At 39.1% G+C, this 72,089-nt stretch overlaps 1 protein-coding gene and 2 pseudogenes across 2 annotated transcripts; all 3 read right to left on the reverse strand.

The window, feature by feature from the left end:
• Positions 1–8,687: 8,687 nt before the first annotated feature.
• Dazl (deleted in azoospermia like) lies at positions 8,688–29,460 on the reverse strand. Of its 2 annotated transcripts, none has more exons than XM_070018384.1 (11): positions 29,289–29,460; positions 22,433–22,579; positions 21,972–22,063; positions 20,265–20,316; positions 19,614–19,677; positions 19,393–19,532; positions 17,874–17,945; positions 16,761–16,811; positions 16,241–16,354; positions 14,642–14,740; positions 8,688–10,596 (listed from the first exon to the last, which is right to left on the reverse strand). In XM_070018384.1, exons 1-11 carry the CDS (start codon positions 29,289–29,291, stop codon positions 10,543–10,545), a joined length of 888 nt encoding a protein of 295 aa, XP_069874485.1. In that variant the 5' UTR covers positions 29,292–29,460; the 3' UTR covers positions 8,688–10,542. The 2 variants fall into 2 exon arrangements, with proteins under 2 accessions (XP_069874485.1, XP_069874486.1); XM_070018385.1 differs by lacking the exon at positions 29,289–29,460 and adding an exon at positions 28,321–28,379.
• Positions 29,461–45,311: 15,851 nt separating this feature from the next.
• Positions 45,312–45,932, reverse strand: LOC138824521 (large ribosomal subunit protein uL11-like; annotated as a pseudogene).
• A 2,366-nt stretch (positions 45,933–48,298) lies between these two features.
• LOC138824522 (large ribosomal subunit protein uL6-like) lies at positions 48,299–48,924 on the reverse strand (annotated as a pseudogene).
• Positions 48,925–72,089: the final 23,165 nt, after the last annotated feature.

Below are 72,089 nucleotides of genomic sequence, written 5' to 3' on the forward strand. Positions count from 1 at the left end.
TGGGATAGCAAAGTAGCCCTGAGACTTAGGGCTTAACGTTTCCCACATTTGGACTTGTGCCACTGTCTTTCAGAACAGTGAGAGACACAAATGCAAAGCCTGCCCAACATAGCCCTCCCAAGGTTAAAGGGAGCAGATGTGCAGTTACATGAGCAATACAAAATGATTGTTGTTTTACCCCACTGAAGTTTGGGAGGTTTGTTACACAGCACTAGCTGACAAATACGGGGATATTTACTGTTCATCCTGCAATATTAATTTCCCCAGTGGTCCTTCTTCCTAAGATTGAAATAAAAACGCTTTCCAGATGGTGGATTGATTTTTTTAAGTAGTATCACCCTGATGAAACTGTGCAGAAGGTACAATATAATTCAGAAATGTTTTATGAAGTCATGTACTTACAGTCAGACCTTACCATAAAGCTCCTCTATGGAATTTTCCAGAACACTGAGGGCACTTTTCTGTAATACTTTGCTTTTCTCATGTCTGGATCCCTCTATTTATTATTCTCATATGGATTAAAGAGGAAATAAGAATGGCTAATAGACACATGAAGAAATAGTCAACATCTCTGGCCATAAAAGAAATGCTAATCAAAACAACATTGATTTTCTACCTCACCCCAGTTAGAATGACCATTATCTAGAAACCTAATAACAACAGATACTGGAGGGGAATGTGGCCAGAAGAGAACACTACTACACTTTGGGTGGGAGTGTAAACTTGTTCAACCACTCTGAAAAGCAATGTGGAGGTTCCCCAAAAGATTAATGATAGAGCTCCCCTATGACCCAGCAATCCTATTTCTGGGTATTTGCCCACATGACCACAAACAAAAACCATACTAAAGCTACCATCAGAGCCATGTTCATTACAGCATTATTTACCATAGCTAAGATATGGAACCAACCCAGACATCCCTCAGTAGATGAATAGATCAAGAAAATGTGGTGTATATAACACAATGGAATTCTATGCCTCCATTAATGTCATCACCCCTTTCATAGAGAAATGGAAAGACTTGGAAAAAATGCTATAAGTGAAGTCAGATCCAAAGAAACATGGGCTCCATGGTTTCCCTTATTTATAATAATTAGTATATGTCTGAGATAGTCCTAGCAGATGAGCAGACTTGCTCAATAGCTATATACATGTGACCATATAAGATGATGCTAAGCAAAATGAATGCCAAGATAGGAAAATAAGAGTTTTCTCTTTGTTGTTGTTGTTTTTGATGTACTATGTGATTTCTTTTTTGTGTTTTTTTTTCCTGTTGTCTATCCCCTGTCGTCACTGTATTTGATTTTGGTACCCTGGATATTGTATATACATTTATCTGAATTAGGGAAATAGACACAGGACAAAGGAGGAACCAATGCAACAGCGATGCTCACAAGACAATATGTTGGAAATTACCTGTACAACTTGGGGGGGAGGAAAGGAGGATGGAAAGTGGGAGAAAAAGGAAGGAGGTGGGTAACAAGTTTGACAAGAAATGTACTCACTACCTCACTTATATAACTGAAACCCCACTATATATCATCTTGGCAATAAAATGAAATTTAAAAAAGTGTAACGATCCTAGGTGTCTATGTACACAGTCCTGTACATTTCCATCTTTGTGTGTTTGTACAAGCACTGAGGCTTGAACTCAGGGCCTGGACTCTGTTCCTTAGCTTTTATACTCAATATTAGTGCTCTACCACTTGAACCACAGCTCTACTTCAGCTTTTATGGTCAGCTTTTATGGTAGTTAATTGGAGATAAGAGTCTCATGAATTTTCTTGCCTGGGCTGACTCTGAACTATGATCTTCAGATTTCAGACTCCTGAGTATCCAACATTGCCTGGCAGAAATTGCAATTTTAAAAATACCAGTTACAATAACATAAATGAAAAGAGAATTCAATCCTGTGATAACTCCTTCCCATAAAGTGTCTGGCTCTGGGGCTGCAACTTGCCTAAACCAAGAGAAAACTTAAATATATAAATTAGAAAAATCACTCTCCTGTTTCTGGCAAAACTTGAGTGAGACCTATTCTCAGTATGTCTCCCCTTTCCCACAGCAGTGTTACATTTATAAAAAGGATAGAACAAAAGCCAGGAAATAAGCCAGTTAGCTGTGGACTACAGTTTGCTGAGTTACAAGCTAGGATCTGGGGAGGGATAGCCTTGCTCCCAGTGTATTTCCAGTGGAACTGAGACTGAAAAATAGTATTTGAAAATCTTAATTTCAACAGGCTAGATATTAGGTCATTTCAGTGTCTGTCAGTGGATGAGTAGAAAAAATGTGCATAAAGAGAATGACAATATGTTTAACATTCTTAGTTTTAAATTGATGACTTAAGGCCAGTACATTAAGTTCAGAATCATCCATTAAAAGGCAGAAATCTTGCCACTTATGACAATGTAGATGAACATAGAGGACATGATGCTAAGTAACATCAGCCAGACACAGGGAGACAGATGGTTGTCAAGATCTGGTGTGTGACACATGTGGAAATCATTGACCAAAGGGTGAAAATTTTTAGTTATGTGACAAAGTTCTGGGGATATAATGCATGGTATGAGTGAAGATAGATGTGTTGATTTGGTTTGGTACTCATTACATAACTGGGCAAGCTTCAAACTGTGATCCTCAGATCACAGCCTCCTGAATAGCTTGGATTACAGATGTAAGCTACCAGGTGAAATGAGCTACTCAGCTGAAATCTGAAATGCAACTTTGCCTAGAAGGCTGACATCACAAACATCATTTAGTAAGGCTACATAAAACCATTATACTGTGTCTTTAAGAGTCATGGCAGCGCCAACCAGTAAGTCACAAAGCTCCTTTCAGTTAGCACCTATGTTCTTGTCCTTTCCAAGCCCCTATAGTTAGCAAAGATGACAGGAGTGGCACTTTACAAAAGCTCTTTGCATTCATTTCATGAGGCCCATTGAACACCCACATGCTGGGCACATGACAATGAACAGACCAGTATCTTCAACATCCCTGTCCTGCAAGGACTGATGAAGAAATAAGAGGTATCTATAGGAAAGGACAAAGAGTAATGTCAGCTTCATGGTGTGTTTGAGCATCCAACATTTTTTATCTGATTTCTTCTGTATTTACACTGTCACTCTAGAAAATACAAACAAAGACAATAAAAAGTTGTTGAAATGTACTATCAAGAAATTAGTGCCACTCATTGATGGCTTATACCTCTAATCCCAGCTGCTCAGGAGGCTGAGATCTGAGGATTGTGGTTCAAAGCTACCTTCGGCAAGGAAGGCTCTAAGATTCTTGTCTGCAATTAACCACCAGAAATTGGAAGTGAAGCTGTGATTCAAGTGGTAGAGCACTAGCCTTGAGCAGAAAAGCTCAGGGACTCAAGTGGTACAACACTAACCTTGAGCAGAAAAGAAACCGGGCCCTGAGTTCTAGCCCCACAACCAACAGTAAAAGAAAGAAAAGAAGTATCACTAAAGTTTGGTGAACATTTTTTCTATTTATGTATTAAATACATGGGAATTGTACTCAAAACACTGTCTGGGTTTTATTTGTGTGTGTCCATGTCTATGTGTGTGCATATGTGCTGGTACAGGGATTTGAATTCAGAGCCTTCTGTTCACATTTGGCTTTTTTGATTAAGGCTGGTGCTCTACCACTTGAGCCACTTTCAGCTTTTTGCTGGGTTAATTGGAGATAATAGTCTCATGGACTTTTCTGCCTGGGTTTTGAACTGTGATCCTCAGGTCTTAGCTAGGATTACAGGTGTGAGCCACTAACACCTGACTTTGGACCTTTTTTTTCCAAGCAGCAGTATGTAGACTTCCTGAGATGTCCTTATACTTCTTTTAAAGATAGGAATCTCATTATTATCATGATCATTATGTGCCTTGACTTGTCATGAAGTTGGGAGAATCTTACTGAAGCCATTGTCTTCATTCACTTCTGCCTTAGGTTCCTGATTCCACTTCAAAGATGTAATGATGATGGGCAGAGAAAGATTTGTTATGTAACAGTCACAGGCAGACAGCACTTCAGCCCATTTTCAGCCATCTTTGGGGGTACAGATGTATGTTACATGCTTAAATAGACAGGGTATTGGGGATGGGGAAGGAAGTATGCATAATTGTTAAGCAGTCCTGGTCAAAACAGTGTGGTTGATTATTTCAGTCCTTATTTTGGGAGGGAGTTAGGAGACAATGTCACTTTTATCACTGGCCAATAAATAAGCAATCATTGCCTGGAGGGTGGTCTGTCCTGAAGAAGCTCCTTAGGGGAAGTTTTAATCCCCATAAAGATGCTATTCATCAGTCCTGTCTGTCCTAGATGCCAAGGTAATTGCAATGTGACTGTAAAGAGGCTGGCAGACACACAGAGTGGGGGCAGAGAGTTTTTCTCCTGTTTTAAGTCATGGACCCAGTAAAAGCTGCTGTTAAGAATTCCTTGCTGGATCAGGATAGACAAAAAAGCACTCCTTGATCTCTGAAATACCTTGTGGAGGCTGTCTTTCCTGTGTCCAGCCACTCCACTGAATATCCAGTGACTCTTTAAATATGTGAATCAAATCAATCTACTGCTTTACTCAGGCATTCCAATAACCCTAAATTCATTCAAAGTAAAAGCAAGGGAAATTGTGTGAGCTGGCTGCCCATTACACATCTGTTTCATTTCCCTACTTCTTTTTCAAAAGCCATGGGCAATACCATTTTAAAAACTTGCCAAGTGGGCTATGGGGTTTAACTTAAAAGGCAGAATACGTGTCTAGCATGTACAAGGCCCTGAGTTCAATTCCCACAATTGAAAAGGTATGGTGCCCCCTCCAGGAGACAAGAATGGCATCTTTGCCTTCTACAATGTCCACCCTGCCCCATTTTGCTTGAGCACAGGCTTCATCCCCAGCTTACTGTATTTCACCTTGTGTTTACGTAGTGTTTACCTCTGCAATCTCTCCCTCTTACATACATTTCTGGCCAGAAGTCTTTAGTTTTCATACTTTGTTTGATCCAGTTATTAGCCTGTTCAGACTTACACTTGCCTATAGACAGCTGGCTCTCATGGGTCATAAACATGACATGGAAAGATGGAAATAAACCAACAAAATTCCTTTAGCTATAATGGACTTGACAAGAGATGTTTTCCAAACTGTTAATTCTAGAAGTAGGGGCAGCCTGGGATAATCATCTGAGATGCTTGTGGGGAAGTGCTACAAGTGTATGTTGCACAGATCTGAACCACCAGAGACACAAAGTTACTTTCAGGCTCACAGGCCTTCAGAATATGTGAGAATGGAGTCCAGGAATCTGCAATTGTTTTCGGCAGGGGGTGAGGGTGGGGATGTTCTGGTACTGGAGCTTGAACTTAGGGCCTGGGTGCTGTTCCAGAACGTTTTCACTCAGTGTAGCACTCTATACAGCTCCACTTCTAGTCTTTTGGTGATTAATTGGGAGTAAGACTCACTTTCCTGCCTGGGCTAGCTTTGAACCTTTAGATCTCAGCCTGCTGAATAACTAGGATTACAGGTGTCACATTCCTAGGAATGTCATGTTGCTATTTGATTTCTCTGTGAGATTGATATTAATGAGGAAACTTGCCTAGTCTTTGACCAGTCTTTGACTGGTCTGATTTAATCATGGATATAACCTTGGATAGTGAATATATATTTTGTCAAAAACAGACATACTACCAACCACAATATGAGCAGCAACCAAACCATGTTCAGGGTTAAAAACGGGCAGTTAAATCTTTTATAGCATGGGAAGTGTACTGTGTGGATTTTACTTATGTAAGGAAGCATCCAAAACACTAAGTACAGGTCAGCACAGGTAAAAATGAGAAAACAGCCTCTATTTTACATTGCCTTTCTGTACTCATTGGCCCAGGCAGAAGTAATGCAAAGAACGCCTACCAATTCTACAGTCAGAAAGGACATGTCTATTGCAAACTATTGAACTGACTGCATTACTGGGGATCTTCAGCTCTGCCTTCTATAATAAATATTTCATCCAATATTGAAATTCATTTTACTGGGGGGGGGGAGTGAGACAGTAGGTGTGATTACAGCCTTAATGTATTTTTGGTAAGATTTCTTTTCTGTAAGAAAAGAACTAATTAAGGGCTTTAAAGCTTCTAAGTTCCTGAACTACTTAAAGTGCTACTACTGCTTCAAATTGATGAAGTTTCCATGACCTGAACACCCGAGTCATGCAAGCATTTGTTCTTTTGCTAAAGACCTACTGAACTGGTATCTGGGAGTTTATACATGGGAAAAGGCCTATTTCTGGCATGCAGCCTTAATGGAGGTACACATTGACAAAGCCTTGCCTTGGGAAAATGAACTAGACTCAACTAGCAAACTTTCTTTTACAGACCAATTAAAAATGTAAAATATGACTACCATACAATTTAATTGTATAGTGGTAATTTCAACTTCTTTATCAGGAGACAATTTTTTTTTGAATTTTCTTGGGATTGGCCTATAGCTAGTCATATTGGGACAGATGTTTTTAACACTAAATGCAATGCAGAATTACCTATCATTTCTTTGCTATGCAGATTGAATATTTTGCATGAACATTGAAAAACAAATTTATAGTTAGAACTTCTTGTGTTTATTGTTTTCTACCACCAAATGTTCTGCCTACAGATGGAAAACTAGAATCTTTGATGGGTGGTAAGGAATTGCTCACAAGAATCAGTTACACACAGAGAGACATATTATACATAATGTTGGGAAGGGCTGGATTACAGTTATCAAATGTGTATAGGAGCAATCCTCATCTATCTGTAAGTGTTTCAGAGATTCCAAATGGTCCTAACTCAACAGCTGGCTCTATTTCCAAGACTGGGTCAATGGAAAACATTGCCATGTTTCTCCCTCCTATGGCTCCCCACCTTCTCTGTTGCTTTGTTGAGTGGCATGCTGCCTTACTGCTGCTGTTCCTTATTACTCTCAAACAGCAATAAAGCAGGCAAACCAATTATGCAATGTGCCACTCTGTTTTTATGCATTTAAGAACAACCAAGAGAATTAGAGGACAGACTGGACTAATACTCTTATTTTTTAAAATATATTTATTAGGAATTATCATTTTATGTCAGGTAATAAGTACAATTGTTTCTGGATAATGTCATTCCTTCATTTCCTCATTTCCCTCTTCTGTCCCTGCCCACAAATTGCATAGTTCATATTCCACATAGTGTATACTGAGTAGTATTTACTTCTCAAAGAACTTGACTTCTGGACTAGACCTGGCTCAAGTGGTAGAGCCACGTACCTAACAAAGTCTATGAATTATAATAAGGGTGCTATTAATATTAAATAATTGTGATTTTTGACAGAAGAAAAGCATGATCCATCTCCTTACAATTTTGTAATTTCAAATTTTAACTAAAGATATATAGCTTTTTTTTGAGGTGGGGGGGTCAGTAGTGGGGCTTGAACTCTTGGTTTCGAATCTGTCCATGAGCTCTTCAGCTCAAGGCTACTACTGCTCTACCACTTTGAGCCACACCACCACTTCTGGTTTTCTGGTGGCTAATTTGAGGTAAGAGTCTCACAAGCCTTTCCTGCCTGGGATGGCTTTGAACCACAATCCTCAGATCTGTCTCCTGAGTAGCTAGGATTACAGGCATGAGCCACCTGTGCCTAGCATGATACAGAGAATTCTTAATCCCAAATACCTTTTGTGTTGAGGATTTTCAAAATGTTCGAAATACTATTAAGCAGCTATTTTAAGGAGCATGTGGTGTAGTCTGGGGGAACCTTAAAACACTGAAACTTAATTCAGCCTGATTACAGATATTACTTGGGATAATTGTTAGTATGGGTAGACACACAGAGTACACATATACTTCTTTATATTTTAAGGATTACTAATATTCAGCAACTATACACTAAACACCAACATGTAAGTCCCAATGACTCAGAAGTTATTACTTTTCTGTGCCTTGTAGATTCGTGGTGTTACAATGTATTTTCTGGCAATCAATCTGTTTACAACATTCAAGTGTATCAACTGATGAAATATGGTACAGGAGTGTCTGATGGGGAGAATTTCTTCACCCATGGCTTCAGCTCATACAAATGACAGTACTGGGACTAAAACTGGAAGAGATGGTGAGTACTGATCCTCTGTATATAGCTTTAGATATGAAACAAATACAATATAAGGAATCCAAGTTCAATGGGAGAACAATAATACCAAAACCAAAGGTCTAGAAAGATCAACAGCCCCAAAGAGTGCAGAAGACAAAGTATTTCATATTATGCCCCAAAATTAAAGGGACCTTGGCCACAGGATTGAATAGTCAGATGTCTTCTCCAGCATTTTAACTGGACACTATTACTTTGTTCATTTACCACAATGGGGCATACTGTTCACCATTTCCAACTCAACATGGACTTTTTTTCATAAAAATGTGTTAGGTACATATGCCTACACAGGTATATGTATGTGTAGGCAGAACAGGTATATATACATTACTTCACTTCTTATCAAAGAAAGTAGAATATGCCAAAATGCTTTTCTAAGTCAACTCTGCTGGTTTAGTGAACTGAGCAATTATTTATACTAATGAATTTTGAGAATCTAAACATGACATGGGACTACCCACCCCAATGCCCCACCACTTTAGAAAATATAACATCAAGGAGATAAAAAACTTTGAACAAAACCTTCTTTATTCATTTACATGAAGACAGTCTCAGCAATACACAATAGGAACATATTCTAAGCTTAAAATTAATCTTCCATTTTGAAAGGTTCAGGATTTCTTTGTCTTTTTTCTACCTTACCCTTATATACTTTCATCCAACAAAATAGCAAACAAATAAGTTTATTTCCTTACTTTTCCTTAAGGTCCTATTGGGAAAATTAAAATTGGCTCTTCAGAATTTAGGTATCAGAATTTAGGTAAGCTGAAGATTTAATCACAGATTACATATATGTAGGAATTTTATAATACGCCCCCAAAAGAATAGATACTTTTTAAAAGGACAAATCTTAGGACACGTTCTAATACTGAGGTGTAAGAAAACCCTCTTGGGGAGCTCAGAAATACTCTGCTCTTCAGCTCCATTTAGAAAATTACTAATTACAGACCATAATGGGCACTGGTGATATGACCCATGATGGTTACATTAGGTTAGGGGCAAGTGGAGTCTCCACATTTTAGGGAAGAAAGGCCAACAAAGCTCTTTAAACTCATGTCCATGGCAGATCAATTGATGCTGAAACAACTGTTTCCCTAGAAAGGTATTGTTCCACTAGTACTTTTTCAAGGCTCAACCCTTGAACTACTCATACTGCTACTTGCCTTCTTTATACCACCAGTTCTAGGAGCAAATATCCTAGAAGAACAGAAGCAGACACTGGGAAAACAAGTCTGGGGGTACAAAAGGGTCTCTGGCGCTCTAGGCTGAATGTTACAATGAATGCACAATGCCAATAAAGAAAATAAGCTAATCTAGAAACTGTAGCACATTGAGACAGGCTTATAAAACAATTTGTGTGGTTAAGAAATGCCAAAACTACCTACCACTGACTTTTCTGGACATACTTTACAAAAGGAAATATGATAGGCTAACAAACAAAAATACAAATCGATTTACTCTTTTAACAACTAATATTTTTTAAGGTTTTTATAAAAACAATTCCTTTCAGATACTCTGATTAACCTAGTAAATGACATAAAAAATTTCAGCATTCTTTAATACCAATATTTTTCACAATTTAAGATACAGCCATTGAGTTCAGCATTTCAAGAAAAAAAATAAAAAAGGAGAATGTTAAAATTCACTAAGAAGCCGGTATATTTAGTAAAGTTTAGTTTGTCTTGGATTCTCTAAACAAAATTAGGCCCAGAATTTTGGTTATCCTAATTACTATTCCAATCAAATAAATAGGATATATATGAATATGTGTGGACTCTACATAAAGGATAAAATATTTTGAATAAATGCACCCACTGATTGTACTGTTTAGAATCTTGTCTTACTGGGTTTAGATAAGTTAGCTCAAGAGCTAACTGCACATTGAGTTCCACTGATTATAAGTGCAGTTTTAAAATTCTGCTTTGTGGTAAATTTTTAGACAAATAATAAATGCAAGGCACAATACTCTAATACTGTATTGTTCACAGGTACTTGTTGGAGAAGTGAAATGTTTGTATTCAGGACTAGCAAAATTCTGACCTTTCAAAATAAAAATGTTAAAACAATGTTTTGAAAATTAGTTTTTGCTTTTAAACTTTTAAAATGCCAATTTCAATAAAAATCCTTACAGATCTTAAAAGTTATTACTTTCAACTATTTTTCAATTATTTTTTACTTTCAATTATTTTCTCAACTATATTAAACACATAACTAGTTTCTAAATAAACATCTAAGAACAGTTTGAATGTAAAATAAAACGAGACAATCTAATGTAACTTGTACAGAAAGTCTGAGTGATTTATCAAAATTTAAATTTCTCTACTAGTGAAAACCTTTCAGTCTCTTCTTAATATCCCAAACTAGTAACTTTCACTGAGACTAAAGGCTAGTAGAGAGGATCAAACAGATTTAAGCACTGCCCGGCTTCTTCTGAAGTGATGTACTCTTTTATCCTAGGAAAGACAGAAATAGACATTTCATATAACTGAAAACTTTCTATTACCTCTACTAACCTACAATAGTTGCAAAACAACTAATATATTTATTTTAGTTTTGAATATTGAGCAGGGCGTGGGGCTTAAGTGGTAGAGCTCCTGCCTACCAAGCCCAAAGCTCCCGGTTCAATCCACACGTATCATTAAAAAAAAAGTCAAGCCGGGCACTAGTGGCTCAAGCCTGTAATCCTATCTACTTAGGAGGCTGAGGATCTGGGGATCGTGGTTCAAAGCCAGCCCGGGCAGGAAAGTCCATGAGACTCTTATCTCCAATAAACCACCAGAGAACTGAAAGTGGCGCTGTGGCTCAAGGACAGTGCCGAAGCCCAGAGTTCAAGCCCCATGACCAAGCCAAAAAAAAAAAAAAAGTCAATGAATAAGGATTAAATATTCTAAATAAAGAAGAAAAGAGGAGATAGTTCTGGGGAAGCATTCTTGAACTTTCAAAAAATAATAATAAATGTAAGACTAGCTTATTATAAGACAATTTTCTTTTAAAAAAAGATCCCAGTCAACTCAGAAATATGGGTCTTAACATCACTACCCTTTAAGTAATAAGTTCCTAATCATTTGTCCAATGGTGCTCCCAAAGACAGATGGTGGAAAATATGACTCAATCTATTGTTTTTACTAACTGAATTTCATCTAGTAAAAATCATGGCTTAAGAACAACATTCAACTGAAATCCTCTATGTCTAGGCTAGAAGATCTCAGTTTAGTATCTTTAAAAGCCTATTCTTTAAGAATAGTATTTTTAGGAAATGAGTATTTTAGGAAATGAGAAAAACTTTAAAACTTTTCTCAGAGGATTAGTCCCTGGAACCCCCATAGACATCAAATTCCAAGGTGTTTACTATCAAGCCTCTTTTAAAGAATGTGGTGCTGGGCGCTGGTGGCTAAGGCCTATAATCCTAGCTACCCAGGAGGGTGAGATCTGAGGATGGTGGTTCAAAGCCAGTCCGGGCAGGAAAGTCCATGAGACTCGTATCTCCAATTAACCACCAGAAAACCAGAAGTGGCGCTGTGGCTCAAGTGGTAGAGCACTTGCCTTGAGCTGAAGAGCTCAGGGACAGTGCCAGAGCCCAGAGTTCAAGCCCCACAAATGACAAAAAAAGAGAGAGAGAGAGAGAGAGAGAAAAGAAAGAAAAAAGAAAAACAGATTGTGTGGTATTTGCCTATAATGTGCATAATCCTCCTGTATGTAAATGATCTGTTACTTATCATAACATACAATGTAAATTAGCTGCTATTTAAGGAATAATGGCAAAGAACAAGTCTGTAGTGTTCAGTATTACAAATTTTTCGATTTGGTAATTGGTTGAATTAGAGTATGACAAACCCATGGATCTAGAGGACTCGTACATGCAAACTTTTCCTTCCTATGTTGCCCTCAGAGATTCAGCTACAAGGAAATAGGGCCTTAAAAAGAGGAAAGAGGCTTGAGTACACCAATAATGAATTAATAGGGTTTTCTTCTCTATGCAGTTTAGCTGTGCCTTTTTCCTAGGGATTAGATTCAGGTGCTAATGAAGGGTGGTTTCTCAAAGTTACAAAATATCTCAGCAAGGTAACCGTTTAGGTTAAAAAGACTGGAAAAGTGGTCAGATAGTCTTATTTTCAGAGGCTAGGTACAGAATGTAAGATTATTAATGAGCTATAATTAAGAGTAAAATCAAGCAAGGAAATAGTTTTTAAGTGCATTCAAATAGCTGGATGCATTCAATTTCAATTAACATTAGTCAATTAAAACATGTTAGACAATTACGGGATGCCAACTTCTGCCTCTTACCACAGCAGCAGAAAGCTCTGGAGTTCAAAAGGAGGCTTTTGTCTAATAGCAGATGAGGTATTAAAAATTATTTCTGCTTTCAAAAAATGTCATCCAATTATTTACTGTCTATGTGGAATGGAACAACAAAAGAACAAACACTAGTGTTTTTTTCCAAGCATTAGTTTTAAAGAGATATTTACTTTTTGTTACAAAGATGTTAAGAACTTCATCCTGCCATGGTACCACTTTTCTGCAGTACTGGATGTCCCTAGTATATCCATTAGAAAGCTTTAAGATTCATCCTAGATTAAACAAAGCTATTTTCCCTTCTTGTTTTAAGACACAAAGTGGTGCTGACTTCCTTTTGAATGTAAAATGGTGCTGTCACATTGGCCAATTTCTGGCAGCTCCCCAAAAGGTTCAACACAGTTAAGACTCAGAACTTCAATCCCTAAGTAGACATTTTAAGAGAAATAAAAGTATGTTCACAACAAATTGTACATAAATATTCATAATATCATTAATAATGGCCACGAAGTAGAAACAACACAAATATCTATCAACTATTGAATAGCTAAGCAAATTATGGTGTATTTATAAATGATACACTAGTAAACCTTGAAAATATTATGTTAGGACTCTGAAAACAGCTGGTCACGAAAGATTACATAGTGTATGATTCTCGCTCAATGAATTGCCTACTTAATGACCTACTCAGACAAAACTGGTTGTGGGGAACCATGGAGTGACTATTACTGAATTCACTCATTCATTCATTTATTGATTGATTGATTATTGGTCATGGGGCCTGAACTCTGGGCTTGGGCTCTGTCCCTCAGCTCTTCAGCTCAAGGCTAGCGTTCTACCACTTGAGCCATAGCACCACTTCTGGCTTTTTCTGCTTATGTGGTGCTGAGGAATGGAACCCAGGACCTTGTGCATGCAAGGCAAGCACTCTACCACTGAGCTACCCTCCAAGCTCCTGAATTTATTTTTTTTTCTGAATTTATTTTTGATGTCACTAAAATATTCTAAATTTGATAGTAGCTATAGGTATGTAATTGAGTATTAAAAGAACCCACAGAACCATATACTTTAAATGGTTGGATTGTATGGTATCCAAATTATCTATCTGTATCTAGAGGGCCAGTCCTGGGACTTCAACTCCAGAGCTTCATATTCTCTTGGCTTTTTGCTCAAGTCTGGAGCTCTACACAAATTGAGCCACATCTCCATTTCCATATAAATCTATTATTAACAAATCTAGTATTTAAAATTATAGTTTAATAATAAAATCTACTACCTAAAAATACATAAAAAAATCCAAAAAACAGAGAACAAGAAACTGGAATCTTTACAAGACAAGGTGGCTACAAGCAGATCTTTTAAAAATTCAAACTGCTACAACTCCACCACTTCATCAACTCAAAACATTTTCATTTCTACTTGTTTTGATGGTACTGGGGCTTTACCAGTACTTTACTCACTTTGAAACACCATCCAATGGATCTCAGCCCTCTTAATAGTTAGGACTATATGAGTGAGCTACTGGCACTCTATTGTGCCTTGTTATTTTTGAAACAGAGTCTCGCTTGTACTAGATATGCAACTGGACCATAATCCACCTATTTCAGGTTTCCTATCCTTGCTGGTAACCACGATGCATGCCAATGTGTCTAGTTTTTCTGTTGAGAAGAGTCTTGTGGACTTCTCTGCCTGACAGTCATGTGCCAAATTACCCAGTTAACAGTTGAGAAAAGGTCTGACAAACTTTTTTGTCTGAGTGAGCCTTGAACTACAGCCTTCTCAATCTATCTTCTAAGTAGCTAGGATTATAGATGTAAGCTACCAGCACTGAGATGGGGAGTCTTGAGGCTTGAGGACATTTTTCCGGGACTGGTATTCTGATTTTAGCCTCCTGAGTAGCCAGGGTTAGAGGTATAACCCTGCTTTCTTTAGTTCAATATTAATATATTAAGTTCTGCTTTCAAATTTTTTTTTTTTTACTATTTGGGTGAAGATAGTATTTTCTTTCATTTGATTTCTCTTATGAAACCTGTTAAGTTAAAGCTTCTTCTAAAAGTTCCTTCCCTAAAGATAAACTCTACTTTAAGACTTAAGTAGCTTAAATGACATTCCCATGTAAAATGTGACATGTGAACGACAAAAAACAAAAAGAAACCTTGAAGTTCACACATGTACTTTTTATCCTGTATACTATTCTTTTCATACCTTGAAATAGTCATCTTGAGTAACAAGAGAGTTTCTTAGTCTGTTCTCTGGATTAAACAGACAAGATACCACTGTCTGTATGCTTCGATCTACAGATTTCTGAAACACAGAAAATGATGGTAGAGATGGTAAAGTTTAGTGAAAATATACCACATACTTCTAAAGAATTCTTATGGGATTCATAATATTCCTCTGTGTAAATTAGCATTTAAGTTTTCTTCAAACTAAAGAAATATTTCAGAATTTTTATAGGGGAGGGGCTCTATCACTTGAGCAATACCCAAAGCCCATTTCACATTAGGTTACTTTTCAGAAAAAAATACTGGTTATTAAAATTTCATCTCAACATATAAGGTAGGTACAGTGGCTTGCAGTGGCAATCCAAGCTATAGTGTAATCCGTAGGTAGGAAGATTACAGAGCTCTACCACTTGAGCAATACCCAAAATCCCTTTCACTTTAGACTATTTTTTCAGACAGGGCCTTGCTTTTTGTCCACGGCCATCCTCTTACCCATGGCTTCCCATCTAGCTGAGATGATAAATGTACATCACCATGCCCAGCTTGTTTTGTTGAGATGAATTATTTTTTGCCTGGACTGGGGCCTTGAACTGAAATCCTCCCAATCTCTGCATACTGAGTACAGACCCAAGTTACCTTCAGTATACTAACTCAAACACTCTTAAGAACTGCTGCTATATATATGGAACACTATGGAGAGAATTCCAAAGTGTATTATTATATAGCTAAACAAATATTTAAACTGTTAAAGACAAAATAGATACAATTCATACAAATTATATTACCTTTCAAAGATAAAATTCTTAGAGAAACCAGCCCATTACATCTGCCAGAGCATAGTGATATAATATTTACTAAAAACGAAAAACAATTCAACAGAAAGGGCTGAATTAAAAACAATATATACATGTTGGGTACTGGTGGTTCATACTTATAATCCTAGCTACTCAATAGGTGGAGACTTGGAAGATCCTGGTTTGAAGCCAGCCTGGGAAGAAAAGTCAAAACTCTACTCCAATTAAATGCCAGATTGTAGGTGTGGCTCAAGCAGCAGGCTTTTGAGCAAGAAAACCAAGCAAGCAAGTATACAAGAATCTGAGACCTGAATTCAAACCCAGTATTAGCATCAAAAATACCCCAGCCGGGTGCGGGTGGCTAACGCCTGTAATCCTAGTTACTCAGGAGGCTGAGATCTGAGTATCGCGGTTCAAAGCCAGCCAGGGCAGGAACATCTGTGAGATTCTTATCTCCAATAAACCACTAGAAAACTGGAAGTGGTGCTGTGGCTCAAGCAGTAGGGCTCACCCAGGCCAAGAGTTCAAGCCCCACTACCGACAAAAATAAATAAATAAATTAAAATACCTCAAACGTCTGCATACTTAAAAGTTTCAGGGTATCTGAAATTTCATTAGCCTTAACATTAATTGTGGAGTATTAGTCAATTCTTAAAACTCTCTTTTTAGCTTATGATTTCACCTTAATATCTAAGCAAGTATACCTACTTTTCAAGAAGCCATTATTAACATTTAGAAAGTAAATCTAATATCTAAGTATCAGCAAAGGAAAATAGGAGTTTTGCCTTTTGTGGGCCATTTCCAGAGGATGGAGTAGCTTCATGAACTGAGCATTCATTTGCCATAACTTCAGTTCCTGGATCAACTTCATTACAGTGGTAGTTAACAGCTGTATAAGCCTACATTTAAAAATAATAAAATCATAATTAAAGATATATGGATACATTTCTAAGCAATCTATTCTTTAAAATGTAGAGCCGGTATTTAAAGCTTTAACATAAACTATAACCATTATTTCAGAAACTTTTGAATTGAATGGCAGAAATGCAGTCCTTTATTTACTTCTAAGTGTCAACATAATCACAAGTGGTAAGGATAATCAGAATTATAAGAAATCCGAAAAACCTTATTGCTGTAATATGTAGTAAGGGAGTACCTGAGAATTGTAACTCGTAACATATTCACCAAATACCCAATCCTGATGAAACACAGAAGCATTTCAAAATTTTTGTAGACAGGCACAAAATAGTAAAAGACAAAAAATACACAAGGAAAAACTCTTAGTTTACAAAGATGAAGTTTTACCGGAGGTATAACATAACTCCTTTGTTCCCCAGTAGGCCACTGTGGTTGTATCTTCAAAAAAAAAAAAAAAAAAACAGAAATTATTCATATTTATCCATATATTTTTACAAAGATAGGATATAAAATATTGAATTATTTAGCATAGTTACTCCTTTGTGGTGATAATAAAACAAAACAAGGTACTTTACATTTCTAAATAGAACAAAATGAGGTACTGTTTCTAGTACTTGATTCTTTTAGATGCTTTCACATATAACCCCCATTTTTTAAAAGTAAAAGCTGACAGAAAAACTTAAAAGATAGTTGTACTTTGACATTATTACCACAGATATTTATGGTCATAGGCCATTTAATTATGTCCGATCTATGGGAAAAAATTCAGGCTCATTAGTTTGTAGCATCTAGCAAAATAAACACTAACAGCTGGGTGCTGATGGCTCATATTTGTAATCCTAGCCACTCAGGAGACTGAGATCTGAGGATTGTGGTTTAAGGCCATCCCTGGCAGGAAAGTCTGAAAGACTCATCACCTAAAATCTGGGAGTAGAACTGTGGCTCAAAGTGGTAGAGTATTATCATTAAGCAGAAAAACTCCTAGTTTTTCAGCTCCCAGACCCTGAGTTCAAGTCCCACAACCACCACTACCAACAAACAAAACAAACACCATCAACTATATAATTATTGTGTTCTAACAAACTGGGTAACATTGAGTCCAGCCATTGGGTAAGACAGGGGTCGGTCCTGAGAACTGGGTTGGCTTCAAACCTCCCTTTCTGCCTCTAAACTAACATTACAGTCTTGAGCCATTACTCCTGGTTTGGATAATCTCATTTCAATGTATCATTCAAGAAAAGTTTTTAAGTTATACTGGGTGTTTCAGCTGATGGCAGTAGAAGAATATATGTTGAAATGGAAAAGGAGGTAACAAATCCTAGGAAACAATTCTAGAAAGGTATTTTTCCTGGTCAAAATATTTCATATGTCTAATTCTATATTAATTCTATTTTCCTTTCATTTTAGATATACTTTACTAGTTTAAACAACAAATTATTTGGAAAATGTATACAACTAAAAACAACAATACCATCCCAAAGTTATTCTGTTTTTAATTACCTGATAATTATAAACAGGTAGTTGATATCCAGTGATGACTTGAACTGGTGAACTTGGATAAGGAGGATATGCCTAAAAATGAAGTTTACAGAAATAATGAACTAAGATAAATATTAAAAAAGTTGTTTAATTTTGTGTAAGTGTATGTTGGTTCTGGGAGCTTTCTCTGACCATTTTTGCTCCTGGCTGGTGCTCTTCCATTTGAGCTACAGCTTCACTTTGGCTCTTTGGTGGTTAATTAGAGATAAGAGTCTCACAAACTTTTCTGCCTGGGCTGACCTTCAGCTAGAGATCAGATCTTAGCCTCCTGAGTAGCTAGAATGACAGGTGTGAACCACAAGGTGCTCATCCTTTAGCTTCTTTTGCTCCAGGCTAGTGTTCTACCACTTGAGCCAGAGCTCTACTTCCAACTTTTTTTGGAGGGGTAGGGTGGGAGAGGGTAGTTTATTGGAGATAAGAATCTCACTGACTTTCCTCCCTAGGTTGGCAATGAACTGTGTTCCTCAGATTTCAGCTTTCTGAGTGGATAATCGGATTACAGGCTTGAGCCACTGGCTCCTGACTGTTTAAAAAATTTTAAAATATTATTTTAAATTGTATTTTTATAGTGTAATAAAAATGAAAAAATTTAAAAATCATACAATACAGGATTCCAAATAAGTGACTAGCTTCATGAATAAAACCATCATCTCTCTCAAGGGGTAGCTTTTCAGGTGGGGAGAAAGAAGGTTAAGGGACAAGCTAAGTAACTGATATGACAAGTCTTATTAGTATATTTATCCCCATCCAGGAGTTCATCTTACACTGGTAATAAGGCAGGACAGATTTCCATTTAAATTTAATAAATCTACTGTTTCTTTATAAAAATACTTTCAGGTAGCTTTGTGTTTCTTAACAGCACCAGTTGGAAATCTGTAGTACTAAAGTCTTTATGGTTTCTTTTCTGTATTGATGTCTAGAGATTAAGGATAGTATAACCTGAAACTGGACAGGCTGATGTCTCATGATTCAATGTTTATTGATTAAAGGCATGTAAGTAGTAGCAAACATGAAAAGAATCAATAATGATTTATAGGACACAGTAGGACTTTTCTTCTAGTCATTATTTATAGAGAAAAATAAGATATATTTTACACCTCAGGAAATGGGAAATGTAATAGGAAATGTAGTAAGACAAAGATTCTAGAACTATTTCCGTTTCTTTTCTGATAAAGAAAAGGTCTTTGGAACTGAAGAAAGTAAAATTAACTAAGAAGAAAATAAATGTTACTTATCATCAATAAGCAACAGTACGTACACTAAATCCCAGTTTTAATATTAACCAGTCCCCAAATAAATGCCAGAACCCAAACTCAGGTTCCTGCTTAAGACTGAGATATTTTTAACACAGCAACATATTTCCTATTACTCAAAATATTCCAACAGGAATTGCATTATTAATGAGTAGAGAAACAGTGGCTATCACTTCAGAGGATATAAGATGATAATGAAAGACTACAGAAATGTGGGCAATTCTTACCTGAACATACTGAGTTATAGGATTCATCATAGTTGGAGGTGGCATGTAAGTTTCAGTGTTTGGGTTACTCCAAACACTCTGAAACTGTGGTGGAGGAGGAGGATTAAAAATCAAAGGACGTGGCTGCACATGATAAGCACCTTTTTAAAAAATAAAAAAAAATTAGTTCTGTGGAATATTCAACATGTTTTAGCAAGAACAATTCACTTTTTTTTACTCACATAAATTTTGTTTCCTGATTGCAGGGCCCAGTTTCAGCTTTTTACCATGGAAATTTATCTGTGACTAAAAACATAGAAATATTGGAATTACAATTTTTTTTTTTTTGGGTCTGGTCGTGGGGCCTGAACTCGGCCTGGGCACTGTCCCTCAGCTCTTCAGCTCAAGGCTAGCGCTCTACCACTTAAGCCACAGCGCCACTTCTGGCTTTTTTCTTTTTGTTTCTGTGGTGCTGAGGAATCAAACCCAGGGCCTCATGCATGCAAGGCAAGCACTCTACCACTGAGCCACCTTCCCAGCCATGGATTACAACTTTTTAAGTTTTTACTTCCATGACTTGGGTAAATATTCTAAGTCTTTTAAAGTATATATAAAATTCAAAATCATGAAGCTACCTTTGCCTCCATCACACTAGTCAAAATGTCAAGAAGTATCAAGTAGAATTCAGAAGTCTTTTACCTTGATTCTACTTCTTTCTGTCTCTAAAGCTAGATTCCCCCAATTAAGCAGGTTGAAACTAGTTATAAAAAACTACGTTCTAATTTCAAACAGGAAAAATTTTATCTTTCTCTGTATTTTACATAAGACTAAATATATTCAGGTCTTAAATAACACTATTGTATTAATGAGTTTTCCATGAGATTGATACTTACTTCTATTATCTTCTGCACATCCACGTCATTATAAAATGATACAAAGCCATAGCTAGAAAAGCAAACAAAACATAAAATCACCATATTGTGATTTACTTCTGGCATCTTAAAAATAATCCAAGTGTGTAGGAAAGAGAAGGGAGAGTGATTGAGGGAAGATTTTAATTACAATGTATTGTAAACTTGTATGGAGATGTACTCCTTCTGTGTAACTAATGTAAGCAAATAAAAAAATGAAATGAGCTAGGTGCCAGTGGCTGATGCCTGTAATCTATTCAGTAGGCTGACATGTGAAGGTTACAGTTCAAAGCCAGACAAGTAGTAAAGTGCGTAAGACTTTTTTTTATTTCAGTTTATGCATCTTAAAGAATTTTTATTGTAAAAGTGATGTACAGAGGGGTTACAGTACATTAAGTCAGGTACTGAGAACCTTTTCTTTTATTATGAAAATACCGTACAGAGGGGTTACAATTACATGGGCAAGATAATAGTACATTTCTTATCAAGCATTGTTGCTTCCTCCTTTGTTTCCCCTTCCCATCTCCACACCCCCCCACCCAAGTTGTAAAGTTTGTTTTTCAACATAACGACTAGAACATTTATTTTTGAACAGTGTCACCTCTTTCCTCATTTTTTCCCAAGTTTTATCCCTCACTCCCCGCAACTAGTACAGGTCATTTTCATCATAGTGTCTAGTGAGTATCAACTGTTGAATTAGTTTACCCTTTGTCCCTCTCCTTCCCCTCCTCCAATCACATAAACTGCTATTTTTTACTTCCATGCCTTTTGTCTTGTAAATTTTTATTGTAAAGGTGATAGAGGGGTTGCAGTTTCATAAGTCAGATGAGTACATTTCTTTTCGAACAGTGTCACCTCTTCCCTCATTTTCTCTCAGTTTTTCCCCTCTCCCACAAGTTGTACAGTTCATTTTCAACAATGTCTAATAACTATCACTGATGAATTATTAGTTCAACCTTTGTCCTTTCTGTGCTTCCCCTTGTCCTCCCCAAATCAGATAAACTTACATATAAGACAAAAGGTATAGAAATAAAAAAGTGACAAGAAGGGGAAAATATGAATAAAAAACACCACAAAAGTAAATTATCTTACTTTTTATTTTATGTAAGACTCTTATCTACACTAACCTACTAAAGAAGCCAGAAGTGGAGTTGTGGCTCAAGTGGTAGAAAGCTAGCCTTGAGCAAAAGAAACTTAGGGACAAAGCCCAGGCCCTAAGTTCAAGCTCCAGATTTGGTGCATGCAAACACACACACATACACAAAGAAGTGAAAATGGTAAATATATTTTGAGTGATAATATAAGATATGCATAAGAGATCTTTGTAAGTATTACTGTTTTTTATTGTTCTTAACCCAGTCTATGTTAGAATGTGCTAAGGTTAGGGTGGCATGGGACCTTAATTAACAATTTGTGTCTATGAACCTGAATTTAACCTAATATCTAAGGCAAGATAACTAAAATTTAAGGTATTGTGAAAACAATTCTTTAATAAAATGCATCAATCTACTTAAGTGAGATAAACATAGAAAATACTGAAAACATTAGAAAAGCGATGAAATTCAAGAACTGACAAACTCTTTAGTTTGAAATAAATTCACAAACCAACATCTTTCACAGTGAGTTTTTCATTCTTTTCTGATACTATAGAGAATATATTTTTCTATAGAGTGAACATGTTTTACTCACCCTTTGGACACACCAGTTCGATCAGTGATTATCTTCACTTCTTTTACTGAACCATATCTAGCAAAGAAACTTCTTATTTCAGTTTCATCCATCTATGGAAAAGAATTAAATATTAAAAGTAAAAATTAAACCTTCAAAAAATTCAATTCTACTACAAAAGATTTGATACGAAAGTTACATCCCCAAACTACCTGTAGTTTGTTATCAAAGATTTGTGTTAGACACAAAGCCAGTTCCAAAACTGAACAACATAAACCCCATTATTCACAACTTATTTTTTTATATTTATTTACTATTGAGATGGGAGTCTCATTATGCTGTTTAGATGGTCTTGAGCTCCTCCAGAGTTCAAATGATTCTCTTGCTATAGTCTATACTAAGTGGCTGGAACTGCTGATGCATGCCACTTCACCTGATTTCACAATCTGCATTAAAATGTAAATGAAATATGAATACAATACCCTAACATCAATTCCACCAACAAACACCGTGTTTGGCATGATTTTGCCTTCTGGTAATACATAGCCTTGGCTGGTGGTAGCTGACGAGGACTGGGTGCTGGCCTCTCTGGAGATGGTTGAGTTTGCAGCCTCAGAATTTGCAGCAGACTGTAATTGGGAAAGCAGATATGAGCAGACACATAGGGAAAAAAATGCAATGTGGAACAAATTTTGTATTTAAGGTATAAAATATTTTATGTAAATTCTCATTGTAAATTAGTCACCAATACAGCTTAGCTCATTCTCAGGATCTAAAGCAATTAGGCATAACATTTTAATAAAAGGATATAATACTTAAACCAGCTGCTACTGATCGTCTTGTACAATAATCTTGTGGAATAATACCGACCGTGTATTTTGTGAAAATACAACATGAATTGGTTGCAAATATTCGATTTGAAAAACAAAAATTATCAAAATCAATTTTGTTCTGTATTGACAGATTTTCATTTTACTGAGTACATTAATAAAGTGTACTTTTTAAAAATTAAAAAAAGCTAAGAAAAAGCATCAATCTTAAACACTTATCTGACTTCCTCTTTTTATTCATCAAAATTCACATGAGTTTTACAACTTTAGTATTGTTAGTACTCTTGTATTACTTTAAAAATGGACTGGGAAAACCTTATTTGCTTACATATCACAGGTTCCTCATAAAAAGAGTGTTATAATACTTGTCCCTAATGTTCTGGGGTGTTCAAAACATGTTCTGTAATAACACTTTCTTCCTAAGTAACCCCAAAGCATTCCTATTGACAGTTCTAATTTTCACAGTGTTGATATGAATGATATCATACCATCTTTATTTTCAGATAAAGAAAACCATACCTATAACTATTTTCTTGTTCTGATCTGAACTGCTTTTAGTCTTTACATACAAAATTCTAAAGTTAATAGTGAATTTTTCTAAAGCATAATTTACTGGTAATATATATGTTGAAGAGATAATAATAGCACAATGAAACATTAAGTGTTTTAATCTAGTCTAGATTCATATACCTTACTAGGTTATAAGCCACACACTTGCCAGATGTGTTATCTCTGGACAAATTGAGAAATTAAAGTGAACTCACTTTAATAAAGCATGAAGTAATATGTTATTTGAATTTACATTCAATAGTTTTCTTTTCTAGATTTAATACTTATTTTGTATCAGTTTAATAAAATTTCAAGAAACTGCCTTATGACACACCTATTTAGTTTATGAAGTAATTGACTGCAAGAGGTAAATAAAGCTGCAAGAGAATGAAAAGGCTATTAGATAGTCTTGTTTAAGAAAGGGGGGGGGGCTGGGAAGGTGGCTCAGTGGTAGAGCACTTGCCTTGCATGCCTGAGGCCCTGAGTTCGATTCCTCAGCACCACATAAGAAAAAAAGCTGGAAGTGGCGCTGTGGCTCAAATGGTAGAGTGCTAGCCTTGAGCTGAAGAACTGAGGGACAGCACCCAGGCCCAGAGTTCAGGCCCCACGACCGGAAAAAATAAATTAAAAAAAAAAAAAAAAAGAAAGAGGGGGAACCCAAAGACAAAACCTGTATGTTTAAAAAAAAAAAAAAAAAGATTACCAGAGCAATTTTATAAATGAAAACAAAATTGTCAAGTCACTAAAGTTGAGGGTCTTTTTTGTTTTTCTTTATTTTGGCTTACATTTAATGTTCTGTTTCTCTTTTACTATTTCTGTATTCCTTCCTTTAACTATGATACTGTGATATTTCATGATAAAGAAGTGCCAGAGTAAAAAAGTCATTTCAAAAAAGTTTTTCCTTCAAAAGTCTTGTAATTCCATTTTTTCTAAACGTGACTATATTAAACTGTTTTGGACTATTGAAATTTGACTATATTTCCCTATAAATAATCAACCTTATGTCAATTCATTCATTCAAAAATCCAGGATACAAAAGCTGATGCATACCTATAATCCTAGCTATGAGGAGATAGAAATAGGAGAATCACAGTCCCAATCTGGCTGGTACAAAAAAGTTAAAACCCTACTTGAAAACAAATTAAGTGTCAATAGATTGAGTGTGGCTCAAATGGTTAGAATGTTTGCCTAGCAAGCCAGAGACTCCTAGAATTCAATCTCCAGTAACACTCCCTTCTCAACATACACCAAAGCAGTGTTTCTAACTTCCTTCTTTCTCATCAATCTTCCATTTATAGATAAGTTTTGGATACAATTTTATTTGATAAATTTGTATTATTAGTGTCTGCACCATAATGTATCAATGTTTTCTAGAGGTGTAACATCCAGGTAGAAAATCATTAGTGAAAATTAGGCACTGATTTTCAATGAGAAAAGATTTTGTGCCACACAGGCACTTAAAATATGCCAGGCCCTAGCCAGGTAGAAGACCAGGGATATCCCTAAATAGCCTGCAAATGACAGCCCCCAACAACAAAGAATTACTCTTCCCAAACATTTGAATAGGGATGTAGCTGAAAAATCTTGTAACGTCACCAGAATTGAAGAGGAAATTTATTGTTGAAAGATACTGTTAAAAGATGAGTAAGTCTTTTCGGGTTCTCAATTTCTTTATTTGAACAATGAAACGGTTAGAAGAGATTTCTGTTGTCCTATAAGCTAGTACATTTTATTTATAAAAATGAACATTTGAGGCAATTTAGTAAGGTGGAAGTAGAAATTCTAATTTGGGGTTAGGTCTTTCGAATCAGCTGTCTGGTTAAGTGGGACAGTAAATATAAGTAAAATTAATTCACTTTAATAGTGTAATATAACATCTTAAGGCAGGCATCACTATGTTCTAGCCTTATTCACCAGGTGGCGCTCAAAGCTAACAAAGAAAAGTGCTCCATTTTTCAGAAGACTTCAATAGTAGGAATTTTTAAACTACTGTTTATACTTTGTCTAGTAATTACATAAAAATGCCCACAATTGGTGGGCAATCTTTAGTGCTTTGAAACTATGGTCAAAACCACTCTACAAATGAATGCTCAGGCTAGGCGTTTTTCTTTTTGGTTTTAGTCTGGGGCTTCAACTCAGAACTTGAGCTCTTTGCTCAAGGCTAGTGCTCTGCAAGCCACTTTGAGCTACAGCACCACTTCTGGCTTTCTGGTTGTTAATTGGAAATGAGTCACACAGATTCCTGAGTAGCTAGGATTACAAACATTAGCCACCAGTGGCCCAGCTGGCCAGTTCTAGGCTAGCCTAGAACTGCTGTGCTTCACTGATCCTTCTCCTACCTCAGCCTCCTAAGTATTTGGGATTATAGGTGTGCACCACTGTGCCTGACTAGAAAGTATAATCCTAGCTATTGATATCATACTGAAAAGAATCTGCATTAAACATAATATGAAATTATTTTTATTATATTTCAGATGGATTGGTAGATTTTTGTAACAAGAAATATTAGGATAAAAAATAGGAGTGAGCTTGGAGGCCATGATATAAAAATTCTCTATAGTAAAACTTGAGATCTATATATACTGGCCATTAAAGGCCTGTAATTTGTAGTCATCAAAATTAATCCATAGCAATAGGAAAAATTATATCAAAATAAAGGCTAAAATTAAGAAAATACAAAATAAAAATTAAAAAAAAAGTAAACCCAAGAATGGACTCAGTTTAGGGGTATCCAAGCAATACAGTAATCTTGCTAGATTAATTAGGAAGAATAAAAATGCATAAAAAATAAGGTAACAAAAATTTTAATAAAAAGGAATATTAAACACAATAATAGGAGTATGACCACAGATGGTAAGAATGTTATATTTAAACTCTGTTGGAATGTTTCTGATAATCTAAAACAATTCGTTTACTTTCTAGATAAATGTAAATCTTCACAAACATGCCAATGCCAATCCTGGGGCTTGAACTTTGGGACTGGGCACTGACCCTAGCTTTTTTTTGCTCAAGGCTTGCACTCTCTTTCTTAGGCCATAGCTCCACTTTTTTTGCAGGTTAGTTGGAGTTAACAGTCTCACAGACTCACTGCCTGAACTTGCTTTGAACCTTTTCTCCTCATATTTCAGCCTACAGAGTAACCAGGATTACAGGTATGAGCCACCTGCACCCAACTATACAAGTATTCCTAAGATAGAACATTCAGATCGCAGTTTAAACCTGTAATCATAGGAGGCTAAGAGACTCAGGAGGCTAAGAGACTCTTATTTCCAATTAAGCACTCAAAAGACCCAAAGTGGTGCTATGACTCAAAGTGGTAGAGAGCCTTGAGCAAAAAAGTGCCAAGGCCCTAAGTTCAAGTCCCACATCTGACAAAAAAAAAAAAAAAAAAAAAAAAGATTACAACACTCATGGCCTGGATCAGTTTTACTGGCTTTAAATAGTAAAATAACAGATAACGAGGTTTATACACATGATAAGAGAGGCACAGGAGAAAGATAGTTTAAGATTTTCCTTGAAGTTTTTAGAAGTCATGGGAATGTGGTTAAAGTGGTAGTGTTTGCCTAGCAAGCCTAATGCTCTTAACTCAAACCCCAGGACTGCTTTAAAAAAAAGATGATTAACATAATCTAAATAAAGCCTCAAAATGGCACAAACCCTTGCCTATTTTCAGAGATGCAAAGTCTTAGCAATATATTAAAATGCAAAGATGGTTCATTGTTAGGAATTCTGATACTTTATCATTGAGAAAGCAGTTGAAAAAATACAGCTTTATTTATTTATTTTTTTTGGGTCTGGTCGTGGGGCCTGAACTCTGGGCCTGGGCACTGTCCCTCAGCTCTTCAGCTCAAGGCTAGTGCTCGACCACTTGAGCCACACGGCACTTCCGGCTTTTTTCTTTTTGATTATGTGGTGCTGAGGAATTGAACCCAGGGCCTCATGCATGCAAGGCAAGCGCTCTACTACTGATCCACCTTCCCAGCCCTACAGCTTTATTTTCTAATTTAAAAAAATCTACCAGAAACACAAAATTTAAAATTTCCTATTAACGTAAGTGAAATACTCTCCAGTTGTTGATAACTTCAAATATTTTAATACCTCTCATTAGAAAGGGGTTGGAGAAAACATTTATCTGCACTGTTAGGTGGAAAAATAAACTGGTACAAGATTTAACTCAACTACCTTGGAAAAACTTAAAATGTAAAAAGGTTAAACAACACTTTTACCCAGCACTTCTACTTCTGGCAAATTATCTTAATAGCATAAGCATTTCAAAATATTTATAAACAAATATCCACTATAGTATTTATTATTTTGATATTGAAAATTGTTCATCAGAAGGAAATTTGGTAAAATATGTAATGGTACACTATTTTATATTGTCTTTTCTAAATTATTTAAAAACATCTTTGGATAATCCAAACTACATTAGTCGTAAGTTGTGAAAAAACATACATCATGGAACCATTAAAAAGTACTTGGCTATCTATATGTACTAGAAATAACAGGACATATGTATATATTCACCCCCCTCCATCCCAAGCAAAAGCTGAGATTAAGGTAGAGCTCTATTTTCTTAATTTTCAAGTGAGAAATATAATCTTATAATCAGAAAAAAGCAATTTCTTTACTTTGCCTCTAATAACGAAGAGGAAAAACACCAATAATAATTCGTAACTCGTATTGAAAGTTCACTATTACATTATGTACATGATGTAATTTTAACCTTTTAATGCCTCTATCATAATGTAAATGATATATAAATCCCTTTTCTTTACTGCTAGAATGGAAAGAATATTTAATGCACAACATATAATTATCCTTGGTCAAGTTCGGATTTTCTGTTTTACTTTTACGTCAGGGTCTCTCAATGAGTCTGGGGCTGGCCTTGAATCCGAGAACTTCCATCTCCCACCTCCAGTGCACCTAGCTGTTGTTCCTCTCCCTGCGTTTATTGAAACTCACTTAAAGTATGCCTCAAAGAAACCTACCTACAGCGACAGGACTAGAGCGCCTGTGCATCAAGCAGGAGGCAGAATTCAAACCCAGTGCTGCCCCAACTTGCGTATATCAATGGAAAGTATAGGCATAACGCACATTTGGCTAAAAAATAGTTCGCGCTTTGGCGGAAGGCTAAAGATAAATACAAAGGAAACACTTCTCAGTGGTAACTCCTGGATACAATCCCAACCCCCCAGCAATACACCATTTAGTACTTGATGCCACCTTAGGAAGGCGCCACCACCAGGGTCTTTGCCGAGTTTTAAGGACGAGCTGGCGGCCAGGGCCTTCGGGACAGTTCCATGCCTGCTTCCACCTGGCAACACCCACAGCAGCAGACAGCTTTCTGCAACTGCTCCCCGCCTCCTCCAAGCCCACCCTGCCCCAGGATGTGGAACAGCAGCAAGCAGGCACCGACTTCTAGTGGGCCCCCTTTGAGGAGCCCATAGGCTTCACGCGGCTCCGAGGAGGTGGCGGCTGAGGCTCCGCCTAGGCAGCGCGTAGTGGGAGTGGCTACGTAAACTGGCCCAAGGGCGCTGACGACACTGACGCGGCCCCGCCCAGCAGGCGCACCGGAAGGCGGGAAAGCGTGAAGGTGGCGGCGGCACTGACGCCGACGTCGTGCACGTGGCACGCAAAGGGCCGGGGCCTCTCCCAGGTCCGCCCGCCACCTTCCCCCCCACGGGCTTCTGCCACGTCCACGCCCCTCCCCCCCTCCTCACGGCGCCTGTAGGCCGTGATGTTGCTGTGTTGCCGCCGCAAGGCCGCTTAACCCGTACTCTGCAGGCCGCGGGCCCAGTCAGGCCAGCACCCCAGCACAGGAAAGATGAGGAGACCCTGTTTCTTATTCCTTTTCCCTATCTTCCTTTCTGTGCGAACACTCCCGAGACCCACCACTTTCGCCCACCCCTGAAGAGGTCCGTGGGCCTCCGCCATGCAGGGCTTCCCCTCAACTCACCATGATGGCGGCAGGCAGCGGGTCTCGCCTATGTGGACGAGGCTCGAGGGGGAGCGGTGGCCAGGGAGAGCTGCGGAGTCCTCTGGTGCGGCCACCCGGCCTCCAGTGGGTTGGAGGTGGAAGGCGAGCCGAAGACTGGCGGCGAGGCAGAGAAACCGGAGGTGAGCGGCTAGCCTGGAGGCACCGACGCACTGAGGCGTGGGCCGCGCGCTCCTGGGGGGGGGGGGGCTCCCGGTGCCGCGCATCCCCGCTTCTCAGCCAATGGGTGGCGGCGCCCCGACACCCCTGCGGGCGGGGCCCTGCCGAGGGGCGGTGCCTGGGAGCGGGTGCGCGCAGAAGGGGTGCCCGGCGCCATGGCGGGCCCTGCCTTGAGGGTATGGACTGGCCTCAGAAAGGCACACGGCGCTTCCCAAGTGCCTTTGAACACCTCCCTGAAATAAGCATGCACCCCGACATACGTGGTAAAGGTTTGCTTTTGAAAAAAAAAAAAATGTTGGTGATAGATTGTAGTTTCAAGATGGCGTCCGGCGCCACCAGGGTTAGCGCCATTGCCCAGCCCCAAACGATGGAAATAGCTGCACAAGTAGCGAGTAGGAACACATTTGTGGAAAACAGGGAAGGACATCTTCCCAGACCCGGCACCGGGAGGCATTTCCATCGCATCTTGAGGTCGATGGGGCTGGATTGAAGGGAAGGCCGGACGGGCCGCCTGGTTGAGCTTCCGGGAACCTTCTTCATTTTTTTTTTTCTCCTTCAGGAAACTGTCACTGAGTGCCTTATAGTATCAAGTGCAGCAGCAAGTGCATGAGTATATTTCCCTCATGGAGTTTAAAATGTATCAGGAGGGTTTATATTCCAACGTTTTCAAAAAGATGCTAGACCACCATAAAAATTCTAGAACATTCTCAAGATCAGGAAATGGTCTACATCAAAGGCAAGTTGTGTTGCAGTTGGATGCCATCACAACTTTGGGAACTACTTTAGTACCTTGTGTACCCGGGGGCATAACTGGTTCTGACTTTATTTTTACTTGTATTTTTTTGTGCTGGTCCTGGGGCTTAAACTCAGAGCTTGGGCACCATCCCAGAGTTTTTTTTGCTCAAGGCTAGCGCTCCGCCACTTGAAGACACAGGCTCACTTCTGGATTTATTTATTTATTTATTTTGGTAGTTAATTGGAGATTAGAGTCTTGTGGACTTTTCTACCTGGCCTAGTTTAAAAAACACCATCCTCAGATCTCAGCCTCTTGAGTAGGTTAGGGTAGCAGGTGTGAGCTATAGGCATCCTGTTTGGGTCTGACTGTTTAATCCTCAAATTTCCCTTTCATACTGATAAAAACACATTAAAATTTTCTCTTCAAATGAACAAAATGATAGACTTTAATTAGTGAAACTCGTTAATAACATTTAGTAATGCTGGGTAAAATAATAATGACTTATTTTTAACAGTTTATAGCTAACACTATAATAAATGAAAGGACACACAAGGTGAGAAAAATCAAAATAAGCTGAAAATCACAGCAGTGATAAACTAAGCTGTCTTTGGTCCTGGGGCTGGGGGATGGGTTTCGAGGTACCTTCCCTAGGAATTTGCTGGCTTTTTAGCACTGAACCAACTGATGGTTGGTTCTCATAGATGTATAAAGAGCAGTAGGTAAATTATTGTTGTGGCAGAGAGAGGTGGAACTGAGTACCCTGTAAAAGGCCATTCTTAACAGGCATCATCCTAAAAAAACAGGATTAGGTAAAATGGGCAACACTCATTGGCAGGCAGATCAGTAAACTTGGGCAAAAAGGGAAAGCACACACAATAATAATTTAACACTGCACTGCTTAAGTTTTGAAACCCTAGACTTTATTTCATAACAATATGGCATTTAAATTTGTGGCACTTGTTGGTTATTGGATTCTTAGAGTTAAAAAAATTGCCCTACTGCCTCATTCCTCCCCCATCCTAACATCAAATATCCCAAACATGGTGCATCTAAAATGCTTGGCAAAAGCAAACAAAGCAACGTTAGAGGGATACTCTACAAGCTAGACTGAAAGGGATTCTGTAAGAAAAGTACCCTTTAAAAATTAGCTCACAGCGGGCACCGGTGGCCCAGGCCTGTAATCCTAGCTACTCAGGAGGCTGAGATGTGAGGATCAGGGTAGCTGGGTTCAAAGCCAGCCTGGGCAGAAAAGTCCATGAGACACTGATTTCCAATTAACCACCAAAACCCGGCAAGTGACACTGTGGCTCAAGTGGTAAAGCACTTGTATTGAGCTGAAGAGCTAATGGACAGCACCCAAACCCAGAGTTCAAGCCCCACAACTGACAAAAAAGGAAAAAAAAAAAAGCTCACGGTAAAAGAATTAAAAATAAATTTAAAAAAAATGCATATGCCGGGCTGGGAAGGTGGCTCAGTGGTAGTGTGCTTGCCTTGCATGCATGAGGCCCTGGGTTCGATACCTCAGCACCACATTAGCAGAAAAAGCTGGAAGTGGTGCTGTGGCTCAAGTGGTAGAGTGTTGGCCTTGAGCTGAAGAGCTGAGGGACAGTGCCTAGGCCCACAGTTCAGGCCCCATGACCGACCCAAAAAAAAAAAAAAAGAATATGCCTTTTGGGTGATGGTGGCTCACTCCTATAATTCTAGCTATTCAGGATACTATGATCTAGGGATCACAGTTCCAGGTGAGTATGGGCAGAAAAAATACCAGCAAAAATTAACCAGCAAAAAGCTAAAAGTGGAGGTGTACCTCAAGTTTCAATCCTGAGCTAAAAAACTGAACTAGAGCATAAGTCTTTGAGTTCAAAGTTCTAGTACGAGCAACCTCCCCTCTTCCCCCCACCCCCCAAAAAGCAAAAAAAAGCATGTGCCAAGGCCTTATTCTAAAATTAGCTAAGGGTAAGATCCACCATCAGTGGGTTTTTGTTTTTGCTTTTCAATAACGTGTCTCAGGTTTCTGAAGTTTGCTTCTCAAAGTGTGTTCATCAGACCAGAATTAGATTACCCGAATATGCTAGAATCTCAGTCTGTATCTTGGTCTGACTGAATCAGAATCTGAATTTTGATATGATCTCCAACAGCTTGAATGCAATTGAACTGGTGGCAGCTGAGGCTCTTTACTAGACCAATTCTGTGGGCCTGATTTCATGGACTATTACTGGAACCTGACTATAGTCACTTTTGTGATTTTATAATCTGGCTACCCAGGAGATTTCAACAAAATCTTTTTTGCTTAAATCAACTGAAATTACTATGCTTGTTCCTTTACTGAAAAGGGTGATGACTGAGGTCAGCCACAGTGCTTGTTTTCTTGTTGAAGTACTGATGTTTGAACTCAAGGTCTTGCACATGCATTATCACTTGAGACAGCCTCAGTACTTTTTCTGCTGTGATTAGTTTTGAGACAGGGTCTCATATTTTGCCTACCCAGGCCTGGGCTACCCTGATTCTCCTATTTATGCTTTCTACTGTAGTGGCAGTTGCACACTACCATGCCCAACTTTTTCTGTTGAGATGGAGTCTCATGAACTTTTTTGCCCAGGCTGGCCTGGAATATCAATCCTCCTGATCTTAGTTTCCCTTGTAGTTTAAAATTATAGACCCAAGCTATCAACACATGGCCAAAGTGTTTTTTTTTAAGTTTAAGAATTTTTTATTTTAAATATATATTTTCATAAATACAGAACAAATTTTAACAGGAACTTATCTGCAGGAAACAATTTTTGTTGTCAAAAATAATAACTGTGATGGAGGGTATTTTTTTGGTGTTTTCTTGTAAGAAAAATCAACAAGCTTTTATCAAAGGTTAACAAAGGTAAGAAAAATTCAAAGGCATTTTGAAGCATTCAAGGAACATTTTGTAAATGACAAAACCACCAAGAGAGAGAAGATTCAGAAAAATTGACTTTAAGCACCTAATCATTGATCAAAGTGAGAGTTTGGGTCAAAATCCTTTTTTTAATATATATTTTTTATTGTAAAGATACTGTACAGAGGGGTTACAGTTACATGAGTAAGGTAATGAGTACATTATTGAGCATTGTTACAACCTCCTTTATTTTCCCCTACCATCCCTCCCTCCCCACCTCCCTATTCTACCTTTTTTTTAATTGTGAAAATACTGTACAGAGGGGTTACAATTACATGGGCAAGGTAATGAGTACATTTTTTTATCAAGCATCGTTGCCAAAGTGTTTTTAAGAAGAATCAGATAAAATGATCAGTCCTTAGTTTTTTTTTTTTAATGTAACAATGTCCCTCTATTGCTTCCATTTTAAGTAAGGTTCCACTACTTAACGGAAAATCAATTTGATAGTGATGTTTTATGAGGAGAATCAAAGAAAGGGCAGCAAGATGACCCATAGGTGAGATAATTCAGCAGGAACAGATACTGAGTCAACAATCACTTGGCAGAGTGTGACTTGTACTCTCAGAAGTCCCACAGAGATACAAAGAGACTTGTACTATTTCCACTGTATGTGAGCTGGGATTTGAGCCCATCCCACTTAAGTTTCAAAGTATGGTGCTTCAGCTTCTACTTGATTATGTCACAACTCTCCTTGTTCACCTTTAACCCTAATGCTGCATAAACACTCATTTTACCCAGTCTCCTAAGCAAGTTTCCTGAATTTGGGGGTTGGTCTCACTAAGTTGACCAAATTTTCATAATGGCCTTATAAAACTTGCCTAAACACATAACTCTGAAAAATGATTAACTTGTAAAAAGTAATAGGAATGATGAGAGGCAGTGGTAATTGATGTGGGATTTTCTGCGTGCCAGAGGTTATGGTAATCATTTTTTGTTACTTCATTTAACCTTATAACAATAAGGTTAGAAAAGAAAGCAGTTGAAAGCAGATGTTGAATAGTGTGCTCAAGATCATACTGTTGGTGCGTCAGAGCTGCAGTTTAAACCCAGTCATCCCTTACAGTGCTTGAGAAGCACTGTATTAGCAAACTACATGGAGCAAGAAAGGACTAGCATCTTGGATGAAGTTCTGTATTAAATCCCTGGTTTTCTTAACAATAGTCAAAGAAGGAGGTTTGAAATTTCTTTTTCGTGTGTGTGTGTGTGTGTGTGTGTGTGTGTGTATGTGTGTGTGTGTGTGTGCGTGTGCGTGCGTGCGCGTGTGTGCGTGTGCGTGCGCGCGCGCACTGTCCCTGAGCTTTTTTGGCTCAAGGATAGTGCTCTACCATTTAAGCCACAGCTCCACTTCTGGCTTTTTGTGTATGTGTGTGTATGTGGTTAATTGGAGACTCACAGACTTTGCTGCCCAGGTTGGCTTCGAATTGTAATCCTCATAGCTCAGTCTCCTGAAGAACTAGGATTATAGGTATGAGCCACCAATACCCAGTGAAATCTCTCATCATTAAAAAAAAAGGAGTTTAGTTTCTTCTGGTGTGTCTGCATTAATAAGTAAGACTTCATTTATCCCATCAAACTGAAGCAAACCCCCAAATCTAAACCCAAACCAACTGTTGTCTGAATATTTGTGCTCCAACCCCTATTTGTAAGCTGAGTCCTGACCCCAAGGGCCATGGTGTCAGAAGGCAGGGTCTTTAGGAGTTGATTAGAACCTGAAGGCTTTCTGAAGGATTGGCTCAAGCCCTTATAAAAAAGGGACCACCTTCTACTATGTAAGAACACAGTGAAAGGTAGCTGTTGCGGTTGGGAAGCTGGCTCAGTGGTAGAGTGCTTGCCTTGCATCCGTGAGGCCCTGGGTTTGATTCCTTAGCACCTCGTAAAAAGATGGAAGTGTTGCTGTGTTTCTAGTGGTAGAGCAGTAGCCTTGAGCTGAAGAGCTGAAGGACAGTGCCCAGGCCCAGAGTTCAGGCACCATGACTGACAAAAGACAAAAAAAAAAAAAAAAAGTAAAAGAGAAAAGTTGGCTGTCTACAATGCAGGAAAGAGTGCCCACTGACACCCTTGTCTTGTACTCCCCAATTTCTAGGACTGTGACAAGTACATTTCTATTGTTTCTAAGCCAGTTATTTTAAGGTATTTTTGTAATAGCAATTTAAACAAAGACAGAAAATTGGTACTGTGAGTGGAGTGTTGTTTGATAAATACCTAATGATGTGGACATTTCTTTGGAATAGGTAATAGGTAGAGGCTAGAAATTTTCAAGCACATTGTCATGAAGGAAGGGACCTGACTCTAAAAGGTGGCCTCTGGTGAAGGATCAGAGTGGAGGAAATCTATAGAGAAAACTTCTTTCTTTTTAGAAAATAACTTTGTGTTTGTGAGCAGAATGTTGGTAGCAATGTGGAGAGTAAAGGCCATTCTGATGCGATCTTAGAAATGAGCAACTTGTTATTGATACTAGAAGGAAAGGTTGTCTTTGTTATAAAATGGCAGTGAACTTGTGTGAATCATGCTCATGTCCTAGTGTTATATGGAGTATGATTTTGATATAGAAGCCTCAACAGGATAAGACAAGGGCTTAGTTCACTTTGTGCTCCTATAATAGAATACTGAGACTGGGTAATTTATTAAATAGAGATAGAAAGCTATTTCTTACAGTTCTGGAATCTGGAAAGTCCAGTCAGTGTCAAGGTGCCAGTATCTGGTAAGGGTCTTGTGTTAACCCATCGTAGAAGGCAGAATGGCAAGAGAATGCAAGAAGCAGAAGAGGGGCAGACAGAAACAGAAACAGACAGAGAGAGAAGAGGGGAACAGAGAGAGGATAGGGTTTCAACTCATCCTTTTGTCAGGAACTTGTATCCCTTGATAGCTTACTCATTCCTGTGATAATGACATTAATTCATTAATCCCATGAGGACCGAATCCCTTCACAAAGACCCTGCCTCTAACACTGTTGCTTTGGGGGTTAAGCCTGTGCTGCAGTCACTTTGAACAACACTGAATTAGTAGTGAACCCACGTCAGTTAATTGGTCCAATCCAACTGCCCTTGAGGAAGCTGTCAACTGGTTAATTTAATGGAGGAACTTCCCACATTTCCTTCTGAGTTTGTCTGATGGCAACCTATCTGAATACCATTCCCAAGTGCCAGGATCAAGTCTAAGGATCTTATGGTCTTTGAAATGATTTAGAGGAACCTTACATCTAGCCTTGGTCCTCACCACTGGCTCCTTGTTCACATACATACTATACCAGTCACTTTGGTGGATACAACTTCAACATGGGGGCATCACTGAGCAAACCTCTAAAAATCAGAGAAGCTGTGAACATTTGTGGACAGAGCAGGGGGAAAAAAGTTGATAGAACCTACTCATACTCCTTTCCTAAGTCTTAGGCAGCCACTTTCATCTCCATTTCTGTAGTTTCTGCTTACTTCCTTTTCTTTTTCTTATCCATTTCTTTTTTATTTAGAAATAGACCTTTAATAAGCATACATAACTTATTATACATACATATGGTTGAGGCTTGAAAATGTAAAATTTTTGTAGACCTTGAAACTAATGGTGCATGTAATTTGAAAGTCAGCAAATGCCATTTTCCTTTAAAATTAGTTTTCCCATACCAATATAAAGTCAGAAAACATCCAGAAAGTGGCAGAATGATCCAGGCTCCACTTAAATAGACCAATATTTCTTATCCATTTCTGAAACTACAAGGAAGGCATGCATATTTCTTTCTTTAAAAAATTAAAAGCATCAAAGCTAAGGTTTAAATCCTTTTTGACCATGAATTTTGCTTCCCTGAACACTCTCTATGAATCCTATCAGGTTTTTTGCTAGATATACTTTTTTTTATAACTTTATTCCAAATATTTAATAGTGTACTTGGAGAAAGTATCTGTTTTTATAGAAAATATGGTATTTTAAAGCATAGATAAATGTATACTTACGCTTTATACTTAGAAACCTAGTATCTTGTGTATATTTTAGATATAAATGAAATCATATGTATTGATTTTCCCTTTAATTTATTTTTCCTTTTTGAAATACTTGGATTTGAACCAAGGACCTTGAAATTTCTTGATCCACACTCCCATACTTTTCTCATTTACTAATGTAATTCTGCTGGGCCCTAGTGGCTCACACCTGCATGCCTAGCTACTCTGGAAGTTGAGATCCGAGGATTGAGGTTAGAAACCTGCTCAGACAGAAAAGTCACAGAACTCTATTTCCAACCAGTCATCAAAATGCTGGACTGGAGTTGAGGCTCAAATGGCAGAACACCAGCCATGACTGAAGAAAAACAAAGGAGAGTGTGAGGCCCTCATACTAAGTACCAGCACACATAAAAAAATGTAACTCAGAAGCTTCTTATATTGGACTGGGAACATGGATTAAGTGGTAGAGTGTCTAGTAAACATGAAGCCTCAAGTTCAAACTTGCAAAGTTCAGTACTGAAATTCAGTTATGAAATTTCTAATATCAGTACATAGATTAACTAGTCACTTTAAAATATTTTTTTATTTGCTTTTTTATTGCTTACTTGCTTTCTTATTCTTCAGCCACTTGCTAGTACTTTTTTTTTTTTGGCTGGTCCTGGGGCTTGAACTCTGGGCCTGGCCACTGCCCTTGAGCAAATTTTGCTCAAGGCTAGCACTCTACCACTTGAGCCACAGTGACACTTCTTTTTATATGATTAATCAGAGATAAGTCTCATGGACTTTTCTGCCCTGGCTGGCTTCGAACTGTGACCCTCAGATCTCAGCCTCCTGAGTAGCTAGGATTATAGGCATGAGCCACGCACCACTTTTTTTTTTTTTTTGGTTATTTTTGAGATAGGGTCTCATTTTGACCTGAGCTAGAATGGACTATGATCTTCCTAGTTGCATATCCTTTTAGCTGCTAGGAAGACAGGCATTTCCCACTGTGACCAGCCATTGTGCTTTTACTGTAGTCAGGATAACAGGTACCTACTACTGTGTCTAGCCATTGGTTGAGATAGAATCTCTCAAACTTTTATGCCTGGGCAGGTCTCCAATTGTGATCCCCAATCTTTGCCATCCAGGTAGCTAGGATTATAGGCTTGAGACATTGTGCTACTATCCAATCACTTTTACCTGTGGCACATTTTTTCATAATATGAGTATGCTATCATTATTAACCATTCTGTGGTTAATGGACATTTAAATTGTTTTAACTTTTCATTGTTACAAATAAAGCACAACGAGTAAGTCCTCAGTTGTCTATCCACTTGGCAATGTTGACATTTCCTTTTGCAGTTTGCCAACCTGATGGGCAAAAAAATGGCATCTCATTTTTACTTTACTTTGCATTTCCCTAATTGTTTATTGAGTTGAACCTTTTGTTACTGTTTGTTAAATGTTCTGTTCAGATACCTCTTCTGCAAGTGGCTTTCATAGTCTGTGACCATTTTCATGGGAAGGGAGGTGGCTTGTCTTTCTTGTAGTGTTTGTGGGGGTCTGATTTCTTTTTCTGTTTTCCTCTGCAGCCTCTCTGGCAAAGGGGGCAGAAGTATTGGGCCTCTTTGAACGTCAAGTTCAGTGTAATGAAGTAGAGCTATATTAATGCCAAGAATTTCTTTTCCTAAACTGGAGGGAGTTAAACCACAACAAAAAGAGAAAAATGCATCTTTGGTGCTAACCATCAACTGTTGAAACTTTTAGTGCCTTTGCATGTCTCAAGTCTTTTCTAGATAGCTTTCTTTTTGCCAGTGATGGGGCTTGAACTCAGGGGCTTGGTGCTGTCCCTGAGCTTTTTGCTCAAGGATAACTGCTCTGCCACTGAGCCACAGTGCCACTTCTGGGTTTCTGGTGGTTAATTGGAGATACTTTCTGCCTGGGCTGGCTTTGAACTGTGATCCTCAGATCTCAGTATCCCGAGTAGCAGGATTACAGGTGTGAACCACCAGTGCCTGGCTTTCATAGATATCTTACTATACCAGACAACAGGGGCTATTTATGTAAATTAGTTCCTCACTTTCAAAATATGTTAAGTGTACAAGAAATTTCCAAAGATAGGGAGGAATTTTCTATACAATGATTGATTGATTGAGTGTGTGTGTGTGTGTGTGTGTGTGTGTGTGTGTGTGTGTGTGTGTGTGTGTCTGTATAATGGTATTGGAGTTTGAACTCAGGGCCTTACACTGGCTAGCCAGGAGCTCTACCACTTGAGCTATGCCTCCAATCACACACACACACACACACACACACACACACACACACGTATACATTTAAAATAAATATATATTTAAAACATATATTTTAAACACACACATATATATTTGTTTAAAAAAGTTCTTGTTTTCATATTCTAAGTGCTTCTAGTAGGTGTGCAACCAGCATATACATGACCTTAAATCACCATCAAATTTTACTATCAGTGTATTGTTTTTCTTTACTTACTAATATTTATGGGTTCACCAATAATAACCTTGTCAAATTACACTGAAGTAGTTCAGCATTTCAGCTGAAATACTACCAAAAAAACAGACCCCCACCATACTCACACAACAATGACACTGGGCAAGCTCCTTACTATTCCTTTCCCATAAAAAGGAAATTTAAAAAGGGAAATAATACTTAGAAGATCAGAATACGGTAGGTAGGAAGATTGTTCTATGATGTTGAACACCATGCCTGGCACATGAAAAACTATCAGGCATGCCAGTCATTTCCTTCCACCTCTAAGTCTCCTTCTCAAAGACTCTACCCCTGCCACAGCTCCAGAGGAGATTCTGGACACTTCAGATGCTTTTTGGGTTTAAGTTATAGTATTACCAAACTATTAGTCTTGTGGAAAGTGATTAAATGGTTACGAATTAAAAATAAAACTAAAGCTGGAAGCCAGGAGCCAGTTGCTCATACCGGTAATCCTAGCTACTCAGGATATCTGAGAATCTCATTTCAAAGCCAGCCTGAGCAGGAAAGTCTGTGACACTCTTGACCTCCAATTAACCATCAGAAAACGAAGTGGTGGTGTGGCTCAAAGTGGTAGATCACTAGTCTTTTTTTGTTGTTGTTGTTGGCCGTGGGGCTTGAACTCTGGGCCTGGGCGCTGTCCCTCAGCTCTTCAGCTCAAGGCGAGCGCTCTACCACTTGAGCTACAGCGCCACTTCCGGTTTTCTGGTGGTTTATTGGAGATAGGAGTCTCACGGTCTCTCCTGCCCGGGCTGGCTTTGAACCGCGCTCCTCAGATCTCAGCCTCCTGAGTAGCTAGGATTACAGGCGTGAGCCACCAGCGCCCGGCTAGATCACTAGTCTTAAGCAAAAAAGTTCAGGGAAAGCCTCCAGGCTCTGAGTTCAAGCACATCAACTGACAAAACAACAAAACAACTAAAGCTGAGCTTAAGTGATTCATTCATATAATCCTAGCTACCTAGGAAGCTTAGATCTGGAAGATTGAGGGTTGAGGTCAACAGCAGGGCAGAAAAGTTCTCTACACTGCATCTCCAAAATAACCACCAAAAAGCAGGGAGAGGTGTGGTTCAAGTAGAAGACTACCAACCAAACAAGTATGAGGTCCTCATTTCAAACTCCAATATCAGCAAAGCAAAACTAAACTAAATGAATATGAAGTCTGATGTAAGCAGTTCTAGTATTTTATCCAGGCTCATTGATACCATGGCCCTGAAGTGGCTCCTTGGGAGTGGGTTAGTACATGAAACATGTTTACAAATGCAGCAGAATCCAGAACATGGAAGGGAAAGACTATCATCCCATAACTTATTTTTTGGAGAGAAAAATCTTTTCTAGTGGGCTTTCTTTCATGTTTCATTGGGCAGAGCTATGTAGTGTGTCTACTTTCAGCCCAGAGGGACTCTGAGTAAGCACTTATGTGGCATGAAGGAAGCCCTCTTATCATAATTGATCTAAGCCAGTTTTGATTGATCTCTTAGGCCTGTGTACTCTCCCACTGAATGAGCAGTGGGTATTATTGTCTAGAAAGAAAAGGGTATGATTACAACTAGGCATCACCCTTGGACAACTTTCTTATGGCCACAGTCAATTGGATGGGAGTGAACATTGATCCCTGCTGAGTCAGTCACTTCTCTTCCATTAGATTGTAATTAAAAGCCTCAAGAGCAGTACTTACTGATTGTAGTGCCTTGTAATACAGCTGGACTTTAGAACCTTATATTTTATGTTACATCCCTGAATCTTCCCAGTACTCTGTTTAGTGTGTTTTGTTTCTTGAAATTGAATGAGTTTAGATTATGCTTTAGACTCATATATGTGGTACCTTACTAATAATCACTTAAGATAATACCATTAGAACATTAAAGGACTTACTTTGTTTTCTAATGGTTTCATACATTTCTTTCATCTCATATTTGCACATAGCTTACAAATTTCTTAAGGCAGAAGTCAACATATACATTATTTCCCATATTTCTTTTGTGGTATGTGTGTATATATATATACATATATGTACATCTATGTACATATATGTGTATATATATGTATACCATACCAAGTACTCAGCTTGTTTGCTCTGCTGGCACCCCAGCCTGTATTTTGTTTATTTTTTTGCTGGTTGGAGATGGAGTCTCTCAGACTTCTCTGCCCTGGCTGACTATGAACCATGAACTTTAGATTCCAGCCTCCTGAGTAGCTAGGATTGTTAAGTATGAACCACTGGCACCCTGGTCCCATAGTTATTAAAACACTATTAAAACAGGGCATTGGTGGCTCATGCTTATAATCTTAGCTACCCCGGAGGCTGAGATTTAAGGAGCACAGTTGGAAGCTAGCCTGGGAAGGAAAGGTCATGAGACTCTTACCTCCAATTAACCAGAAAAAAGTCAGAAGCAGAGCTGTGGTTCAAATGGTAGAGTGCTTGCCTTACACAAAAAAAGGTTAGGGACAGTGCCCAGGCCCTGAGGTAAAGCCCCAGGACTGGCACAAAGCAAACAAAACAAAAAATACTATTATCAACAAAGTATAATGAAAATCCCTTAACATATATTGATTGATTAATTGGTTAGTTTTTATTTTAAGCTGTTCTAGAAGCAAATGAAAGGGGCATATTCTTTACTAGATCTAGCAACATGAAGTTCCAGATTGGTGATTTGATTAGTTTGTAAAATACAGTGAATTTACCAAAGCTAAGATATGGAACCAACCTGGATGTCCCTCAGTAGAATGGATCAAGAAAATGTGGTATATATATAATGGAATTCTATACCTAAATCAGAAAGAATGACATCGCCCCATTTGTTAGGAAATGGAAAGACTTGGAAAAAATTATATTAAGTGAAGTAAGCCAGGCCCAAAGAAACATAGGTCCCATTGTTTCCCTTATTTGCAATGACTAGTACATGTCTAGGACAAGCAGAGAAGGTCAAAGCTATATAATATGATCATGTAAGATGATGTTAAGTGAAATGTATCCCATGACAAGGACACAAGTGATTTTTTTCTTTCTTGCTATTGTTTTTAATGTTCTTATAATGCACTATGTGATTCTTTTGTTACTTTTGTATGTTCTCCCCCCACGGTATAACCCCTGTATTTGATTCCGGTGTTCTGCATCTAGTATATACATTTTTGTAATCTGGGGAGGGGAAGGGATATAATGGAATGCTTAGATGGGGATGCAGGTTGATCCATTGCGATGATGAGAAGTACGAGACACTATGTTGAAAATGAACTTTACAACTGCGTGAGGGGGGGGCGGGGTAGGGGGGAGGGGGAGGAGTTGGGGAGGTGGGGAGGGAAGGGATGGTAGGGGAAAAACAAAGAAGGAGGTAACAATGCTCAATAGGAAATGTACTCATTACCCTACTCATGTAACTGTAACTCCTCTGTACAGTATTTTTACAATGAATATATATATAATATAGTGAATTTATATTGATTGGAGATAAGAATTTCATGGACTTTCCTTTCTGGGCTGACTTTGAACTGTGATCTTCACACATCAGCCTTCTGAGTAGCTAGGATTATAAGCATGAGCCACCAGAGCTCACTGATTTTGTTATCTTTCCTAAGAAGGGCTGTGAGTCCCAGCCCTGGATCTGTCTTCTTTATACTAGTCTAAATCTTTCGTAGTTCCCACACAGGAAGCAGATTATGCTCAGCATCTGTGAGAAAAATAAGGTTATAATTTCAAAACAGGAAATCATGAAAAAGCATATTTGGCCATTCAGTATGTGTTTCTTAATTTCACTCTCTTTAAGCATTTATTACAAATCAACTTTCACCTTCTAGATACCAACTTTGATCTTCATGGAACATTGTATAAGTTGGATTTTGATTTTATCTTACAAGAAAGTTTAACACATTTTTAAAGCATGTAGACTACCAAATTATAAATATTCCCTTAATGAACTTTAAAAGAAGTGGAGTTGTGGCTCTGAAGTAGATCAAAGTTACCCCTCTTGGCAAAGGGACTTTCTAGCATCCCATTGCTGGAATGTAGCCTCCATCCTGTTGTGCAAATGTAGCCTGGTGGGGTTGTTGCTAGAATGTGGGTTGGGGACAGACTAGGTGGGGCTATCTGACTGGATAACAGGAAATCCATAAGGTAATACAAAAAGGGTAGTAGCAGTACTTCCTGATTTCAGCACAACTAGAAAGAAATTGACCACTTGGTCAGAAGTTGATGTCAGACAACTGACAGGGTGTATATCTCATTAATGCCTACTTGTGTGTAACCAACTTGTATAAAACCTAGAGTCTCCCCTCCCTTGGGATCCAAACTTCTTTCTAGCACTATCGTGGTTTGGGTCTAAAAAATAATCATGATCTTGCTAGTCTGCACTTCTGCAACAGTTCAAGTGTTAGAGTGCCAGCTTTGAACCAGAAAGCTAAGGGACCCAGTTCAAGGCCTGCACACGTGTGTGTGCTTGCTTGGCTATATTATAAATATAAAATTATTTGAATTTGCGTGACTGCTCATTGTTTACAAGGAGTGCTACTCTGCTAATGCTCCAGCCAAATGTTTAATGGGTTTTTGTGCAGACTGACAAGTAAAAACAATTTTTTTCCCAAATCCAATATCCCCAAAGCTTTTGTTTCAAGTCACAAATTAGACAAAGCTGTTTTCTTCCTAATACTGAACACTGAATTTTATATCAAACAGCCTCTGTTTAATAGTCATCTTTATAAAACAAAATATTAGAAATCTTTTTGTAAAAACAGTTAACTTCAACAGGCTCCAGATGTTGCAACTAAATCACAGATGTATCTAAAATAACAAAATAGGGAATGCATTTTTTTGTTCCAAGCAGAAACAATAGTCACTTAGCCACAAAAATCCTGTGATGTTACATCTGTAAACAAACACTGTTGTACTATTATTTAGCAAAGTTCTGTGCTTTAAGGCTCCAGATTTCCTGGGTACCACAGTCCTATCATGGACTGACAGCAGGTGCACCTTCACCCTCAGTGGGATCAATCAATCAATCTGCTTTTTTTGGACAATGCATTACAGTGTCCAGGGGTGGTAGTGGGTATCACTTTGCGAAGAAGGAGCTAGTTAGTGGTTCATCTTGTTCTCTTCTCTGGCTGACATGCTGCTAAGAGTGCTGCTCTGGTAGTGGGGTGCAATCTACACAGGTGTTTAGCCAAATGACAAACCAACCTTTGGTGTTCTGAGCCAATTCTGTTTAGGAGCTGTTTGTTTCTGCAACAAGCTTAACTCTCCTGACACCTCATTTGGGACTAATTGAAGGTACTTTATGATTTTAAGCTTAAAGGAAATGCACTATACATTTGATTTATTTCCCAAATTGGATTCCATGGTTGGCTAAAGTTGTTCTATGTATGATAGTATTTAGTGGGGGGTGGGGCTGGGGGCACAATGGTTCACACTGTAGTCCTAGCTACTTGGAAGCTGGTGATCAGGAGGAGTATAGTTTGAGGTCAGTCCTGAAAGAAAGTTAGTGAAACCTCATCTTACTAAATAAGCTGAGTGTGGTCATCCATGTCTGCAATCCAGTTACACAGGAAGTGTAGGTAGGAGGATTATGGTCTGAGGCTTGCTGGGACAGAAGTGTGATACCATTATCTAGATAGAAGTGTGATACCATTATCTAAAAAATGGTCTGGAGGTGTTGCTCAAGTAGTAGAGCACATGCCTAACAAACATGAAGTCCTGAGTTCAGACCCAGTAACATAAGACAAAACAAGAAAATGATGGTACCAAATTTCCTCTTTTTTTTTTTTTTTTTTTTTTGGTTATCTGATGTTTTTTATTGAAATAGTTTCTCTTGTGCTTCTTAACTAGCCAGGCATTCCACTGCACCACTGTTGATGTCATCTATGATGTCATGAGGGTGGTGGCCATCAACATTACACCCTACAGACTGGGCAGTGCCCAGGATTTCCTTAGTGGTTCCAGAAAGTTCTCTGGCTAAAGATTGGTGTCGCATCTGCCGGGTAATGTTGACAGTCTCATCAAAAGAGATGTTTCCACTGTGTTTAATGTTTTTCTGTTACTTTCTGTCTCTTGGTAGCTCCTTTAGGGCTTTGATAATCAAGGCAGAGGCAGAAGGTTACCACCTCTATCTGGGCCTGTCTGTTCTGAATGGTCAGCTTCACTGTAATCCTCAGACCCTTCCAGTCCCCTGTCACCTTAGCGATGTCATCACCTACTTTTTTTTGAGACAGACCCAGGGGCCCAATCTTGGGGGCCAGGGCGGACGTGGCGCCGACCTCGCCACGGTTGCACCTCAGGTACATGACTTTGATTTCATTGGGATCAAACTTAGGCGGCATGACAGAAGTGGCTGGTGTCGGATGAACCCGGATTCAGGGCGACCGAAGAAAGTTGCACCTTTGCCTCCTACGAGCCGAAAGACGAAAAGCCAAATTTCCTCTTAAATAAGAAAATTACCAAATGCCAAATGGTATTTATTATTAGCTGCATGGAATAATGTAGCACTTATTAAATGGGATGACATTCCTAAAAATCCCTGTTACTTTGTAATAATATTATTTACTAATTGATGCTTTTCTTACCTACTTCAGAGTTGTATGCTACAATAAATCCCTTCACTTGGAACATTCACTAATCATTTTGCCTAATGTAGTCAATGATGAGTTAGTTACCTTCTTTGCATGTACAAGCACACATAACATAAAATAAAAATGAAGGTGACAGATGAGTCTTGAACTGGCACAAGTCAGAAAACTATTGCAGAGTAGTTCTAGACAGCACAGATCAAGAGTTCCCAGGACAGAGAGGTATTTTGGGGAAGGGACTGGGAAAAGCTAGTTAAAAGAAGGATAGAACACAAGTAAGACACCATAAGCTCACCTAGAATCAACCCAATGACTGACAAAAAAGGCTAAGATCAGAGGATCACAATTTGAGGCCAGCCCAGGCAGAAAAATCCACAAGACTCCATCTTCAAAATAACCAACAACAAAGCTGGCTGGAGGGGTGTGTGTGTGTGTGTGTGTGTGTGTGTGTGTGTGTGTGTGTGTGTGTGTGTGTGTGTGTGTGTGTGTGTGTGTGTGTGTGTGTGTGTGTGTGTGTGTGTGTGTGTGTGTGTGTGTGTGTGTGTGTGTGTGCTTATGTATGTATGTATGTGTATATACACACATATTGATTATATATGTGTATGTATATATATATATATAGAGAGAGAGAGAGAGAGAGAGTGAGAGAGAGAGATCAATTACCTAAGACAAACTTGAGTAAATGCTGCCTATGCAGCACAGTGCAGAGGAAAAAAAAAACATCTAGATGCTTGACATATATCTGATCTCCTGGGGAACAGGTGAATGCTGGGAAGTTGAACTCAGGGCCTAGGTGCTGTCCCTGAGCTCTTTTGCTCAAGGCTAGCACTCTACCACTTTGAGTCTCAGCATGACTTCCAGTTTTCGGGTAGTTAATTGGAGAAAAGAGTCTCAAAACCTGCCTGGGCTGGTTTTGAACCATGATCCTTAGATCTCACCCTCCTGAGTAGCTAGGATTACAAGTATGGGCCACCAGTGCCTGGCTGATCTTAGTCTTCTGAGTAGCTAGGATTACAAGCCATTGGTATCCAGGAAAAAGAAAGTCTTACATATTTCAACCCAAGGAAACTGAAACCCAGAAATCTCTACATATGAATTTTCACGGCAGTGTTATTCCTAACAGCCAAAAGTGGAAACCCTTCCAATGTCCATCAATTGATGGATGAATAAACAAAAAAATAGTATATGCTCAATACAATGGAAATTATTCACAAATGAAGTTTTGCAGCATGGATGAGCTTGAAGACGTTACACTGCGAAAACATTACACTAAGAGTAATAATCAGACACGAAAGGACTCACATCATTTCATTTGTAAGAAATGCCTCAAGAAGTCAGACCCATGCAGACAGAAAACTAAATTAATGTTTACCAAAAACTGGAGGGCAGGGGAAGTGGGACATGACTCCTAGTAATCAGAGTGGGGTTTCTTTGGGGGAGGTGTGATAAAAAATATTCTAAAATTAGTAGTGATGGTTGCATGGTTTGTGAGTCTGCTAAAAATGACTCTAAAGGTTGTGGTATGTTACATCTCAATAAAAAATAAACTTGTAATAATATTTAGTTTTGATTATACATAAAATATCCTCTCTACACTTATTTCTTTGAAAAGAAGAAAGCTTTAAACTAAATGCAGAACTATTTATTTGTTTATTTATTTAGTGCTGAGATCAAACCCAGGGCCTGTACGTCTTAGATTGATATTCTACCCCTGAGCCACATCACTATGTCTAAAGATAGACTTGATAGCCAGGCACTGCTAGCTCACACTAGTAATCTTAGCTATTCAGGAGTCTGAGGTCTGAGGATTAATGTTTAAAGGTGGCCTGGGCAGACAAATCCATGAGAGTCTTTTCTCCAATTAACCACCAAAAAGCCTGAAGTGGAGGTATGGTTCAAGTGGTAGAGCCTCAGCCTTGAGTGATAAAAACAAGTGAGAGTTTAGGACCTTGAGTTCAAGCCCCAGTACTGGCACAAAAAGTTTGATAGCTTTGAACTGTGTCTTTATAAGCAAAGCAATGATTGTTTCAAAGTGAAAATGAAAACTCAGTAGACTTTGTTTTCTTTCATTCTTTTTCAATAGCATTCTTTTAGTGCATCATTGAAATATCACAAATTAGTTATCAGGATTCTGGATGGAGTTTCTGAAGATGGGTTAATAACTTAGATCTTATTCATCAGCCTGTTGAACTATTCCTTTTTCAGAAAACGCAGTTACCATCCAAAATTTTTCTGATATCCTTGTTTTTAACTGTTGTTGCTTGCTGAATCAAAGCAGCTGAATTTGAGACGAGTTCATTATCATTTCCTTCAAGGATTGATTCCTTTCTGGGCTTCAGATACGGAACAAGCAACACCTGTCCTTATCTGTACTCTTTGGATGTATTTCTCACCCAAGAGGTTTTAGGTTTCAACTAGAGACCCATTCTCCTGAATAACAACATTGATGGGGAAGTGAGCATACACAGACCTCATCTTGTAACACCCTTGATCATGTTGTGTACATGACTACAGATAGTGCTCACAGTGGCCAGTTACTTTCAGTTTCCCTACCATTTGTCACCCTGGAGTCTCTCTCTCTCTCTCTCTCTCTCTCTCTCTCTCTCTCTCTCTCTCTCTCTCTCTCTCTCTCTCTCTCTCTCTCTCTTTGCTTTCCAAGGTTGACTGAGTTCTACATTGACGTGGTTGAAATCCCTCTGCATGGTTCATGCCCTTCTTGATTATGGTGTGTCCCTTCAGAGTGACGTTAACATTTTCTGGAATGTTGACAGCCTGATAGCTGAGAATGATCTTCATTCTCACAGTAGATGGGGCAAAGTGACTTTATTTTCTAACATCAACAAAAAGACAAAAACAGCTATTCAGGATGAAATAATAACAATTTGTAGAGGCATGCCTTTATAGTCCTTAAACATACCAAAGGTCACTGGCCATATCTACAGTACTGGAGAAATTAGGGGTGTGTGTGTGTGTGTGTGTGTGTGTGTGTGTGTGTGTGTGTGTGTGTGTGTGTGTGTGTGTGTGTGTGTGTGTGTGTGTGTGTGTGTGTGTGTGTGTGTGTGTGTGTGTGTGTGTGTGTGTGTGTGTGTGTTCTGTCTTGTTATACTATTTATGTGGTTTGAACTCAGGGCCATATGCTTTTTTTCAGCTAGTGTTCTACCACTTGAGCTTGCTTCCAGTCCATCTTTTTGCTGGGTATTTGGAGATAGAATCTTTCAGAATGTCTGGGGCTTGGCTCTGAACCATAGTCTTCTAGATCTTAGCCTCCTGAACAACTAAAATTATAGATGCAAGTCACTGGTACCTGGCTAATAACATAATTTTCTAATATTAGGCAGCCTCATGCTTTTGAATAAATCACAAACACATCACACAAAATTTGGTGAAGCATAATTTATTTTTAAAAGTAAAATTAATTTTGGTATCATTTATTTGTAACATAATATTTTTTTTCATTTTACAAATGAAATCTTAGTCCTTGGCTCAAGTGGTTGATCAATGTGACCATTTTTGCTGTCTCCATTAATGTAATCTAGACATGTATTAGATAATGAGCTTTCATTTATATCCTTCTTGTCATCAAATTTCACCTTCCAAAGTGTTTTGTGTTTAAGCGAATTTGGGAACTGCTGGTATGGCATAGTTCTCTGTATGCCTTTACCACAGAAAGCTATACTTAGCAATATGTCATATAGTGAAACAGAAATTAGCAGTCTCAAAACCCAGGGGTTGGAAGTATATACCTTAATGGTAGAGCACTTGCCTAACAAACATGGGGCCCTTAGTTTAAGCCTCAGCTTTGCAAGGAAAAAGAATAAAATTCCAACAACAACTCTCAACTCTCAATTGCTTTAAAAAAAAAAAAAGAAGCAAGCTTCATTTTGTGTTTATACTCCATATATAAGATGTGTCAGGAGATCAGTCTCCACAGTCTCTTGGAGAGGAGAGAGTTGCAATGTTGTTCAGAGGCTACTAAATTCACCCTCTAGGGGAGAACATCCCTCTCTTTCATTGCATAGAATAAAGCAAGTTACAGAAGCATACCTAAATTCAGAGGAGACAGAAATGTATAGTCCTGCTACGTGCCTGAAAGAAGAGAACCTGGCTGTTGAACTGCCCTAAGGTCTGTCTTCTGGTTTAGTTGTGGTCTAGTCAAACTCAACCCCATTAAATTTCCATCTTATTAGTGTTGATATTACAATAGTAAAGAAGAGCAGATGAAATTAATTTTAATTATGTATCTTATTTAAACCAACTTATCTAAAATATTTTAATTATATAGCTAGTAAAATCATTGAGCTATTTCATTATTTTGTAGCAAGACTTTGAAATCTGAAATATGTTTTACATACAGAATATCTCAGTTTGAACTAGCCACATTACTATTATTCAGAAGCCACGTGTAGTTGCTGGTAGTTATTTTATAGTGTAATCCTTGTATTTATGGCTTAGGAACATGTCTCTGAACACTTCCACAGATGTGAGATTTTCTTGAAGAGACTTGTTTTAATTTAGAAATTTAAAATGTTTAATTATTATGAAAATTGCTCTGGAAAATGGGTCATGTTAACTGTACAGTTCTGCTTGTTGCCTGAATATTACCTTGAACTCCAGTATCTGGAGATTTCATTCCTAGTTCCAGAAGATACTAGTTGAAAGGCTTTAAGTCATGTAACTTTCATTTCCCTTATCTGTAACATGATGAGATTCTCTAAAATGCCGTTTTTTGGAGATTTTAGGATGGTTTTCCATTTATCAGGGCTAGGGCTGAATTTTAGTGTTGTTGTTTTGTTCAGGAAATGGCCTTATGTATTGATTATGCATTAAGTAACCCTCTAGGTGTTTGGGTCACTTTTCCCCTCAATTATTACTATGAAGCCATTGGCAAATAGGTGTTCCAAATTGAGTGGCATGGACACTTACAAATGCTGTCTAGAACATAGCCCCTTAGAAGAGTTAGTGAATTTTAGGATTTAGAATCAAGAATCAGCAATAGTTGTATGTAAAGGGAATCTGATGGATTCCCTCTGCCAGTATTTCTATTGTACTCCCACTGGCATTTCACCTCAAGTCAGGGAAGAGCCCAGGGTTCACAACTGATTAATGATATACAAAGTGTTTCAGAGTTCAGAGGAATTATTTGAACAGCACAAGGGAGGGTAATGAGAACTTCCTGCTTTTACTTTGTGGTCTGTGAACTAGTTGGTAGAGAAGAAGCTGTCATCTGTTGGACCTGGTTTCTGCATGCCCTCTGCTTCACTTGGGTGGATTTGGGCACAGGAAGGCCCTTGCTGAAAGGATCTGGGTACAGGTTATGCATTCCCTAGAGGTGGCAGCCCAGTCATCTGTAGACCTAGGTATCTCCACCACTCACGTTTCTTCTATGGATTTTTAAAGGATTTTTTACAGCAATGGAAACATAGCTTTTTCCTGTGGCCTGCCCTGAACTCACATTCCAGGCAAATTTCACTTCCTCCAATTATCCACAATCTCCTCTCAGATAAGCCAGCAGTGCTAATTAGCAGTGTTCATTTACTGTCACCTTGGGACATGAGAATAAAGAATTTAGAACCAAGTCACTAGATGAGGGTAATTCATTATAAATGTACAGGGGAAAATGGTTTACTTGAACTAATAATGGCTTCTTACCATACATAAATTGAGTTCATACAGTATTTCCTAGTCTCTGTCTTCATGACTAGTTTTATGAGAATCTCTAATTTAAGTTGTTGGGTCCTTGGATAGCTCAGGGAGGTGAGAAATTAGGACCTTAAATAATACTGTTTACAATCTGAGCAAAGGTACTCTTTCCTTCCTTCTCTCCCTCCCTTCTTTCTTCTCTGCCTCCTTTCCTTCCTCCCTCCCTCCCTCCCTTCCTTCAGTCTGTCCTGGTTCTGGGCTTTTGAATTCAGGACCTGAATGCTGTTCCTTTTTGCTCAAGGTTGGCACACCTACCACTTGAGACACAGCATTCTGGTGGTTAAATGGAGATAAGAGTCTCCTGGGCTGGCTTTGAACCTCTTTCCTCAGATCTCAGCCTCCTGAGTAGCTAAGATTACAGTTGTGAGCTGCCAGTGCCTGGCTAATGATACCACTTATTAAATGTTCTGTAGGAATTCTCTAATCTTCCACATTTTTTCTTTTTAATTAATTAAGTAACTTTATTAACCCCAAGTAGTTGTGCAAAGGGGTTTCAATTCAACATTTCAGTTTGTGCATACAGTATCACCTTTTCATCATTCTTCCTCTTTTCTCCCAACCCATTCCACATATTTCTTACCCTCTGGTGTTAGTTCATACTCGGGTTGAATTTCCTTTTAAGAAAGGCCCCTTGTTTTAAAAAACAAAACACATAAATATAATAATGGGGACAAATGAGTGTGTGGTTCAGCTTTTCTTCCAACTGAGATGCCCTATCAGTAAATTTCTTCCTTGGATCAATTTCTGGGAGCAGAGCAAAATGAAATGTGTACTGTGAGTTCAGGTGAGGTGAAGTGAGGCTGTTTACTTGTCAGAATACCTGTATTTTTCTTCTTCTGCTGCTGGTGTTTATTTCTGGCTCTGAGTGCCAGACGGTGTTATTGAATGGGCTAGAGTCAAGTTGAGAGTGTCATTCATATTGGCTAGCTCTTTTTTTGTGATAGTTGGTCGTGACAGGATGGAAGATGCCTAGGATATTAGTAGAGCCCATCTCTGGGTGTCTGTTTCCAGAGACAATTACTTAAGGGGAGGGACCCCCTGGATGTCGGTAGCACATGCCAATAGGCCAGTAGGGATAGATAAAAGGGGAAGAAGCAGCCCATGGCCCATATACTTCCTGGTTTCTCAGGCCATGCCTTCCACCTTGATGTTCTGCCCAAAAGCCTGAACCAGTTCCCCAGAGGCTGAAACTTTTCCTCCTTAAGTTGATTCACTCAGGGATTTATCACAGTGCCAAAAGCTAACTATTACATTATTCATGTGTATGGGGCAGGGGAGTGTCAAGACCTCTTCAAATGAAAGATAGCTCAGGGTTGGGTATGGGTCCAGTGGTAAAGCACTTGCCTGGCCAGCTCAATCTTCAGCATCACAAACAAACAAAACCAAGATAGTCCAGCTCACTGAGATTTCTTTGGGTCCTACTGTCAGTTCAGGACACTGGGTGCTCCCTATTGCTTCTTTGCATTCCCATCTGTCCATCCCTAGTCTTTGCTCTACCTCACTGCTTACTGCCTTGACTGGCCTGAACCTACTGACCTCATACTGCGCTGTTACTCTCCATGTTCTTGCTGAATGAACTATTCTTTCTTCCCTCTTTATTGCTAGATGAACCTTAATCTTTAAGACACAACCTGAATTTCTCTTCTTTCTCAAATTGCTTGGAAAATTCCCTGCTCCCATTCCTACCACTGGCCAGAAGTAGCTGCTACCTCCCACTGTACTTGCAAAGCCTACTGATTCTCTATACTGATTCAGTTAGTAACTGAATAGTTTCATAGTGCCAGGTGGCCTCATGCAAGCACAAATTTCTTAAGTTTTCTGAAGCTTTAGCCTTATCATCTGTAAACACTGAGTAAAAACAGTCCTACCTCATGAGACCATTGCAAAAGATGGCACACGCCTTTAGTAGAGCACCTGGCACACAAAATCAACTCGGTCAAAGGCAGTTACTATCATTGTTATTATAATTGATATCATAATTATTCATGATGTGGAACACTGACAAAATACCACTTGCTTGGCAAGATTTAATAATGAGAACTAAAGATATAGTCTGTCTTTGCTTTACTTTGCTTATTTTAGTGGTTCTAGGGATTGGACTTGGCCTTGTGCTTGCAAGGCAAATACTCTAGCACTTGAACCATGTCCTCAGTCTTTTTTCTTGAAGTTTTCTTTTTCAAATAGAGTCTCAAACTTTTTCCTGGGCCAGCCTTGGGTCATGATCCTCTGCCACTTGAATAGCGGGGATTACAGCCATAATGAGCCATCCTACCTGGACATCTTCCATCCTGCCTTCCCTCGTTCCCTCCTTCCCTCCCTCCCTCCCTCACTTCCTCCCTCCCTCCCTCCCTCCCTCCCTCGCTTCTGTGCCAGTAATGGGGCTTGAACTCAGGGCCTGGGTGCTGCCTTTTAGATTTTTCACTCATGACTGGCATGTTACCACTCGAGCTACAGCTCCACTTCGGACATTCTGGTGATTAATTGGAGATAAGAGGCTCATGGACTTTCCTGTCTAGGCTGGCTTTGAACTTCAGTCCTCAGGTCTTAGCTTCCTGATTATAGGCTTGAGCCACTAGTGCCTGGCTTCCATTTCTTTTCTTTTTTTTTTTGTGCCAGTCCTGGGGCTTGAACTCAAGGCCTGGGCACTGTCCCTGAGCTTCTTTTGCTCAAGGCTAGCAATCTACCACTTGAGCACAGTGCCATTTCTAGCTTTTTCTGTTTTATGTGGTACTGAGGAATTGAACCAAGGGCTTCATGCATGCTAGGCAGACACTGTACCACTAAGCCACATTCCCAGCCCTCCATTTTTTTTGGGGGGGGGTCCAGTCGTGGGGCCTGAACTCTGGGCCTAGGCACTGTCCCTCAGCTCTTCAGCTCAAGGCTAGTGCTCTACCACTTGAGCCACAGCTCCACTTCTGGCTTTTTTCTTTTTGCTTATGTGGTGCTGAAGAATCGAACTCAGGGCCTCATGCATACAAGGCAAGCACTCTACCACTGAGCCACCTTCCCAGCCCCCAGCCCTCCATTTTTTAAAAAAGGCTTTTGTTATTAAAAATTCTAACTTACATAAAGAAGGCATAGTATAATGAATTCTCATTGCCCATCACCCAGCTTCAACAATTACCAGCCAAATTTATGTCATCCATATCTCTCATTCCCATTGATTGCTGATTACTATTTTCCCACAGCTTTATTGATGTACTATCTATATTCTATGAAATACATGTACTATAAATGATTTTTAGAAAACTCATAGTTCTTCAACCATCAACCACACTCCAGTTTTAGAATCAATTCCTTTTTTTCTTTAAAGAAAGCAAAAGCAATTCTTTGACCTATGCCATGTCTATTTTACTCTTTCTCTCTCTCTCTCTCCCTTTCTCTCTCTCTCTCTCTCTCAGTTGTATTAGAGCTTGAATTTATTGTCTTAAACTTAACTACTTACTAGGCAGGTACTCCACTGCTTAAGCCACATTTCCTTTGCAATAGGGTCTCATCGTTTTGCTTGGACTAACCTGGACCTTGATTTAGGCTTCCCATGCACGACCACACTCAAAACTTTTTTTTTTTTTTTTGCAGGATGCTGTCCTTAACCTCAAAGCTAGCACTCTACCACTTGAACTACAGCACCACTTCTGGCTTTTTCTGTGATTATTTAGAGAAAAAGTATCTTGAACATTCCTGCCAGGGCTGGCTTTGAACTGCAATCCTCAGATCTTAGCCTTCTGAGTAGCTAGCATTTCAGGCATCAGCCACTCGTACCAGCCACTCAGACTTATTTTTGTCAGTTGTGGGGGCTGAACTGTGGGCCTGGACACTGTCCCTCAGCTCTTCAGCTCAAGGCTAGCACCCTACTACTTGAGCCATAGTACCACTTCTGGCTTTTTTCTGCTTATGTCATTCTGAGGACTGAAACCCATGGCCTCATGCATGTGAGGCAAGCACTCTACCACTGAGCCAACTTCCCAGCCCCTCAGACTTTTTGTTGCATTGAAGTGGCACTTTTTCTTTTTGCCTAGACTGGCTTTGAACCATGATCCTGATATTATCTGGAGGTAAGATTACAGATGTGAGCCACTGTACCCAGATATTTTTTAATAGGGGCTACAATAATAAGTGATACCCTTCACAGAGAGACCTTGGTTGTTGGGATGAACATTTGTATTTTTCTTTTTTTTTTGCCACCCTGGGACTTGAACTCTGGGCCCGGGCTGTACCTGAGCTGCTTTTACTCAAGGCTAGCACTCTACCACTTGAGCCATGGCGCCATGTCCGTTTTTTTTCTGTTTGTGTGGTACTGAGGAATTGAACTCAGGGCTTCATGCATGCTTGGCAAGCATTCTACTACTAAGCCACATCCCCAACCCCTATATTTTTCATGTATGCTAGGAAATGAAGTATCCTCTAGACTGTAAGATTTACTTGGAATTGGAGAGAATCTTTGGATCTATCTGCCTATTCTTTTAATCTTGTCTTTTCTGTACATTGAAAACCATCTGGCATTTTGAAAAGACAGAAGATAAAACAAACTATAAAATGCTGTTAGAATGGGGTGCCAGTGGCTCATGCCTGTAATCCTAGCTACTCAGGAGGCTGAGATCTGAGGATTTCAGTTTGAAGCTAGCCAGGGCTAGCTCAAGTCCCCTTGAGACTCTTTTTTCCAATTAACTACTCAAAAACCAGAAGTGGCACTGTGGCTCAAGTGGCTTACATACTTCCATTAAACCTCATTTGCCCCAGAACCCTGTGCATTGTTGTCTTACCAATCTAAACCCTATAGAATAGGGAATACAGTCAACTTCCCAAATGATTTTACTTGATGTGTCATATTGAATGATTGATATTTCCTTTTCAATTTAAAGGAATTGATAGAGGCCAGGTGCCAGGGGCTCACAACTGTATTCCTAGCTACTTAGGAAGCTGAGGTCTGAGGATCATGGTTCAAAGTGAGCTCAGCCAGGAAAGTCTGTAAGACTTATTTCAAATTAACCACCAGAAAACTGGAGGTAGTGCTGTGGTTCAAAGTGGTAGAGCACTAGCCTTGTGCCAAAGAGCCCAGGTACAGAGCCTCAGGGCCCAAGTTCAAGCCCCATGACCAAAAAAAGAAAAATAAAAAAAACACGTATGACTTAGTGTAGCACAATGCAATTCCTTTCTGATTCCAGTTCACCCTGATGCTTGGGGTTTAGTACATTTGGATTACTTTGGAGATTGTAATCATTTGCGAGAACCCCAATACATACTAGCTCTTATGCTTTTTTAAGTTGGACATACTACTAGCCAATTCTGCTTGTTGATATGGGAGAGTGAGAGCTCAATCATTTATTGAATTTCTCTGACAGTTGTGGTTATTTTAGTAAATCATAGCTAGTTATAGCATAAAAAACAGATGTGAGTTCAAGTCACAATTCTGCTATTTAACTCTGAGCCTCATTTACCCTTTCTGTAAAATGGGAAATGTAATCATTCCTATTGTACATGATAGTTGAGAAGAATACATCAGATCATGCATATAAAATGTCTACATGGTCCTTGGTGCATTACTGATATTTAGATGTTGATATATAGATGTTGGCAGGTTCCCAGTAGTTTAGGTCAACTTCCCTGGAAAGTAGAGCTTGAATTGGGAATTTCTGTAAAAAATGATTTACAGAGGGAAATACACTCCAAGAAAATCCTTTAAAGGCTGGAATGTGGTAGCATATGTTTGTAATCTCAGCTCTTGGGAGGCTGAGGCAGGAGGATCATGAGCTTGAGGCCAGTCTGATCTACATAATGAGACCTTGTCTCAAATAAAAAAGTAAAAAAGAAAAGACTATAAGGAATGTGTGAAATATAATAAGACTGGAAAAGAAGCTAAGTCAAGTAAAGTCTAACCTAGCCCTGACCCTCAGGGCCTCTGGAACATCAACACAATGGGGTTGCTCCCCACTGAGGCAGGGGCTGGCTTTTTGTATGTCCCATCTGTAAATCAGAGCCTGTGGGGGCTTATGAGGACTGTGGGGTGTTACTTCAGGGGTCACTGGTGACCTTGTTAATACAAGTCTGTTCTCAGGACCAAGGAGGCACCTGGGAGCCATTTGCAGTCAACCCTTGAGGGACGTGGGGGATGGTTACTCTACCTGTGATGGTCTTCTAGTATTCCAGCCTTTCCTGTAGCAGAGGTGAAAGAGACATGGGCCCTGACTTTCACATAGGCTTTTCTAGGAGGAGAGATAGGAGCATGATCAGAGAAGGCATCCTCACTCTTCCTGCTGGAGGTTCTGTGGAAATGGATTTTATGGAGAAGGAATATCTGAGAAGGGAGAAGGATACGTGATGGGAACTTGACTCTGGATGGAACAATCTGATTTTTTTTGAGCTCCTGTTTTTAATTGGATAAAGGTAGTAGAATGGAGAATGCAATATTTAAGGTGATCAATAATAGAGACAATTTCTTTGCAGTTTTATCTTGTAAAACTATTGAAAATCTGAATTCTTGGTACTTATGACATTAATTTTCTCTATTTAAGTATTTGAGATGGAGGAAGAATTGTGGTAGGAGGCCAGCACAGGTATATATGTGAGATGACACACACACATCATCATCTCAGCTATGATAAGAAGCATAAAATAGTTCAGGTGCAGGCCTTGGCCAAAAAAATTATATCTCAAAACAAGTAGTGTATAGAAAAGTATGTAGAATGCCTGCCTATCAAACATGGGGTCCTAATTTCAAACCTCAGTACTGTACAGAGAGATAGAGAGAACCTTACAGACATTCAGGCACAAAGAACAAAGAAAAGGTTTATTGCCAGCAAAGGGACTGGCAAGACCCCTTCTCACAAGAGAAAAGAAGCACCAGCTATTGTCTGAGGTCACCTTTATAAGCTACAGGGTTTAGGAGGTGGAAACTGTGGTATGGACGTGTGGGCCAGGGGCTTCATCATGGCAGGCTGGGATTTATGGCTGTTGCCCAAGTAGTAGATAAGGGGTCTTGCAGCTGCCCAGACCTGAAGGTCACTCTAAGGGGATCTGGCTGCCTTGTATGGTTATAGCTGCCCCAAAAGAGTGCCATCTCAAGGTAAAGGGGGATGGGTGGAGGCTGATTATTTACTGCCTTTACTAAATGGGCCTAATGTTGCCTAGGAAAGGAGCACGCTAAACTATAAGAGAGGAGGCTACTGGGCCAACAGAGAGAGAAAGAAAGAAAAATTAAAGGCCCTTTAAATAGAGACAAAAAGAACAGTACATGTAATAACTGGGCTGAAATACTTATAAACTTAAATTTTAAAATTGGACAGGATGGTGGTAGATCAAATGATAGAGTAATGCCTAGCAGGTATGAGGGTATACATTCAAACTACTGCCACCAAAAATAAAAATAAAAATTGTTAGTATCTGGTGGTTAGCTAGACAGACAAAATTCCTGAACTGAAGGAGCTTCTAGTGGATGAGAAGAAATATCCATTATTTCAGTAATCACATAGTGAAAATCAAAAGTTATAAATGTCTTAAATTCTATGAAGGAAAAACAGTAGATCCCAATGAGCGGACAAATGCACATAGCAAGTTGTAGAACTTTCCTCAGAAAATGATGTTGTCTGATACCTGAAGGACAACTGGAGTGGGCAGTTCCAGTGCTCAGGTGGTTGGAGTCTGGTATGCAAAGAGGGAATGAGACTGCTAAGAGCAGAGATGAGGTCATGCTTGGACTTGAAACCCAAGTAAGGAGCTTGGCTTTTACTCTTAGGGTAGAGCCACTCAAAGGCCTAAAGTCAGTGTTCCTTTGGGAGAATCATATAGCGAATCATATGTTAATATCTGGGAGATTAGGGGTGACAGGGAGTAGTTCAGACAGTGAGAATGACAAATCCAGAGCTCATAGTGTCTGGCCTAGTAGGTTCAGAAAACTCAAAGGAGGTCAGAATGGTGGAAGTTGAACAAGCAGGAGACGGAAGATAAGAGGGCTATGGAATCTCAGGGGCCAGCAGATATGCCATGGAAAGACTATGGCTTTTATTTTATCTAAAATGAAGATGTACTGAGTATACAGGGAACCTGCTTAGACCCCCCCATTTGATAAGGTTTCCACCTGCTGCTGTGATAATATAATCTGTGAGGCTGAGGGAAAAGGTGGAAACTGGGAGACTAGCTAGGAAATTATTACAATAGCAGACCAGATGGTAGCCTAGACTGGGGAAGCTACAGATAGTCTGGGTCTACCTTGAAAATAGTCATGTGTTTTTAGTGGATTGGATTTGAATCCATGGAAAGATATGAACTCACTAAGAAAAGTGGGTAGAGAAGACATGGAGACTGAGGACCCATTGAATTCTTCATTTCGGCAGGAACCATTACAGAGACCTCTATAGGCTTGCTTTGTTGTTCTTCTACCACTTGAGCCATGCATCTAGCACAGAATTTTGCTAGTTATTTTGGAAATGGAGTCCAGTGGACTTTCTACCCAGGATTGTTATCTTCTAGATCTTAGCTTCCTGAGTAGCTAGGATTACAAGCATAAGTCAGTAAGTAGCACCTGGCCTATGGATTATCTGTTTTAAACTTGCAGCTCCTCACTTTCAGTTAATCATCTATTTCATTGAGAAAACAGAATTAACCACAACAGAGTCTTCTATAAATTCCCACCATCAAATCCACCTACCCATAGGAATGTGCTTCCATGGACACAGACTTCCTTCCCCCATTGTGCCCTCTTTTAGGCCAGTTCCTCCTCTGTCTAAATTCCACCCCTATCCCTCACTTAGAAAAAAAGGGAGAAATTGTCACATAGAAGGGTGGAAGAGGGCTGGGAAGTTGGCTTAGTGGTAGAATGCTTGCCTCGCATGCATGAGGCCATGGGTTTGATCCCTCAGCACGACATAAACAGAAAAAAGCCGGAAGTGGTGCTGTAGCTCAAGTGGTAGAGCACTATCCTTGAGCTGAAGAGCTGAGGGACAGTGCCCAGGCCCAGAAGTCAGCCCCCAGGACCAACAAAAAAAAAAGAGTGGGAGAATGAAAGGTTCAGAGAGATAATATGCATGGTGTGCAACATTCAGATCACATGTTTGCTCTGGTCTTTGTCCTAGCAGTATGCATACAGGTTCAGAGGAAGCAGAAGATTAGATGTTTTGCCAACTAAGAACAATGAAGCATGGAGAGAGCCAAGGGAACTGAGAGCATGTGAAAGATATGATGAGAATTAAACACAGAATTCAGTCTAGGTTAAAGAAAAGAATGAAAAGGTGAAGAAGGCTAAGGGAGAGTTCAAGCTTCAGGTACAGTGGGTTTTAGGTCCCAGAAGGCAGAAGGATACCTGATTTTAGAATATATGGAAGACAGAATAATGCCACCCCAAAGAAGTGCATGTGCTAGTGGCAAGGGGGAATTAAGGTTTCTAACCAGCAACTAAGAATAGGAAGACCCAGTATAATCAGTGTTCCTTTGTGTGTGCGGGTCCTGGGGCTTGAACTCAAGGCCTGGGTGCTGACCCTGAGCTTTTGTCCTCAAGGTTAGTACTGTACCACTTGGCAACAGCTCAGTTACTTAATTGGAGATAAAAGTCTCGTGGACTTTCCTGCCTGGGTGGCTTTGCAAGGTGATTTTCAGATCTTGGCCTTCTGAGTAGCTAGGATTACAGGTATGAGCCACCAGTGCCTGATTCACAATGTTCTTGATGTAATCATCAGAGGCCGACATGACTACAGAAAGCCAGAGTGACATTATGTTAGAGGGGCCCAATTTTCCACCTTTAATGATAGAAGAATATGGCCACAATATGAATCATGGAAGTTGGAGAAGCTAAGGAAATAGGTCCTAGCCAGATCCTAGAGAAAAGAATTTAGCTTGCTAACATCTTTTTTTTTTTTTTAATTTTATTTTATTTGAGAACATACTGTACAGAGGGGTTACAATTACATTGGCAGGATAATGCATACATTTCTTACCAAGCATTGCAGCCTCCTCCTTTGTTTACCCTTCACCTCCCTTCCCAGCCTCCCCCCTCCCCCCACCCAATCATACCCCCCTCCCCCCCACTCCGACATTGTAATAGCTTGCTAACATCTTGATATTGGTCCTGTAAGACCCATCTCAGCCTTCTGAACTACAGAACTGTAAGATAACTTATTTATGTTATTAAGGCCACATAGTTTGTGGTGGTATGACAACAGTAGAACACTAACACATGGCTAGAGTGAGTGAACTAGAAATAAGTTGAGATTTGCATCTGAAATGATGCAGGGCTTGGTTTTAGTTTGAGTGGCAAAAAGACCAAGGTTATTAGAGCCACAATGTAAGTCTTGGCTAAGGTACTCACCTCTCATGGACAATGTGTGTCGTGATTTCTATCTGTTGGTCAAAATGATGCAACAGATGCCAAAGATACTGGGGGTTATGTTTGGTTAACTCCCTGGTGGGCACACCCAGCAGAAATGCTGTTCATCCCCTCCCTTCAGCTGATTTTTATTAGTGTTTACTGCTCACTAGAATAAAATATGTTACTCAGAATTGGATTATGGGGAGATCTGGTCTAAATTAAAGCTGTGATAAATGAGCTCTGTTTACATTTCTTCACACCCTCCCGCTCTGCTCCACACACACATCAAATTACTCTGGAAATGAAATGCAAAATAAAAGGAGGAAGGATTGTGTTCTTCATTAATGTGTAATTATAAAATGCTGGGGCTCCCCTGCTGGGTAGAGATGGAAATCCGATAGCAGGGGTGGGAATGTTAGGGTAACGAAGAGTCTTGGTGCCTCTTAACTTCTGGTGAATTATTATTTGCTGTGTTTACTGGGAATACATGAAGACTTAGATTAAGATCCATCCCTCCTCTCAGAAATATGAGGAGTGGACCGAACTGTACTGCCAGTCGGGTTCCTAATGGTCAATGATCTTTTGATGCTTCCACACTCACTTCTTTTTATTAATAAACTAACAGTTTAATGACTTTGCGGTCATCCTTACTTTCTGATTTTAAACCACTTAATCTTTTGTGCCAAGGCATCATTGATGTACTCATGTAGCAATGGTGGCAGAGGTGCCCTCTTTCTTGGGCTTATTTTAAAGATATTCAGGCTCTTAGCTCTAGAAGGGGACAGAGATAGCACAGCACATTGTCTGGGGGTGGAGAAAACTGTTATTATCTCTGGCCAGCTAGGGGAGGTAGTGATGTCAGAAGCCCAGTTCCTTCACCTGGGTAATGGAAATGATAGTTTGGAGGGCCAGAGTTTTTGAGAAAACTTGATTAGATGGTGAAAGTGCTTGCAGAGTGCTTTAGGAATGCTGTTATTACCATTTCTATTCTTGCCAACTGAGTGTGGAAACAAGCCAGATGAGAGCCTATCCCCTCATTGCAGTCCCTCTTCTCCCAGTACTGGCCATCTTGGTTTTAATTTAAAACTTTGTGTGTGGTCTAAAATTAGATTCTCAAGAAGTTAGTACTCTCTACAATATTTTACTATATTTTTAATATGAGAGTATTTTTTGCTATTGTAGATTACACTTTAATATGAGGTAGTTCTAACTATCCCGTTTTCCTGTTAATTCATATAATGATGGTTATTTTGATAAAAGATATGCTTCTAAGTGTTCTTTTAGAATAGAGAATACAGTGAAAGCAGGGGTTAGACCGTGGGGGAGGGACATACAAGGCAACAAAGAAATAAGCTTATAAATGTGTTAGAAACAATTGCATGAATGAAAAAAAATATTTGAATACGTATCTTAGGGTTCATTTCCCTAACATCAACTTATCTGACCTTTTCTGCTTGACTCAGACATGTACTAGATATTGCAAATAAGGGAAACTATGGGACCTATGTTTCTTTGGGCCTGGCTTAATTCACTTAATATAATTTTTTCTAAGCCTTTCCATTTCCTAGCAATGTCATTCTTTCTGATGGAGGCATAGAATTCAATTGTGTATATATACCACATTTTCTTGATCCATTCATCTACTGAAGGGCTTCTGGGTTGGTTCTATATCTTAGCTATAGTAAATAATGCTGCAATAAACATAGTCATAGAGCTATCCTTTCCAGTTCGCCATACTCTAGCCTATACAGCCACTTAAATTTCAACTACTAAAGTTAAAATGGAAAGTTCAGTCCTTCAGTTATGGTAGACTCTTTAAGTATTTACTACCCATGTGTGGCTAGTGGCTATCATCCTGGACAGTGAAGATACAGAACATAATATAGCAGAAATTAGAAGAGATGGGGCACAGTGCTGAAAGACAACTTACTGACTTAATAAATTTGTAAAAGCAAGCCTATATTTTACCTGTAATAAAGCCACAAGCATTGAACAAAATTGCTCATAAATTGACTGTAGGATAGTGTGGGAAGGGAAGCACAATAAATATTTTTCAGCTATAGAACATTTTAAATGTGCACATAACTTTGCATAGCAGACATTCATTCATCCAAAAGTATTTACCCAGTGCCTTTCATGTGTCATGTGCCAGGGGAGGGAGTGATGTTGATATCTGGTGAAAAAGTGTTTCGCAGCAATGGGTCAAAAAGTGGACAGTCTAAGGAGCATTTGTAGTGTGGAGGTAGGAAATAGCTTGGAAAGAGAGGCAGCATTAAATAGACTTTTTTGTGGCACCGCAGATTGAGTCCAAAGCCTTGTGTTTGCTAAAAAAAACAGTCTACCACTTGAGCTACATCCAAGGTCTTTGTTTTTATTTTGCTTTTTGGGGGGTTGTTTCTTTTTGAGATAACTTTTACTAGCTGACCTCAAATTTATGATCCTCCTGCCTCTGCTCAAGTTGCATGCCATGCCTAGCAGATTAAACAGGTTGATCAGAGAATGCAGGCTTTAAAATGGAGATTTTAGCAAGCCTTGAAAAGGGGGAGAAAGTAAGTGATGCCCAGAAGAATGTCCACAATGGCATAGGACCTTAATTCTACCTTGGTTGACCAAGGTACAATAAGGATCAGTGTGGTCAAGCAGAGTCAGTGAGTGGGGAAGGTGGGCAGGGAGAGATGTGAGTCTGACAGCGAATGGAACAGACAAGCAAATAATATTTAGTGAGATGAGGCATGGCTCAAGTAATACAGTGCCATAAACAGGAAAGCTGAGCTAGAACATAAGACCCTGAATTCAAGCTGTAGTGCTGATACACACATGCCTGCATGCACCCACAGACACGGACACACACACACACACACACACACACACACACACACACACACACACGAGTATTCTGGATTCTTGTGAAGTAAATGTGGGATAAAAATATTTTTTCTTCCATGGTTGAAACTCATATAATAAAAGAGAAAAATATATAAACATTCTTGTTATTGTTTTGGTGGTACTGAGGGTTGAACTCAGAGCCTTGTTGTTCACCTGTTGCTCTATCACTTGAACTTTACCTCCATACCTTCTTTATTATTTTATGAAAAGGTGACTATATATGTGTACAGACCCATTTGTACTACAGTCTACCTATTTATGCTTTCCAGGTGGCTAGAAGGACAGGTGCATAATGCCATGTCTAGCTTTTGATTGTCATGGGGTCTGGAATTTTTGCCTGGATTGGCCTTGAACCACAATCCTCCCATTACATGTATGGGCTACAGGTACTCAGTTGAACTTACTTATTAGAACATGTATATAACATGAGAGCCTTAGGAAGGAAAGGAATACCCAAAGAAATAGGTGAACATATGTTTCTGTGCTTAGAATTCATGAGGGGTGGACAGTCATGGAAGAAAGGGTATGATGTAATGGTGATTAATCAATTAATTAGAGAAACTTAGTGAGGCCTATTCAGCTTCTTCTCTGTGTCCCCAAGTCTCCAGAGATACTGCAGTGTGAATGTTTGTGTTTCCTTCTAAGTTCATGTTGAAATTTTGTCCTTATGATGGGACTGGTGTGATATGAAAGAGCTATAGGGAACTGACCATTTCCATTGTTTATGAATTACTTAGGGGCCTGGGAAGGTGGCTCAGTGGTAGAATGCTTGCCTTGCATGCATGAGGCCCTGGGTTCGATTCCTCAGCACCACATAAGCAAAAAAAAAGCTGGAAGTGACACTGTGGCTCCAGTGGTAGAGTGCCAGCCTTGAGCTGAAGAGTTGAGGGACAGTGCCCAGGCCCAGAGTTCAGGCCCCATGACCGGAAAAAAGAAAAAGTAAAAAATTTACATAGTCCAGGGCATTTTGTTCCAGCAGCAGGAACAGATTAAAACATAAGAGAAGAGTATCCCTTTCCCCTGAGTTTAGGAAAGGCAACTTCTGAAATGAAGATCTTAGGGTGTGCTATAGGGAAGAAGAGGGAGAAAAAGTCACCTTCCTGAATTTTCTTAGATTGTATGACTGATTTAAAGGGGAAGTCCAAGCGGCAGGTGAGAGTGCCCTTTCTGTTTCTGCTATTTTCTCAAATGCTAAGGTTCTGCATTTTGTGGTTCATGTCCCTCGAACACCATCAAGGCATATATATTGGTGAGAAGGATTTGGATTTTGGATGCAGCAAGATACGTTGACAGATTGGATGTGTTTTGTGAAGGATGGTAGCCCAGATGATTAAGAACTTTGCCTCTGTAACTTGAAGGATAGAGCCATTGTCAGCTAAGATGCTAAAGAGAAGGGTTTTCTTTTGAGTAGAGATGGATAAAACAAAGTCAGATATGTGTGTTTGAGATGTTTTCAAGTTAGACAGTTGGCTGATGTTTTTATATAAAGCATGTAAATAGAGATCATTCCAAAGAATCAAACATTTGTAAGTAGAATAATTTAGCATTTGTGAGACTAATAATTGATACTTTAAAAACCCTAAAAATTTAATTCAAATAATCCATTAAGTTATCAACACTTCACAAATGTGTCAACATTACATGCCTGGCTATGGTCTGATACTTTCCTCCAGGTCTTCGCAATTTGTTTGAGAGCAAGCACAAATAATAATATGGAATTGTATTCCTGTTTTCACATGAGCCATGAATTTTATTGATATGATATAATTGAAATAGTATTCAAGGCTCAGAAAACAACATAGAACATTGACATACTGAACTAAAGAAACAGGTGTCTCAGATTATTCTCCACTTGACTCTCAGTTCTTTTCTTTCCTTTAGTGAGGGAAAATTTCTGTAGTTTCCTACCTGGGTCAAGCCTGAATCCTCAAGATGAACATGTAGCATTCTGTTTTTGTGGGGGTGAATGGATACCACACCTAGACCCCAGGAAGCTGCCCTAGGTAACTGTTCTGACCTTCAAGCTCTTTCCTACCCATGTAACTCTCCATCTAAAATTGCCTGTAGCTCCTGTTTTCTTCTAAGGGGCTATATAAGTCTTAGCCATGTGGATTTTCTTTGAATTTCACACTTGATATGAGTTGTGTGCTTGTGCTTTAATATATTTGTATACCTTTTTTTCCCCTTTAATCTGTCCATTGCCAGTTTGTTTCAGTAGACTCAGTTATAGAAACCCTCACAGGATGGCTGGGAAGTTCCCTAAGCCCCTACAGATAGATATCTGTACTGACAATTAGAGGGCATTTGTTTCTGCCCTGTCCTATAGAATAGCCACTGGCCATGTGTCTCAAGAGAGCCTTTGAGTGTGATCAGTCCAAACTGACATGTGTTCTCTGAATAAACTATACATCCAAAGATTTGATAGGAAATTAAATAATGCAAAGTATCTCACTAAAAAGTATTTTTATATTGATTACATGTCAACATGATAAAGTCAACTATATTATGTAATGAAATTCATTACTGTGAACTGTATCCTTTTTTTTAAACCATTTCTTAATGCGGCTACTAGGGAATTCTAAATTAAAACATGGCTTGCATTATAATTCCATTAGATAATGCTAGTCTAATGTATTTTTTCTTCTGCTTAAAATTTTGAGGAGCTATGGATTTTCTTAGGAAGAAAGTCTTTTGTCACATTTTTCCCAGGTGTCTTTTCAATTTGTGAAGGAGAGTGTGCAGAAATCCTATAACCTGGGCTGCACCCTCCAGGAGCTTCTCAATGTCCACAGTTGGCTCTGAACATGCCCGAACACAGACCCCTCTCAGAATGAAGGCAGCAACTCTGTCCACATTGTCTGGCTGGATGCTGCTTGTGCATGACATTAGTGCTGTCCTCCCTGAATTAAGGCTGTCTGGTGTGGTGTGACACCTTCACTTGCTACATTAGGGGAAGAATGATTCTAAGAACCCCTGGTAAGTATGAGGGGGGCCCTTGCTGCTTTCTAAAAGGTATTCTAAGAAAAGACTTCACAGAAAATCAATTGTTATCACTTAAGACCTTTCTTTATCACATTCTATTGCATTGCAGGTTTTTTTTTCCTTAGAAGAGAACAAAGCAATGTGTGAGAAATTGTATCCTCTTCCTGTGGTGTCTTTGAAAGCAAGTTTATAAATTCCTAATATGCATTACTATAAGTCAGTAGTCTCAAGAGAGCAAGGTGTCAGAAAAATCACCCGGGACACATGATGGCTTTTGAAGCTGGGGAAAGAGGAGGGCATTATTGGAGCTGACTGACATGGGGTCAAGAAAATGTAGTGAATTTGAAGAAAGGAAAGCTTTGAGGTAGACAAAAAGCTCCCCACCTCATCCTGTGAGGGGCCTCAATAAGGTTTTTGCTTCCCTGTGGCTTGATGCTTCCATCCTCTAGGGGAATCTAGGCAAGATTTCCACTGGAGAGGCTCCTAAATTTCCCTATTTTGTTCACTCTACCCCTGATGATCTTTATTTTTAAGTCAAACATTTTGTAGACACCAGACAGTCACTTTTATCCCAGGATGGTATGGAGCTAAGTGCATGGGTTGTGGAAGCCTGCAAAGCCTGAAGTTTAACACCAAATCTGATACTGTCCTGCTGTATGATTTGGGGGAAGTTGCCTCACTTCTCTGAGCCTCCCTTTCCTCCTCTGTAAGGGAGAGCACTGAGGGCCTGGCCTGTCTTGCCTGGTGGCTGTGGTAGTAAATGAGGTAGCACACATGTTGTAGATAGATATGGCTCAGAAATGTTACCTGTTATTATTTTTATCAATTAGGTACAATTTTATGAAACTTGCTATTCATAAATTAGGCATGCTTACAGTTCCCAGATATTAGTATTTCACATTACTTAATGTATTTTATTTTGGTATAATGCACTGAACAGCATATATAGGGTAGTTGGCTTTGATGAGATCTTAGACATGCCACCCTAAATATGGCACCTTGGGTTTTGGGAAGAGGCCCTTATTTGAGAGATGCTGTTACTATGTATCCAGGAACAAGAAGACATCCTTAGCTCTGAAGACAGGGAAAACAGACAAGAAATCCCAGCAATCTGGCCTTGCTAAACAACTCTATTAGATATTACTCTTCTTTTTGAATTGTATTTCTCATAACTGTCCACACTTTATCATCTAAACAAAAACATATACAACTTTATGTATTTCCATGGGTCTTCATTTCATTATGATGATTTGTGTGTTAAGTAGATCAGATACTTTTATATGCTAGTCTTTTGCTTGTTTTTGTTATCCTTTCAGTCATGCACTGAATGAAAAGGAAGATACCTCTTATTCCTTGCAACTTACAGGAATGCTGACCACTTTTATGATTATACTTGGTTGTTTCTTAGGTGTAGATAACTGAGAACAGGGCTAGTATGTTTCTTCATGCACACACATACATATGCACACAGTAATAAATGCTCAGATTACTCTTTAAAACAGCCAAGTACATTAATAGAAGAAAACAGTACTCCACAACATTTGCATCAAGTATTAGATGTGGGTGCCAATTGGATTTAGAAATTAGCATGTGCTTTACGGAACCTCCAGAGGAAGAACTGTATATGTATCTCTGCAGAGATACTTATCTCTACTTCCTCTTCTGTGTTTTATAGTATTATGAAAATAGAAAGGTTAAACCTTAGCTCAGAGGTGGGCCTCTGTTAACCATTATTTTTCATAGTCTTGTTATTGGAAACCTTTGGCTGATGATAACAGGTGCTTTCAAGGGCCACTGGCTGCATAAATTCATGAAATCCTGGGGAAGTGGAGGTTTGACTCGAGTGGTAAAATGTGTCATCCCTGAGTGAAAAAGCCAAGTGAGGGTGTGAGGCTCTAATTTCAATTCCCACACCTGGCATGAAAAAAAAAAAAAAGAAAAAAAAGAGACATCAGAATGAGCATCTGTGGTGCTGGGTCATAGTTCACACTGGTCACTAAATTATCCTTGGGATACTGTCTAAAGATTTCAACAATCTGTGCCTGCTTCTAGACTCCCCTTCTGGAGAGGGGGAGAGTGAAAATATGTCCTTCTTCCCTCTTTCCCTTTGTCTCTTCCTTCTTTTGACCCTCATTTTCTCTTTTTCCTTTGGTTCTTCCCTCCCTTTCTCCTTTCTTCCCTCTCTTTTTCTTTCCTTCCTTTGTTTTCTTTCCTTCATAGTACTCGGAGAGATGGAATTTAGTGCCTTGTGCATGCTGGGTAAGTGTTTTACCACTGAGTTACACCCTTAGTCTTCTGGTACTTTTCTGTTCCAAAGAGAAGGAAACCCAGAGGTAAAAGTCACTTCAGATCCCCTAACATTTGCCTGCCAAATTGAGGCCTAGAACATGAGGAGTAAAGTCAATATATGCCCATTAAATCTTCACTTGGGCATCTTCCTTGTTGATACAAATATTTCAGCACGAAGTTCCCAATGTGTTGCATTGGAATGAAGCAAGGCAAAATTTTAAGGCTCTGTCTGGGCCATTATGGACATGGGAGGGAAAAGCTCCTCAGTCCTGCTGGCTCCTGTGGTAAGGGAGAAGGCTGGGATGTAGGAGTAAGCTGAGAGGAATGGCTGGGGTACCTCAGCTGCTCAGTGACAGCTGGAATAATGTTGGAATAAGTGTTAATTGGATCATGTGTGGCCCAGAGGAGCTGAAAGACACATTCCATGGAATCAGAAGTGAAAGCCCTCTGCTACTTAGACCAGTGAACTGCAAATTAAAGTGGATGAGTTTGAAATCAGACTGTTCTGGGGCTTGTCCAGTTGATACTAGCTCTAGTGATTGCCCTTACCCTTCCTCAGGAGGGCACAGTGGATGCTAAGAGAAGGAGGATGGTGTAGACAAGAGAAGAGGATATAGAAGGTAGCGTAGTGGGAATTGGTAGTAGTTCCACATGGATAGAGAAATTAAGGGAGAAGAGAGGAAGAGTGACGTAAAGTGGCTCAAAATAGACTGAAAAAATAACGATCATTTGCGGAGACATCTACTGAAGCACTGCCTTTGTTAGTTGCTTAATCTAGCTGAAGGGGGAGGGGAGAGCCTCAGAATAGGGCATTCCCAAATATGTCCCTTTAACATATGATTATTTTGAGCTAATGGCCATTTAAAAATCATTTGATGCTATAAAAAACATGGCACCGGTTTTCCTTTATAAAGGAACTTTATAAAAAGTTGTCCTCAACAAGAATAGGTCTGAGGACCAGTGGAACAGAATATAAGATCCAGAAATGAACCCACAGACTTATAGCCATCTAATATTTGATAAAGGAGTGAAAAACACAGGTTGGGAGAAAGACAATCTCTTCAAAAATGATGCTGGAAAAATTGACTATCCACAGGCAGAAAACTGAAGCTAGTTCCTTATATATCCTCCTGCACCAGAACCAATTCTAAATGGATCAAAGACCTCATTGTCAGGCCGAGATACCATGTAAATATTACAGGAAGGGGAAAGGAAAACACTAGGGCTCCTAGGTATGGGTCGAAACTTCCTAAGATACAGAATCACAGCAAATCAAAGAGAGACTGTTTATATGGGATTGCATCAAACTGGAGTTTCTGCAGGCAAAGGAGGACATAGCTAACAAGATAAATAGAAAGCCCAAAGAATGGGAAGATTTTTACTAGCTATGCATCAGATAAGGTCCTCATATCTAAAATATACTTAGAGCTTAAAAAATTAACCCCCCTCAAAAAAATAAATCCTCAAATTAACCCAATTAAGAAATTAAAGAGAAACTTCTTAGAAGAAGTACAAATGGCTAATAGACACATGAAGAAATGTTCAATGTCTCTGGCCATAAAAGAAATGCAATTTAAAACAACATTGAGATTCTACCTCACCCCAGTTAGACTGGACATTATCAAGAAAACTAACAATAACAGGGTCATGGCCAAAAGGAAACTCTACTACTGTTAGTGGGAAAGTAAACTTGCTCATTTGCTATGGAAAGCAGTATGGAGGTTACTCAAAAAACTAAACATAGAGCTTCTCTATGACTTAGCAATTCCACTCCTGGGCATTTATCCAATAGAACACAAAGAAGGCC

The sequence above is a fragment of the Dipodomys merriami genome, unplaced genomic scaffold (genome assembly GCF_024711535.1).
Source record: "Dipodomys merriami isolate MVZ:Mamm:240054 unplaced genomic scaffold, mDipMer1.0.p SCAF_13, whole genome shotgun sequence".
In the NCBI taxonomy this organism is placed as follows: Eukaryota; Metazoa; Chordata; class Mammalia; order Rodentia; family Heteromyidae; genus Dipodomys; species Dipodomys merriami.

Excerpts from the sequence above, each read along its gene's own strand:
- Dazl (XM_070018384.1), bottom strand. Across the intron at positions 22,064-22,432 it reads TTGGTGGAATTGATGTTAGG|ATGGATGAAACTGAAATAAG; the intron begins GTATTGTATTCA and ends TCTTTTCCATAG. Across the intron at positions 14,741-16,240 it reads CTGGAAATGGCCCACAAAAG|AAATCTGTAGATCGAAGCAT; the intron begins GCAAAACTCCTA and ends TCTGTGTTTCAG.